This window comes from Eleutherodactylus coqui, chromosome 2 (genome assembly GCF_035609145.1).
Source record: "Eleutherodactylus coqui strain aEleCoq1 chromosome 2, aEleCoq1.hap1, whole genome shotgun sequence".
Classification (NCBI taxonomy): Eukaryota; Metazoa; Chordata; class Amphibia; order Anura; family Eleutherodactylidae; genus Eleutherodactylus; species Eleutherodactylus coqui.
In genome coordinates, this window is record NC_089838.1 from 258,203,412 (window position 1) to 258,275,500 (window position 72,089).

The following is a 72,089-nucleotide window of genomic DNA, read 5'->3' on the forward strand; positions in this document are numbered from 1 at the left end:
ATGGTCTTTAAAAAAAAACATCTCTATTGCTCTGTCTATGTACAGGTATGCTGATTTTGTTGGAATCGGGGATGTGAATTTTAAAAGCATGAAGTAAAAAAATATCCAATAATATACAATTGCTAAAGACTCAACAGTGGCCAATGTTTAATTCATTGACATGGACAGCAGACTACGCAATATATGGTTGCCAAAATGGTCTTAACATAGCCATACCTTACATAGTGCATCATATTGGAAGGACGTCTCAGTGGACGTTTCACCTGTCGGTAAGTTTCACATAAGTAAAAAATAAAATCTTACTTTCACAATGACCAATTCTAGGATGTGTCTATTTAATATTAATTGGTAAAAGGTAAATTTCCTGGGTTCATAGCGCTTCAGGATTTCACATTATTATCATATACTGGAAGAGGTTACCATAAAGGAAAATTAAGCAGATATTTTTAAATGGAATCATAATTCCTGAGTGATTTTTCAATGCCCATATACATCATTGATTGAAAGTATAACACAAATGCCCACAGTGCCACCTTAAAAATGCACGTCTGATTTATGAAAACTCCTTTCAACTGCAAAAAGTTCTCAGGGTTTTTTGATCTGATATTTTTTGGTGTCTGCCTAACAGCATCAGAACAAGAATATAATACAGAATTACAAGTTCTTCGGTGATGCTAACCTATTCCACTATGGTCACAGAACTTTGTGGTTGATAGTTGAATAAATAGAAGCTCAACACATATCTACCTCTTGGTATGTCGTCCATTTTCACACACTTTGTTAATGTTACAAAAAAAAAAGGGTAGACACAAAACTAGGCCAAGGAAATTAGAATCTTCTGTAACCATGTTACAACATGACAAAGTCCGCTCAGTAGGTCATAAAGTTTGTTCATGGGTTTGAAGTTCCACTTCCACAGCATGGGGCCGTTATGATAGCTTCTTGCCTTCTCTCATTTTATTTCAAGTGTTTCCAACACTGGATTATGAAAAGGTGGAAGGGAAAAGGAGAGCTAGGGGCAGCAGCATGTTCCATGCACATGAAAAACCGAAGAGGTAAGCGATAGCAAATATTTCAAAGCTTTAACCTGATCTGAAGCCGCAGGAAGCTGCAGCACTGGGCTGAGCATTCTCACGGACTACAGCCAAGAGATGAAAGGCTCCTTCTATTGCTGCAAACTGAAAGTCTTTTAGAAGGTTTGATGACTGGAGAAAAAAAATACATATATAAGAAATGTCATCTATCTGCACAAACTTAAAAAAAAATCTCTATCGCTTTTGGAAACACATATGCAATATTAATTTTGTTGGCCATGGTGAAATTTGCCTCCCCCCATATTGTTTTATTTTATGATGCTTGTTCATTTAACCCGGTGTTCAAATATTTCTTCTGTGTGAATTTGTTTTAACATTTAAAGCAGAAAGAAGCAGATGCAAAAGCTGGAAAACAAGCAATCAACACAGTTATAAATCTGGTGGAGCACTGTACTTTCAACTATCATTCTGCAGAAGCAACAAGATGGCTCGAAGCACCCGGAGGCGAAGTACAGCTCAACTAGTGTAGTTAGCATTAATGACAATAACAGGAACTAATTCCTGTTATAGATGGTCCCTTTAAAGGTCTGGGAAGAAATGTGGAGATTCCAAATTTGCAGATATACATACTTACACATTTACTTGTCCATCTAGCAGTGGACCTTCTAGATTCATGGGTCATCGAAGCTATTCCAGAACCTATGTCTCCCATGTCGATATGACTGAGAGATACAGAATTGGTTTTGCATTGCTTTGCTGACTAGTTTCTACACCAAAGTAAATGGTGTCTATAGCGGTGGACCAGAGTATAGCTATAAAGTGTAATAAAGATTGAGAAACCGAAGTAATGGTTGGAATAGTTACCAGCATATTTGTAGTATGGCCTTTAAACTGAATTTAAGTATATACTTTATTTCAGGTAGCATCCCACATTCTTCCTTATAGTTACCTGTAGAAACAAAGGGGTTATAGCAAGTAATACTATGATATCCCTTTAGCTTTGACTGGGTCTGATTGTGTTCCTTTTCACAAAGACGCCTTGGGTTCCCCTATATTTGGAACATTGATTTTGTTTCTAGGTTCTGTAATGAAGTTTGTTAATGCCATTTCGTAAGGTTCTCAAAGTGAAGTCATGAAGTTCTACACATAAGGGTGGTTTCACACACAGTATTTTGAGGCAGTTTGTGATGTGGATTTTTGAGCGAAAGGCAGAAGTGGATTCAAAAGATATGCAAAAGATAACGTAAGGGTCCATTTCAGGCTTTGGCTCAAAGAACTCCTTGAAAAAAAAACTACAAATACTGCCACAAAAATCTGTGTGTGAAACCAGACTAACACTAAAAACCATGCTTCTAATACTGGAATACAGAGTAGTATCTAATGTAACAACAACACAATGCCAACAAGAAATGCTTTTCCATACTATGAGCTGTGTCACGAAATCAGAGTCCACTACCCTATCAGGAAGGGATCAGGGCTAGATGTATTATTTCAGACCATTGCTATTATATGACAGTAGAAATTGCCTGAGTACAAAGTGACCTACAAATTAAAATGTGTAGATTAGAAAACCAAAGACATAGTTTAAGTACACCTATAACAAAATATATATATAAGGACAGCGCCCACAGGATAAAATCCAATAAAAAACTGTGCCTATTGGCCAAATACGCAGGGTATACACTTACCCGGTGTATAGCAGGACCCTGTATAGGGACCCACTAACACCCCATATCCACGTGTGCTTCGAATATATATATATATATATATATATATATATATATATAAAATCCTCCTCCAGAGTTCCTTCAAATCCTGTCAGGCTAGAGACAAGGAGAGCCAGCAGATTTATCACCGTATCCCTCTGTGGATCCGTGTCAAAGTAGCAAGGTATAAAGAAAAAAAAGAGAAAATCTGCGCTCCTTCAGGAAAAAGTTATCCTCTGGTAACCAGAGGATAACTTTTTCCTGAAGGAGCGCGGATTTTCTCTTTTTTTTCTTTATACCTTAAGTACACCTATATGAGCTTCTTGGACATCCCATTCCAAAACCATTAACAATAATATGGAATTGGATCCCTTTTGGGACTATAACAGCCTCCACTATTCTAGGAAGGCTTTACACAAAATTTTGAGTGTATATGTGGGAATTTGTGCCCATTCAGTCAAAACAGGATTTGTGATGTTGCATGAGAAGGTCTGGCACGGTCATTCCAATTCATTCCAGAGGAGTTTGGTGGGGTTGAGGAGAGGGCTCTTTGCAAGTCATCAAACCATGTCCTTATCGACCTTACTTTGTACACAGAGGCACAGTCACACCACTCCAACTGATACCTGGCACTATGGAAACCCATTGAAACCTCCTGATGCCTAGTTCTTCTGTTGATGTCATTTCCAAAAGGGGCTTACAGTTCTACTGAGTGATACAAGAGAGAATAGGTGATTTTTATGTGTCATGCAATTCACTACTTGGAAGCCCCATTCTGTGAGTTTGTGTGGTTTACCACTTCATGGCAGAATTGTTGCTATTTCTTGATGCTTCCACTTCACAATAATAGCACTTATAGGTACAGTAGGTGCCACACAAATTTTGACTGCATTGGACTATGCAAAAAATATAGGTGTGTTATGATAATGCCATAGTGTGCCATGAAAATCGGCTTTAGAAGTGATGCAGCTGTACAATTGACCAGGGCAAATCTAGCAGATCAGAAATTTCATGACTTGACCAGTGCCATGTTTAAAGTCACTGAGCTACGGTATTCAGTATAATCTGTCCTACTAACAATGCTTGTCTATAGAGTTTGCATGGCTGTGTGATTGAATTTACGTACCTGTGGTAAGAATGACTATTAGTAATAAGGAGGGTTGTCCACATACTGGTGGCCATGTAGTGTATATGCCACTAATGTCTACTCTGATGCAACCTCATTTAGACCACCACCAGGTCATTAGAAGACGGATAAAAGGTATCCAGGATTACTCTTTAGTTTTCTAGCCTACTGGTATCTCACTTTTCATGTTCTTATAAATTGAATAGCCTGTGAATGACAGATTTCCGAAATACATGTTACTGCGGGATTTTTCTTTAAAACAGTTGAACTTTAGATATGTTGAAAGGATTAATTCATCTTATTAACAGTTGGAAATATTAAAATTCCCTTTAGACATCTCTAAGTAGATCTGTTAAAAGAAAATGTAACATTTTGTAAGATAGAAGAGACACAATAGAAATGACTCCATTGTTTAGATGTAGTCACGCCCCAGCTTTTTCTAAAGATTTCTCTGTAGCCTTTGATGGAAGCCAGACATGTATTGTGACAGCTGCGTATCCAGGTATGTAGGCAATCCACTGTACTAATACATACTGATTTATGTATCCTTAAGGTGAAACGAACTAATGAAATATATTGACCCTCCTCACTCACAGCTGAATCAAAATGACGTTAACTGACATGAAATACATTGACATTGATTGGGAGATGCACTGGTAGTGAGATAAGCGTCACATTAGCGGTGCATCCACTATTCAGACGGAAATTGTAAGTATTTTATTGACAAAGACGTCTAACAGATTGTTGTGACAGCACAGAAGAAGCCGGTTCTATGTACACGAGATCTCCACACCTGCTACCATGCATGTAGAGGCCTCTTAGTGCATTGTAGCATGAGATAACGCGCCACAAACACATTTTTTCATTATTAATGAGTAATATGAATCCCATTACAAAATAATATTGTTTACCAGTTATTGTGAAAAAACAATCCTGGATCTCACCATGAGGGTACGTTCACATGGTGGAATTTTTGTCTTGGATTCCTACTCTAAAAACACTGCCTAAAACACTTCTCTTTAGTTTCTGCTTCGTCTCCACATCGGAATTCCGCACCCGGATTTTGCCCATTGACAGGGTAAATTCTACATGCCGATCCACACCAAACCACATCAAAAAGACGTGCATTTTGACCTGGTTTTTAAAGGCGAAACTCACATGGAAAATTCCATGGTGAATTCTGCTGTGTGAACATACCCTTAAAGTGGATTTTATGGCATTATGTATATCATACGTGACTTCATCTGAAAAAAAGTTCAGTAACTCTCTGATGTACTTTGTCACCATGCAGAGCTTTGCTTCTTGTCAGTAAATGAAAGTATTTGTGTTTACATGCAAAGGCTGAAACCTGTCATGACCCTGTCCAAATAACACGGCTGTATAGATCATTAAAGGGGTTTTACGCACAAATATTACTGATCATCTGTTCTCAGGATAGGTCATCAATCGTTAATCGGCTGGAGTCTGCCATTGAGGACCCCAGCCAATCAGCTGATCAGGCATCTGCAGTCAGCACCACTATACACAGGAGTTGGAGTGGTAGCAGTTGGCTCCAATACCCTATGTAGTGGGTGGCACATGTATACTAATTGCAGGTACAGCTATCATTAAAATCAGTTACAGCTGTATCTGAAATTACAGGTGCCAGTCGCTACACTTGGGTCGGAGCCAACTGCCTCTACTCTGACCCCTGTGTATTGTGGCACTGACAGTGGGTGCCTGATCAGCCAATATGTTGGAGTCCCAAGTGCCAGACCTCAGCTGATCAACTGCATGGGAAAACCCTTTAAGAGTATACGAGCCATATGAGTATTGTAATGCTGAATGTTTAGCTTCACCTGTCACTGTTTATACATTCTTTGTCACTGCTCTGATCCCAGCCAATCATGCTTTAATGCACCTCCTCAAATTGTTCTTATGCTGGTGCCTTGTTTGAATGGCCATGCCATGGGGCCTGGCCATCATCTTGCTGCTTATGCTGCACTTGGCCCTGTTCTGCAAAGACGGTAGTGGAGGAGGAAGCTGTCCAGGATCACAACATTCTTTTCAGTACTCATTGGCTCTCTTACTGCACTTCGGCACCCCACTAATTAAAACTAACAGAGTGCGCCACCATGCAGAGTCAGTGTTAAGTTCTGAGCAAGCACACACTTAAGCTGCGCTCCTCCTTCTGCAACAAAAGGTAATGGGAGAAGAGGGCCATACAAGTACCAGGGAGAAAAATGGGTCTGACAGAGGCACGGGGAAAATATCGGCACCACTCCTTCCCTTATCAGCCTGGTCCGAACCGTAACCCATCTGGCATTTTTCAGATTTGCCAGATGGGCAGTTCAGTCTGCATTAGAACTAGACATGGATTTAATATTGCTGACTGTGCATAAGAATTGTGTTGTTGATGCACTTGGCATTGTAAATATGAAATGCATATGTAAATATGGCCAAAAAATGACAAATCTCATTACTGTCAAGTTATCTGCACACATTATTGAAAGAGAGTGCAGGCCACCTTTACTGGCAACGGTATAATAGATCCAAATCTTTTCTATGTTACCCATAAATGTTTTCACATATTTGTATTAAATGCATTCAAATAGCGCTTTTAAGAATTGACCATTAAAGCCACATGTGATGACTACGTTTCGGTCAAAGTGCCTGCTACATAGGAATTCATAAAATATAATTACAAATTAATTGGTTGAAAGGAAACTAGTAAAAGCACCAAAAACAAAACAGAAAAGCTTGAATTATTTAATGATTCTTTAGAGGAGCACGGTAGTTCAACTTATTTTTCTTTTTAGACTCGGGATAATGTACAAATAATAAAATAAGTCATATTACTGATCCCCATCCATTTCCGTTTTATGCTTCTTGGGTTTTTCTGGCAGTCTTGTCTTATTGGTTCCTCTCAACATGGACATGTGACCGTTGCAGCCAATCACTTAAAAACACATTTAGTGCATACATTAATAAAATATTGATACATATTAACTAAGTATTATAGGGATAAGACGTTATGATTATTCTCTTCAGACTAAAAACTAGAAATCTTGGAATTAAGTGGGAAAAGCTTTCACTGTCCGACTCTGATAATGACATTGCACAGCAATTTTTTCTGCCACATTCACATACAATGTAAGAACAATCCCTTGGTTCTAATTGATGGGGTAATTAATGGGTTTTTGATTCTTGAGAAGACTTCTTTTGTTAATCTTCTGTAGAAAGAAGGCTGCACATCAGCACATCTCATGTAATTTCCTTTCACTTGCGGCTAGTGATGAATTTACATCTATGTATCAGATGTATCATCTTCTCCCCTACATCACTAATGTCACTGAATTGTCAGCATATAATTCACCTAAGTACATCTGCCCTGTCTGTCCTCTATTATCTCTACTCTGGTAAATGCTCTTATTTCTGTGTCACTGAGACTGTTGCCTAGGGAAAAAAATGAAATCCGCGTCCACTAGGAATACTGAAAGGAGAGAGAGGACGAGTCCTATAATCAGGGTACTGACCACAGAGCAGGGAGCCAGAATTAGAATATGACCTGATCTCTCGTTAAGATTCTGAATTAATACTAGTGCAAAGGGACAAGAAGGGACCACCCCATCCACTTCAATAGATATATAAGGGGGTATGTTTCCTTTCTTTGTATTACCCTTTAGGAAGTGTTTTCAGTACAGTTGGTGCGGACACTTTAAAAGACGGAGGGCATGGGGAGCAACTTGAGCTAAGTTGAAATTGGAAGGTGAGCAGACCAGTAAAGGGATTCATGATGAGGAGTATGTCCAGAAGAGTGCCGGTCCTCTGAGTTCTAGTTGTCCTACGGAGGTGTGTTGGAGCCATTGCACTGCTGGTGTATGATTGTCAGTTACCAGTCACTCCCTTGCTTTCACCTGGCCTCTAAACTTTGCTTACTATGACAAGGCCAGTCTCGGTTACTATAGATACAAGCGAAGAGGTAGACCTTGCTACTGACTATTAGCCAGCTAGTACCCAGGCTAGACTTCATTCCAATGAAACAGATAACTGCACTTAAGGCACTTGGACGTTCTTTACCTGGAAATGGGAAAAGACTATCTTGTTCCTTGATTTCAGCCCAACAACATCTATTTGTTACAGTTGACTACAATTATTTGTTAAATAAACGCTTCACAGCTTTATAGAGGCTGGAGGGTACCAGGGTTTCTCCTAGTGCCTGCGGGCAACTGAAATACCGGGGGCTTATTTTAAAATGAAGCCTACCATTGAACCTGCCAGGCCAGAACCCGGCCACAAGGCCTTGTTGATGTTACCTTCCACTTACCATGAAACCATGGTGACTCTGTCAAAGCTAAGGCTCTCAATCCTGGAAGTGTCCCCAGATGCCCAACTCATCTGACACACTTCCTGAAGAACATGAGGGAACCTCAGCCTGAACCCAGTACCCATCTACAGATAGAGAGTATTTAGTCACAAAAACAAGACTACATTCTGGTCTACTAAATTCTGTGAGCATAACTTCATTACTGTATAGAACCAGGAGACATGTGGAGCATAATGTATTAAAGTAACTAACAACATATATCATTGTTTCACCCAATTGCATTAATATGATATCTAGGGACAGACATACCACATATGCTCTATATGCAGCTGCACAGGGGCCAGTAGATAAGGAGCCCTACTGCTACCTTAAAGGGGTATTCCCATATCACACTTTTATGGCACATACACAGTATATGTCATTAAAGTCAGATAAGTACAGGTCTAACCTGTGAGATCCACATCTATATCTAGTTTTCGCTCCCACCAACCCCCAGCTCTGCTGCATGAGGTTGCTAGGATTACAAAAACAGCCAAGTGGGCTTCGCTATACTGTTTCTGTAACTCTTACAGAAGTCAACTGGAGTTAAAAAATCTTTAGAGACGAGTGGGGAGATACTCGGCTAAGGCACTACTCGCTCAAGTAATGTACGTTAGCAAGTATACTCGCTCATCTCTACCAGTTAATTTTTCATTTTTTCGATTATCACATCCCGGGAACCATATTTTTAAAATTTTTCTATTAATTTAGCCGTATGAGAGCTTGTTATTTCTGAGACGAGTGAAATTTCTGAATGGCTTCATTTTGGGGGACTGGAAAAAACAAATTCCCTGTTTTTTGTTTTTTTTAATTTCATTTTTACAGTGTTAGGGCTTAGTCAGACGGGCGTTTTTTGCCGCGATTTGCGCATGCGCATGCGTCCGGTGATTTTTTAAAACCATTGCTTCGCAATGGTATCGGACACATGAGCGCTTTTTATGCGCTCGTCCGAAAAATTATAGAACAAAAAATCGCAGATCGCGATTCCTGTTCGCTTCTGTATATGCGCTCAATGGGGCCGGCGGCAGCAGCGCCGACCCCATTGAGAACATATAGAAGACAAATCATTCTCCTCTGCCACAGCTGTAACAGCTGTGGCAGAGAAGAACGATGTTTGCCCATTGAATTCAATGGAGCGGCAATACAGCCGCTCCATTGAAAGCAATGGGCTGCCGGCGTGCGCGGGGTTAATTGTCGGGAAGGGGTTAAATATATAAACCCTTCCCTGCAATTCATGCTAAAATGTGTTAAAATAAAAAAAAATTGTATACTCACCTTTCCGCTGCAGCCGGAGTCCAGCCGCGGCCGCTGTCAGTTCTCCTGAACTGCTTCTCGGCACTATTCAGCCGGCGGGGCTTTAAAATCCCCGCCTGCTGAATGATCTGCTCTGATTGGTCACAGCCTGACCAATCAGAGGCCGGTTTCACTCACACACCCATTCATGAATTCATGAATGGGTGAGTGACTGCTGCCTCTCAGCGCTGAGCCAATCAGGGGCAGGTCTGACTCACATCCATTCATGAATTCATGAATAGGTGTGAGTGAGGCATGCCTCTGATTGGCTCAGCGCTGAGCCAATCAGGGGGCAGGTCTGACTCACACCCCCTTCACACCCACTGCAGGACGGCTGCCCGGAGCTGCAGGCAGAAGGTGAGAATGCAATTTTTTTTTATTTTAACACATTTTAGGATGGATTGCAGGTAAGGGCTTATATATTTAAGCCCTTACCGACAATTCATCCCGGGCACGCCCGCAGCGCATTGCTTTCAATGGAGACGGTTGTATTGCCGTCTCCATTGAATGCAATGCGCTGGACAGCTCCGGCCCGTTTCTAATGAAACACGGCTAGGAGCAGATTTTCGGGCGATTTGCGGGCGACTTGCGCGCACCGGTCACGCGATTTGCGGATGCGCATCCGTCATGCGATCCGCAAATCGCGGCAAAAAATGCCCGTCTGACTAAGGCCTTAAGCATGCAAAATATAAAACTTTATTCACTGTTTCAGCATGATTCAGATGATACCAAGCTTATACAGTTTTTTTTATCTATTGCTTTTTTTGTACATTGAAAACTCCTTTTTCAAAGATTTGTTTTTGTTTCGCCGCATTCCAAGAGCCCTAGTATTTTTATTTCTCTATTATTTGATCTCTGTCAGGGCTTGTTTTATTGCAGGATAAGCTCTAGTTTTCATTGATCTCATTTTTTGGAACTTGTAACATTTTGATCATTTTTTATTCCATTTATTCTAGAGGCAAAATTAACAAAATCTGTTATTTTGATATGGTTAGCATTTTCTAATTTTCTTAATAATATTTGTCATATGGTATAAATAATATGTTACATAAATTGTGTGGGTCAGTATGATTAAGTCAATACCAAATTTACAAGGTTTTTTTCACTGTTTTACTACTTTTTCACAATTTGAAAAAAAGGACATTTTTTCTATCACCGTATCCAAAGACCGCTACATTTTGTTTATGTCAATATTTGGTGAGGGACATTTTTCTCAAGATGGGTTATACTATGGTACCTTTTGGTGATCCTTTTAACTATTTCTATTCCCTTTTTTGTGAGGCAAAATATACAAATTGGCTATTTTCACTAATTTTTTTAATATATTTTTTCACGGCGTGCACTCTGCGGGTTAAATAATGTACTGACTTTTTTACATGGTTCATTACAAATGCAGCAATGCCAAATTTGTGGTGATTTTTGAGTGTTTTTTTGCATACTAATAGGGGAAAGGTGTCAGTTTGACTTTTTATTTTTTATAAATTTTTTAAAAGTTATTTTTCTTTTTTGTCACACTGGGGGACTTTAATTTATCTTTTATCATTGCTATAATACACTGCAATATGTTAGCATTGCAATGTTCTATATTTTACTGCGAGGCTCAGCCTCATAGACCACCATGGATGGCAGACCCAGAGGCCATCTTTAAGTATCTGGGTGCCATAGCAACTTATTGGGACCCTATGATAAAACTGCAAGGAACTGATGGGTGACAAGGGAGCCCCCTCCCTTTGTTAGCCTTTTACATCCTGCGGTCACATTGACCATGGATGGCAAACCTTTAGTCCATCTCCCAGCCTCTGGGTGCCATAGCGACTCATGGGGACCACACGGTAAAATCATGGGGTCCAATGGGTGACAGAGGGAGCCCCCCTCTATCAGCCTTCCACATGCCACAGTCACATTGACAGGAGTACATTAAGAGTTAAACTGCTGGGATTGGGAATTTCTCCGCTCCCCACCATTGGAGTTGGCTATCATCAGTTTCCCCTGCCATACCGGATGTATGCATCAGAGTAAGGTCCCTTAGTGACCACTGTAAAAATGCAAGAAATGTAAAAGGGGTTAATAACTGTTTTATTCCTGCATTTAGGTGGTGGCTGTTTCTTCCTAGGGCCATGACAGACAGTTTTCAGACTCATATTAGAGCTTCAGGTAAACAAGCTTACTGGGAATTCTCTTGGTCTCATGCTAATTTGGTAGGTGGAGCTTAGTTTATAAAAAGGGACTGTTGATTTCAACGAGAGCCGTGTCTGCAGTTCCAAGTGCCGGCCACTACACAGAGGTCAGCACGGAGACTTGCACTACTTCCGCTCCGACCTCTGTGTATTTGCGCTGCTGACAGCATGCGCCCTCTGATTGGTCGGGCTCCCGAGTGATGGACCCCAGCCAATCAACTATTGATGACCTATCCTGGTGATAGGTCATCAGTAGTATTTTTCCTGGAAAATACCTTTAATGCTGTTTTTTTAAAACATTCAAACATAGTTTACAACACTCGGAGGCTTCTTATATTAAATTTAATTTGCATGGCAGAATTCTCAACAGTTCACAATACATTGGTGGATGTAAATAATGTCCTAGAGGAGGAGGTAGGGGCCCTAAAATTGAAAGTGGCAGATTTGGAAGATTGGTCTTGCCGTAACAATTTGTGATTCTACGGCATACCTGAAACAGTTAAAGCAGAGCATTTTGCAGAATATCCCACAGATTTTTTTGTTGTGGTCCTTTCAGATACATCTTAAATTGATCTGTTAATAGACAGAGTGCACCGAATACCAAAACCACTTCTCTCAACGTTAGTTCCAGGAAGACACCTGTAGCAAAGGAACAAGTAGATTGTGTTCGTGAAAAGGCTCACATTTGAACATTTGTAACTTTAGTCATATAAACTTACTTAAAGACATTTACTAAAAAAGGACATGTAGGCATTTTGCCTATATTAATTATACTTTGCTTTCTATAAAATGTTGAAAGCGTCTATTTCTTTTACAGTAACCCTGTACACTGCTGAAATTGCTAGTATAATTGTTACTTGCTATCTCTATTCGGTCTTCTGTTTCCAGCATTGTGAAATGTCAGATTAGGATATCTGGATTTTCAGAAACTAAATTAATGTGTTACTTTCGTGCCTAATGGGAGAACAACGACTTAAATGATCATAGTATATTTAAACCTTAAGGAAACATATTCACTCAAAACCGGACCCAGATATCACCAAATAAAAACCAAATGTGAACCAAACTAAGGGAATAGGAAGTTAGATGTCAGACACTACATCAGGTGAAGTTCAGACCAGACAGACTTGAGTTCAGGCATTAGACACTACATCTGATGGAGTTAAGACCAGACAAATGCTTACCAATATAGTAATGCAAAAATGCAGATAGAATTACAAGATATTGGTTAATATTTTGGCCAAAATGCTCAAGCTCACAAGCCCGCATCAAGGGTCCTCATTATTTTGTCCCTACACTAACATACCTAAAAAACACAGAAAAGGGAGTCCTGCCTAAAAGCAGAGCGATCGTCCCAATAAGGACGTCAGGTCCCAAGAGCAAGACATGATATAGTGGAATTATATACTTCTAAAACTAAATTATAATTCATCAATCATTTTCTCAATTGCAATAAATAGATTTACTAAGAACTTGCTTGTACACAAGCATTATGAAATCAGTGTTCAGCAGGTAATGCTATAGTTTGTCTTTCTTAAGTAGACAGCCTGCAGAATGTTTCTATTGTATTAAATGCAATGCTACTAGAGTAATAAAAGAAAATGACAAAGAATAAACTATATGGAGTATAACCATATCGTCTGGATGTGTTTTTCTTTTGGAATCAGTGCAAAAGGCTTGACTATAAAGCTGTATGAAGTGTGCAGCCTGCATTTATGACTCTAGCCATCTTTGCCAATATATCTGTATCTGTTAGGACTCACCTGGATCAGGTTTGAAGAATGATGGGCAGAACTGTTTCTCCCTGCTTCATACTCAGCTGTGATTGCCCTGGGCTGACGTCCTTGTGCTTACAAAAGGTAATATGTGCTGACAGATCTAAGACGCAGATGAAGAGGGTGTTGAAAGAGCAGCCTGTCTCTCACCCTGTGACTGTGCTAATGCTAACAGATGACTAGAGGTCATCAAGATGAAGCAAAGCCAGATTCCTAAAATTATATGTGATACTGAGGTTGAATGGCAAAAAAACCAGCCCCCCAGTTCCCTTCCATGCATATCCTCAGTCAGCCCTCATCACTTAAAAATAACACTGGAAACCATTTAGTAAATAAGATTATTGTACATGGTCCATCTACCTACCATGTTCCTCCATAGTATTATATAAAACAGGGTATTTCAATCAACCAATAGTGAACAATTGTGAAAAGAATTAAGTTGAAAATAGGATGTAGGATGAAATACAGTATGGCTATTGTAGACACAAGGTAAAAAATTTATAGAAACCAATAGGGTTGATATTGCAAATAGAACTAACCTATCTGTAGTTGTGATTTGACATAACAATTATCTTTATCATGTGCCTTTTTATAAAATAGAAAAGCACTTTGACATACTGTTTGGTAGTAGATAATTAATAACTAGGTCAAATAAATTAATCTACATGATCATGGATTAAAGTACACATTACCATCATATGCTATTTGGTTGGGTGGATTGATATAGGCACCTGCTATATATTCTAACATGATATCCTCATTTACACATCAGTAGAGTAAACTGTTACTGAACCAACTGATTACTCATTCCATGTGATGAAATTATGCCAGATTCCTTAAAGTCAAGGTTTGGGATATATTAGGTAACAATTGACCAGTCAGTTCTTGAAATTGATGTCACTAAAGGAAGCAATATGGGCAAGTGTAACGATAGTAGCAATTCTTATGGGATTTTACCTATATGCAGTGGTTAGTACCTGTCAAAAGTCATCTATGGAAGGACAACTGATCAACTGGCAACAAGCTCATGGGTGTACAAGGCTCAATGATGCTCATAGGGAGTGAAGGCTAGCCCATTTGCATTGAGCTATTGTAGCAGAAGTTGGTGAAAAAGTTAACACTATGATAGAAAGGTGTCAGAACACACAATGCTTCACAATTTGCTACATATAGGGTTGAATAGCTGTAGGATGGTCAAAGTGCCTATACTGACCTTTGTGAAGATCAAGGTCATCCCTTTATAGCAATTGTATTCTGTTATTGTAACTTCTTTCAGCAGGATAATAAGCCCTGCCATACTGCAAAAATTGTTCAGGAATGATTTGAGGAACATAACAAAATGTTTGAGGTGTTGACTTTGCCTCCATATTACCCAAATGTCAATCATATTGAGCATTTGTGGGATGTCCTGGAAAAACAAGACTGTCCATGAAGATCCCACCCCGCAATTTACAGGACTTAAAATATCTTTTACTAAAGATTTCTTGACAACTCCATGCCTTAATGGGTCATAGCTTTTTGGCAGCATAAAAAGTACCCGCAGAATATTAAACAAATGGTTTTAACGTTAGGAGTGGTTAGTGTATTTAGAGTGAAACCTCTCCAAAAGACAATCTCTTTGAGAAGATGACCCCGCATCTACACCAGATTTTTTGTGATGGATTTTCAATTCTGTGCATATGTGTCTCTTCTTTGAGAGGTCAACCCCACAGAAGACCATTTTACACTACAATTTTGTGTGGTCATCTCAAAAAGGTTTTGCTATATACACTAAATGATCTCTGCATTTGTTCCACCTTTTTGGGTGATCATGGTTTCAAACGTCCGGGAACAGATTCAACAAGGTAGAAAATATCTTTCTTGCTCAATTCAACCCATGCCTGCTGCAGAAACTCTGTCAGTTAGTGCATATTTTGTGGATAAGTGGTAGCAGATCTCACAGCCCTTTCTAGCATATTCCAAACATTTTCAATTGGGTTACAATTCAGTGAGTTTGGGGGCCAAGACAATGTGGACAATTCATTGTTATGTTCCTCCAACCACTCCCTACCGATCTGAGTTCGATGACATGAAGCATTGTCCTGTTGAAAAAATGGCATTCTGGTTGGGGAAGACTTCCTGAAGATATGGGTGTAAGTGGGGAGCTAACAGGATCCTGTAATGTTCATTATTCAAGGATTGTGTTATGATTACCAATAGCCCTAGGACATGCCAGGAAAATGCTCCCCAAACCATACCACCACCACCATGTTATACCTCAACAGTGCACTCATGGGTTACTGTTTAAATTAGATGTAGACCCTGTCATCTATATGGTTCAGCAAAAAATAGGACTCATCACTCCAGGCAACCTTCTTCCATGAGTCTAAGGTCCAATAGCATACTCCTGGGCCCATGTGAGATATTGTTGATGATGACACAGCGTTATTAGGGGCACGCGTATCAGTCTTCAGTTATAGAACCCCAGTTGATGCAAAATATATCACATGGTCATTGTGGAAATTTGTCTAACTTCCCTGCTGTTGTACTTGGGTCAGTTAGTTTACTGTGGCACTTTGTTGCTGAGATATCAGACATACCACCCGATGCTCACCTATGGAATCAACTGCACATGACCTGCCATGGTTCAACCAGTCTTGGTACACTTTTGATACCGTGGATCGGGAACAGTCAACAAGTGTGATTGTTTCAGAAATACAGGCACCACAACTCTGAGCACCAACAATCTGCCAACAATTAAAGTCACTCAAGTCACCACATTTACCCATGACTGCCAAATGTTGCCGACTGCTGCACAGAGGAGAGGTCAGGACATTATCTAAGAGCAGATCGTGATGTTGCCATCATGTGGTACCGCGTTACTGATCACAAAATGTCACACACCAGCTGTTCCTAATGTAGCGATCATTCAGTGTATACAGAACAAGACAGAACCTTAGGGTATACTTTGTACACTTAACCCCAAAGATAGTCCATATAAATGAAATTAGCCTTTAACTTCTGTGGTCGTCTTTGTTAAATCACACAGCTACTACGTTCTCTATTTTACCTCTTCCCACAAGCAGACGGATTAGTCACTCTGCCGTAGACACAGAATGTGTTTTTCCAATCCTTTTTACGTTAAATAAAATTTCGAAAACCGCCTTTCATGAAAGGTAATCAATATCTCCTCCACATTTCATGCTGCAAGCCTGTTGCTGTGATATTTTTGAAACCCCAGTCATGTGGAATATTTTGAAACACAGAGTACAGGAGATAAAACCATTCTATGCCTCTGGCACAAAATGTACAGCCACATGAAAGCAGAAAGGATGAGAGCGTTTTCAATAGAATTGATGAAAAATTTAAGTTAATTAAAAGAATGCTACAATTTTCCCTAGAAGGCTACAATGATCTTTATTATTAATGCATATCGGAGCTTCATAGAGTCGTATTATAATAGCTGGAAACATCAGCATTCATTTGTTGCAAATTTTCTTTTTTAATCCGTGGAGATGGCCTCTGCCCTTCGTGTCCCTGATGTCTAAAAACAAATCTCACTTTCTTGTTGGTGCCTGAGAAACTACCTGGGAGCTCATCTATTCCTTGTTTGTGCAAATGCTCTGATTTTAGGAGATTAGAGAACATTTTCTCCGACGAAGTATAACGTAGCTCATTTAGGAAGCTGTTTTATGGTTGTAGCCTGTGTTTTGGAAGACAGACAGTTGGAGCGCCAATTACTTTGGTGACATGTAATTTTATGGACTTCAATGGAAAATCTTTCTTGTTGATGTGCATGCACTAAATAATGAGGATTACATCTGCACATGCTTCCAAATGACAGAAACAACCTCACATTTACAAGGTTTAAATACCTAGATGAACCCAACTTTTAACAACTTTTTCAGAACCGTTTCAGATAGCGTTTCATTTTCCATGACCCCAAAGCTATTTGATCTTTATTTTCTAATCACATTGTATTTCCACATTGAATAATGTAATATAATTTGTATTGCTTCTATTGATAAACACAAAATAAAGCAACTTTGAAAATAATCTTGTTTAACAATTTCCTGTTGTGCATCTACAGCCTTTATGCAGAACTATGTGTTTCCATGATTACAGGTAACAGACAGATCCTGTAGATTCCAATGCTGCAGACATACTGCTATTGCTCTGTTCCCTACTTTCTGCTAACCTATCAAATGTGTAATACCAAGAGGTAGGTGATAAATGTAAAGCCATACTTAAATTGTGTTTTTCGCCTTTGTTTAATATATACACCAAGAAGAAATCCCAATGTAAACATTAAACAGAGTCTGTGATGGATGCTTAACAGCCATCATTCACCCATACCATGCAGTAGTGTTGAGTGAACCGAAACAGTCGAACTCTGTTTCGGGTTGAACTTTGCTAAAAGTTGCCCGTCTCGGCTGAACCCACTTTAATTCTTCTTCTTTTTAAAAGAAGGGAAAAAAGAAAAAGAAGTTAACATAAGCATTTTCTTTTTTTTCCATCTTTTCCTATCTCTTTCTTTTTTTCCCCCTCCTACTTCTTCTTTCTGTTATTTCTTCTTTTGTCCTCTTGCTTTTTTCTTCTTCTTTTTTTACGAACTTTACCTTAAAGGTACTTAGATGTACTCCTAGGTGAAGTAAGATTGTTGTACAGGGCTTTTATGGCTCTTAGACAGTGGTATACAACAGTTTTGCACCAGTTCGGTGCAAACTAATTCCGACTGAACCAAACTTTTTGCCCAAATTTGGCAAGCTGGACGAAAGGAACTTTTCAAACGTTCACTCATTACTAATGTGTACCATAATAGCATCCATTTAATCGACAAATCATATGTTTTTCAATAGTTTTTCATGACTTATCTATTAAACAGATGCCATTGATAACACGTGACTATAGGATCAGTCTGCACAGGATTTGCATCAACGTCTGCAGATACAAAATGGTAGGATATTTTTCATGAAGACTTTGCTTCATTTTTTAAGCTAATGCAGTTTTTTTTTGCAATAAAATCATGTGTTTGCCCAATTCTTGCATTTTTCCATATGGAGGATATTCGATTCAACATTTTCATTACCTCTGTTTCCTGACAGTAACTGAAAACGTTATTGTTTTCATTCATAGCCAAAAAACCTGTCGTAAAAATGTGATTTTTATTTAATTCAATATCCCATGATCATGACAGGTGTTCAGGATTTGCATTCATTGGCATCTTGGCGAGATATGATATTACTCTGAGTAATTGAAACCTTAAAGGGGTTTTTCTATCTGAAACTTTTATGGCATATCCACAGGATGGATAGATGAAGGTTCCGCCTCTAAAACCCGCACCTATCTTAAGTTTTGAGCCCATCCATCCCCAGTCTGGCTATATATAGCAGCCGAAGCTGGTCAGGAGTTATGGAAACAGCTAAGCCGGCTGTGCTACACTGTAACTCATATAAGTAAATGGGTGTTACAAAAACACTGTAGCACAGTGAGTTACAATTTTCTGAAATTTCCAAGCTATGAGGCAATGTAGCTCACTGTGTTATTCTGCTGCCATAACTCCCATTTATTTCTATGGAAGTTACTGAATCAAGTTGCGCTCGTCTGTTTCCATCCTTCCAAACCTCCAAAGACTATGGTATTCCCATTGTGGCCATGTTTGGCCATGATTACAATACTTTAAGTATACAGTATAAGAATATTGCATACATTTTCGTTGTAAAATGATTAAGACATATTTACATAACTTTTGCAAAATCGGCCATTATTGAGATCTGTGATTTGCTGGTTTTTAAGTATTCTAGATTTTCAAGTAAGAGTAGAGAGCTTCCTGGATGACAGCTCGGAATAAGCACTAACCTAAAATAAGGTCCTCTATTTATCAAAGGAGTCTAATACAGTAGCTGGTTATTTATGCCCTATCTTCTGCTTCAGGTTTTGAGAAATTTTAGATTATTCTAAATCAGTGTTTCTGAAACTCGAGTCCTTACGACCCTCTAATAGGTCATGATTTGAGGATATCCTACAGAGAGAACATCTGTGGCAATGTCTGAGGCACTGACAATAATTACATCAGCCGTGCAATACTGAGGAAATCCTGAAAACATGACCTGTTAGGGAATTGTGAGGATTGGCCTTCGGGAAACACTGTTTTAGAACAAAAAGCACTTCAGAACTTGACATAATTTCTTGACATTTCGATGCTGGAGTAAATACATATTACTGTCTTTGGAGACAAATGTATTAAGTTCCCGTATAACGCAAAGCCCCTTTCTAACATTTTGAAAGGGAATGTGTCATCAAAAAATGACCTATTATATAAATTATTTTTTGTGTTACATATTTTTAAGGAAGTTTTGGTGATTTTTTACATTTTTTGGCTATAATCTATATTTTAGAAAAATCCTAAAATCCTGCATTTTTCACACTGACCATTGTGACTAATACTAGTCTGTCACTTCCTAGTCTGTAGGGCAAGCTTTTCAGCAGTTATCTTACTAACATCACAGGCAGGATTACACTGAAAGGTAACTCCTATATGCAGAGATGAAACATAGCTTCTGGGTCCCAATGCAAAATCTTTAACAGGGCCCCCAACTATAATGCTTTATTCATAGTACTGGGCTTCCTATATGGAGAAGAGAGCCCTTATGGGCCCCTAAGGCTCCTGGACCCGGGTGCAACTGTATCCCCTATAGTTACACCCATGCCTATATGTAGATAAGAAAGTATCCACCATTCACAATAGGTATGAGCTGTGACTATGTACTCCTCCTCCCTGCAAAATGACCTCTGCATGCCTAGAACAGTTTCTCATACAAGTCAATGGGTCCCCTCTGGTCCATTGCGTGAATGGCCCATAAGGTTGCTGTAAAGCATACCTCTAATTGTTCTAAACACTGTTAAATATAGCTCAGGAAAGATGGCCGCCACCATAATCATATAGTCATACAGACAATAGAGAAAAAAAATCTACACTCAGAAAATAAAAACTGATTAGAAAAATGGAATATGTTAAACTATCTGATTTTAATTAATAAAAAAAATTGGAGATATAGTCCCTTTAAGTTTCTCATACACTATGCAGAGTCCAGCGTTACATTCCATTTTGTAAGAATTAAAAGCATGGATTTTAAGAGCAGACTGTAATAATGAAATGCAAATTGAGCTTTATCTCAAGATAACTTATTTAACCACAGTTAGAGACTTGATTGCTAAGGAAATCATTACATTTAGTGAGAGGCCTTGGGCCACTGTCATATCAGTGATACAGTATAACTGTAAAGATTTAGCTCCTGTAATCAGTAAATGTCCAGAAACTATGTGAGGGGATATTTTGCGGGTGGCATTCATTATGGTGGTTTTGAGCCTTCAGGAGGAACTAAGTAATGCAGAAACAGAAGGAGCAGATCTGCGAACCATTGAGAAAGGGTATAAGAATCTCAGCATAGAACAGTTTGTTAAGTCCAAAAAGTTAGAATACATTGAAACTTCCTGTTGTTAATTAAGGCTCTTAAAATACTCATAATGACCTTCAAGAACTTAAATTAAACCTGTCACCAACTATAAGCACCACAAACTACATTATGGTGCTTGCAGTTTAGGTGACGTGGAGTCTTGGGAGTATGTTTTCCTAATCACCCAGTCCATCATTTCTGCAGTGACCCCCAGCAAAGTTAGCATATGCACAGCCAGTATAACTCTTTTTAGAAGGCTGTATGCACGCATCTCCCATAGAGATGAATGGGAGTGCACACACAGGCCTTCCCATTTCCCCTCTTATCCTCACTGCTGGCTCGCTGCATCCCCCTGCAATGAGGATGGAGATATAATCATGCATTCTCAGTGCCACTCTATTCATTTTTAACGGGACTGGTGGAGATAGCTGAGTACAATCGTTCGGCTATTTCCATTAGCCTCATTGAAATAACTGAATGCATGGCCACAGCTCCATTCATTTTCATTCTGACATTAGTAAAGGTGGGAGAAGCGGTACGGGTGCATCTTGTCTCCAACAGAAATATGGGTGGAGACATGGGTTGGGAGTCCTGAGTTAGAGGGTATGCCTAGGTGATGGCCAGAGCTGTGGATTGGCTGGTGCACACACACCTCCCCACATACGCCACCCATTCCCCTTGGCCCGGTCACATATCTCCCAGCCGGACTCCCCGCTCTCAGTGTCCATGTCCCCCCCACCAACACCACCAACACAGTAGCATCAGCAGTCGGCCCCGTTGTAATTGTGTCTGCTGGGGTCCCTGCTGTTGTGTGCGGAGACACAGACAGGGAAGGAAGGAGTATGCAGCTGCTGATGAGAGCCACAGGGGAGGATGGAGTATGCAGCCTCAGCTCCCACATCCCCCTGTGTCCTGGCCCTGCCAGCTCACACATGTCCCTTCTCCCCAAGCTGACGGGGAGAAGCTGCAGAGCTGGCGGTAGAGAAGCTGCGGTGAGCGGCGTGACGGAGGGGAGGAGAGTGACAGCAGGGCCTGCCTGCAGCAGCCGTAGGGTAAATGAGAGTGGAAGAGAGGTATGAGCGTGGTGCTGGGGGGAAGCAAGTGTAGATGAAAGTCGTCAGTGCCGGGGGGAAGCAAGTGCAGATGGAAGTCTGCCTTGGACATGTTTGAGCTGCAAGGGACATGTCACAGGGATGCAGGAGCTGAGGAAGGCGTTAACAGGGTGGTAACAAGGCATAACCTGTCACTCTGCAGGTCTCCATCCATATTTCTGGTGGAGACAAGATGCACCAGTACTAGGAGAAGCATTTCTGCAGTGATGAGAAAAGGGGGACATGGCACCCCCATTCTCATGATTGGTGGGGTTCTGCTAGGACCCCCAGCGATAAGATTTTTATCACCTATCCTATAGCTAAATGCTAAAAATTTATCTTGGTACAACCTCTTTAATAAAATCCATGGCAAAAAAGGAAGGAAGCTCCTCTATGAGCATAACTAATCTTAAAGGGGTTGCCCAGCCAATCAAACCTTTTTTTTAAGGCTAAAAATGGTGTAAAATAATAAAATACTCACTTTACCAATCCCCAACCACTTCCACTGCCACCCTCCCTGGCCAATTTTTACTTCCTGATCTATCTCAACAGTCATCGTACCACTGCAGCCAATGATAAAACACTGAAAGAAACGCATTTCATAGGGGATTTTTGAGTTGTGTAAAACAGAAGACAGTCTTTTTGTATCAGTTTGGTTCTACACTCCTATTTAACCAGTTATCTTTCCTCTTTTCTGACACTCAATGCACTTACATGACATTTTCATCCATCTGACTCCAGAATACCTATGTCATGAGTATTCTGCAGTAAGCCAGGCACAACCTGAATTATGCTAGTTGCGTTTTATTACAGATAGATGATACTAGCTCATCTGGCTCTCTGAGGCCGGAGTGTCAGCTGATTTATAGGGCTGTTCATAAAATGTTTAACACTCTTAACACCCGGCAGAAGACACCGCAAATGAAATGTGAAACTGCAGCAAGGTCTGAACATTTTCAATAGGAGAAAATCCATTAAAGTAGATCAAGTCAGTCACATATCAAACATGTTAATGTAGGAACATAGGTTAGTAGACTCTCTGAAGCAGTCATAAAAGAACGCAAGTTTCCATAGGAAAAGCTATATGTTGTACTTAGAAGTCAGGTACTAGTTATTCTATGATTAAAAGAAATCCTCAAGTAACTGATCTGGCCTGAATGCAAAATATCCTCATCTCAAGTGAACATGAGTAAGTTTCAGTAGCAAAAACTGGCACAAACCATATGTACGGTCCTGGGCTTGTTCAGGGCATCCTCAAACTGTGTCCAAGGACAGGAGGAAATCTCATAAATATATAGTTGAAGGGAATCTATAATGACCTTTGGGCTCCATAGACTACATTTTGGGGCTTAGGGGTCAGGTAACGCGGTGTCCGGGGAGCGGTGTTTTATACTCACTGGGTGCCCCGGTCTTGTGATGTATCCCCTTGAAGTCTGCTTCCACCACCAATGTGACTCTTTTCAGTCTGCTCTGTGTACATGCTCTTCCATTCATCATCTATGAGAGAGTATGTGCACAAAGCGGAGTAAAAAGAGTCATACTGATGGTGCATGTCGGCTTCAAGGGGACACAACGTAGGAACGGGGCATCCAGTGAGTATAAAACACCTCTACCCAGCTACCATGCTCCTTGACCTTTGAGTCCCATAATGTAGTTTACAGGACTCAAAGATCATGACAGTTTACCTTTAAATCATTTCATTAAGTGGCTACCATTGTAAAAAAGACGTGGTATAGATTTTTTTTACTGGACACCTCTGCATGGAATAATGCACTCTGCTGTGCTGTTTGAGGGCTCAGTCACACGGGCACATCGGCACCCTACACAGGCGCCAATGCACCCGTGTGACTGAGCCCTTCCTGCAGGAAGAAGACGGCCGTACTTCAAGATGGACGACTCCCCGCAGCGCTGAAGAAAGAACACATGACCGGCAATGAAGCCGGTCACATGTTCTTGCTCCCGGCGCTGCAGAGAGACGTCCGTCTTGAGGTACGGCCGTCTTCCTACTGCAGTAACACGGGCGCCGATGCACCCGTGTGACTGAGCCCTTATGCAGTAACAAAATGCAACCCTAATGGAAACCAACCAAATGGAGGCTGAATTACCCTCCGTTGAGTAAATGGGCATTTATGATCCATTTACTGCATGTGCCAGAAGCTTCCCTGGTAAACACACACCTTAATTTGAAAAGTAACATAGCAACATACTGCGTAAGGCTGACAAAAGACACATGTCCATCCAGTTCACCTATTGTCCCGCAATATTGATCCAGAGAAAAACAAAAGCCCCATTAGGTAGAGGCCAATTTTCCAAATTTTGAGAAAAAACCTTCCTTCCCGACTCTAAACTGGGCAATCAGAATAAATCCCTGGATCAACAATCCTTCTAAAGTAACCAGTGGATATAACAATACCTAAACAATAAAGGCGATGTGGCCCTTTAGTTCAGCTGATCAGCAAGGTTGTCAGTAGCCAGATTCCTGCTGATGAAATATTGATAGCCCAATATTAAAATAGAGGAAAGTAGCCTAATTCACATAATTTAGTGCATGTTATGGCATACTATGTACTTGAATAATGTGTTTGTTTGTTTTTTTGTTTTCTCACTAATTTACAATACCCGGGACCATGAAACAGATCAGGAGCTAAAACTGACTTGGTTAATGTACAGAGTGATTAACAAATTGGAAAATCAGCAGGGAGTGGAAATTATGAAACATTTGTTCATTTTTAGAAATAGTAAAATTGACTCTATTAGTTGGAAATTTGTAGTAAATAGAAAGGGTAGGGATAACGCACCCCATGTATGACCTTTTAAAATAAGGATATAATTTTGAAAAACAGAGGAAGACAAGGATTTATTAGTGTCTATTTACTGCTGTTTGCTCTTTTTAGCCGGATGGCTGCAAGCTTTGGTCATTTGTTTTTATCTAAATAGGTCCAAAATTAAATGTTGATTAATTTCTTGTTATTTCTTTCCGAGTTCTGTTATTGTAATACGGAACTCTAAATCCCTTAAATGTTACGATTTCTGCAGATGAGCAAATGCTTAATAAATTTTCTGGAATTAGTTGGAGGGCTGTTCAGGAGCAATGTCAAAAAATATATAATTGAAAGTTTTAGCCGATGCTTGGAATAAACCTCCAGCAGATGTAGTTGGAAGATCAGCAGTAAGTGAATGTAAATGCATAGAATAGGCATAGATCTATGCTAAGGGACAAATACCAGGGAAACAATATAAGGGCAGTCTAGATGGACCACGTGGTTGCTTTCTGACATCAATCGGTCTTCTATGTTTCTCTACTTCTGCTTAGAAATCAGAAAATTTACTTTAAACCTTTTTCTATACAGCAAATAGTCAAGTACCTTTTTTTTTCTGGGTGTGTAATTTTCTGTATGTTGGTGTTTGCCTCAATTTCAGGGTTACTTCATTGTTTACTTATTTTATGCAACTGTTTCATTGAAGATTTTCGCACTTCCATGTGCTAGACAAAACAGTGCGATGGTGCAGGGGGGTAGTTAGGTGGTACCTCCTGTAACTCCCGAGTTCCACAAAGTGATGCAACTGAAGTGGGTTTTGGGCAGAAGGGAATGGACAATATTTCACTGGGCCAACGTGAAAATCAAAGATCAAGCATTGCTGAACCGAGCAGTATCTACGCATTGGAAGAAGACTAAGAAAGCAAACTTTTACTCCTTGTGACATGAAACTCAGCACCAGACGCCACAGTGACTGTAAGACACAAGTTGTACATAATGTACCTGAAGTTCATGTTAATAAAAGCTTTACTGAACTGGAGAGGATGTGGCCCTGCTGTGCCAATGCAAATTCCTTCTGTAAGATACCTACTGCATATTGCAGCTGTAGACTGCCGGGTAAGTACTGTAGCCATGCCTTTTCTCAGCGCTTTCCGATAGTGGTTCAGAAGAAAAGAGCCTGCACCTCCCGCAGTCTCCACTTTTTCAGTCTACTGAAAAACCTGCTGGAGGGCCCCCCTGGTGTCTTCTTCAGTCATACGAAATGTACAGGCATATAACTGTACAAGGCTATTCTACGGTAATAAATGAGACAAGGTTTTATGTTTAAACCATCTCTACGCATACTAAATGCAGTCTACGTACTACGATACTCCGCTTGCTAATGATCTCGTTTGCTCATAAGCCCAGTGGCAGGTAAAAATAAACAAAAGAATCAAACTGGCAACAAACATGTAAAATAAGATGCCCCCATATTTTTGACAATGTCATTTGAATCCATTTCAATAGATTTTCTTTACTGATATTCAGTCCCTACTTCGAGAAATCGAAAAGGATTTAATAAAGACGAGAAAAAAAAGTAAGTGTGCTTTAAGCGTAGGTTTATAAAGGTGAGCGCATAATAATAAATAAAAATGTAATATAAAGTCTCAACCTTTGCAAGGTTTTAATTAAATATTTTGATATTAAAAAACCTGGCCTGAAAGAAAAATTAGATGGAATTAGCTTCTCATATGAGTTGTAAGTCATTCGTAGAATAGAGCTGAGAATGGGGAAAAACCCTTCTGTTCATAATTTATGTTTTGGACCTAGAAACTGACCTCTCTCATATGGGCCTAAATATACTGAGAGCGTTCAATATATCTGAAATGTCACAGCGCTCGCAGTCTAAATGATTTCATTAGAGGTGAGATGTGGCCCTCTTACACTTGACCTTGGAAATGTGGGTCTTAGTAAGAAGCTGAGGGTGATTTATATAATCTCTTCTCGAGACACTCCACCCTAGTTCTTTCTTACGTCTCCATTCCCAGAAGGTCACAGGGACAAGCAAAATTAAATGCACATCTAATCTTACAAACCTTTCTGAAATTTCATATATGTTTTATGTTAATATTTAACACAGCTAATGTTATACTTCCCTTGGAAATGTTATATAATTTCTTGCTATTTGCGAATGCCGGTATAAATGAATCCTATCATAAGTGCACTTTATGCGATAACACACCCATGTAGAAAAACGAATGTCTGATAGTCACCAAAGTGCGGTGTGAAAATCAATGGAAGCAAATGGTCTAAGAGTAGAAAAGTTCCTCTTCAGATCCATTTCTGCGTAAGAAACACTCAAGAACACAGACAGCAAAGCAAATCTGCTTGTATATCTCTAATGGAGTGTTTGGAATTAGGAAGATCCCATTTATAGGTCATCATCTAATTTCTATGTAGTATTATGAGACGAATGACCCTTGATATGAACGTAGTGTCCAATTAATGCAGTGGCAAGTGTGATTTCACAGCCATAAAAATGTTCCAAGCCATTTTCTATTCACTATAATGTTTTATGCAAAGCATCTCAAAACCAAAGGTACATTAAGTCTTTTTAAATTAACAACTTTTCATGAGTCGAAATTATGAAAGACACAAATCTTTAATCTTAAAGTTAAAGATTCCATTATTTGCTGCGTGTCAAGACCCCTATAATCAGGACAACGGTGGAATGCCAGCTCAATGATATCTTCGAAGATTTAATATTCCCTTATAGATTAAGAGAACATACTCTACATTTCGAGAGATAGCTATTCACTGGCAATTCTGTATTAGATTATACCAACCAATCAGCAGTTACCTTTTAGCAAAAATAAAGTTTCTAATTCATTACTCTGCTGTATATTGGAAAATTGAGAAGAGAAAGGATTAAAAAAAAAAACAAGTGTCATGCTTCATCATCCTTAGACAAGTTATTAACCCTTTCCAATCCACTGCCTGACGTCTTAAGACATTATGATTTAAGGCTGTACAGCTTTGATGTTGGAAGACGTCCGTCGGGGTTCTCTTACTGTATTATTGCCAGCCTCTCTGCTGTCGGAGCCTATCCAACGTGTCACCTCATGCAGTACTGGCTTTAGCCAGCAGATAGCGCTGTTGTATAATGTCAGAAAAAGAGTGAGCCCCCTAGGAAAACCAGGATACAAATTGGATTGGAAAGGGTTAAAGGTCCATTTTACTATCTGAATTATAACCTATGTACACAGCCCTTACTTGGTGGAATATATGTGTATCATCTGTAGGTTCTAATCTGATGTAAAACCAGTTCAGTTGAGCAACGTAAGGTCCGAATATTGCAGTCATAATGTGCCTACTAAATGGCACCCATATATCTATCATATAATAGTAGTCTTTGTGAAAATTAACCAACTTGTGTGATTTCCAGTATAAAATTCCTAAAGTTTCTTCTGATTCTAAGTTTCAGCAATGGTCTGTCCCTTTAAATTCAGCAACTACATCTCACAAAAGCTACGATGAACTCAGAAATAACCAAATGTGGTCCTGCATATGTTTGCCCGCTTGCTACAATAAATGGCTGAGGAAATGAAAATGAAAACACTTAGAGTTCACGCACACAGTAAAATGCTGACTCCATTTTCTAGGGAACCATAATAGGGATTCCATAGAGGTACGTGAAGCCTCTACCATACCTTAAGAGTCTTCTGATTTCGTACAGATATTGTATTTGGTCAGATTCCATACAAACTGGAAAGATAAAAAACGTGGCTTGCTCTGTTGGACTTCATACGTAAGGTGATAGTCTTCCCTAGAAACGTTAGCCCTAGAAGAGAATACTTCCATACATATAGAATTTGAAAAAGCCAGTATATCAGTGTGCCATACTAAGTAGCCATATATCCTCTGTGCACTGCCATACAGGCATCTTGCATAGGATATGTTAATGAGCCATAATGCACCTGTGCATGCAATACCCATCCACAAATACTCCGTACAGTCTTCAGGGGAGTTTAGCTACAGGACAAGTTTCTCTCCATCCCAGCCATGGGGTGTGCCAGAGGCAAACAGTGAAATGGCAAACCCTACCAAAAAAAATATATATATATACGCATGTACACACATGTGGACAGACTATCAAGGCATTGTTCCTTGTGCTTCTTCAGCTGCCCTAATATTCTTTACTTCCTGATGGCTTCTTGCTGATGGCTTCGTGCACAACAAAAAGGTAGCGTTGTACTCTGAGAACAATACCCGGGGAGCGCTTGGTAGTCTGTACTCTAACTATACAGTGCAGCTTGGCATCTGGGGCCCAGACTTTGAAGCTCTGGTGCTGCCTGCTAAAGTTGTTCTTGTCCAGCAGTTCAAAACAGCAGCAGAAAAAATGTCTAGAAATTTAAAAAAATTGCTCTGTGTTGAGCGGTGATGAGCTGCAGTAGACATGTGCCATCATAGCACATCATCACTGCCAACCTATAGACAAAAACCAGTGGATCAGAGGGAGACTGAGGAGACCACAGGTGCGTTCACTCATTGTTGATTTGCTGTTGGTTTTGTCGGGAATCTTGGTACAGATCTTCAGCAGATTTCAATATTTAAATTGAATTCAAATCGAAGGGGTGAAATCTGTTGCAGATCTGCACCAAAATCCGTGACAAAACCAACAGCAAATTAGCAACATGTGAAAACACCCAAAACGTGGATTTCAGCATAAGTTTTGATGTGTATTTCTTCCTGTCATTTATAGAACTGCCATCAGCGTTGATAATCCACAGCAAAAATCGACATACTGAGGATTAAAATCCGCACCACAGGTAAATTTACACTGCAGATTTTTTAAGCAACATACGAATGGGTTTTCTCAAAATCCCATACATTGTGTTGTAATATGCTGCAGATTTTCTGCTACAGAGAATCCGCAGTATATTTACCATGTTTCAACATAGCCTATGAAAGGCATTCCAGCATGTCCTGGACATTATGGATTATCAAAGGAAATTACAGGGGGGAAATATAGGAGAGGGGACTACAAGTCCCAGTATGACCATGTTGTCACTATGTGATATTAGAAGAATGTACAGGGGGAGGCGGGAATAACAGAACTCCAACTTGCAACACATACACTCTGTTATTATTGGTTGTCTGAAGGTATTAGAAGAGAGAACTTCAAGTTTCAGCACTTCACTAGCAATACTCAAACATCCATCTTCATAGGTGGGATCTGCATTGTTAAGCTCTGCCCCCTTATGACATCACCTAAGTCCTTCAGCTCCACTGTCTAGCACACATCCTAGTTACACTGTCAAGCTCTGCCCCCTCATGACATCATCGCAGGGTCTGAATAAGTTATCAGCTAAACAGTGTCCAGGTCGTCTTTTCTACTTCTCTCTGCCACGCCACCCCTCTTCCCGCTCGAGGCAGAAGGCTCAACCCACCTTATGGTAAGGGCATCCCTGTCTGTGGCCATATTAGATAGCCACGTTCAATAGCAAACCATTGAAAACTTTAATAAGGACATTGACAGAAAGTAAAGGGATATTTTGAAATCAGGCAATCTTTAGAAATTTAACTATTTGTGAGGGTGTTTCAAGCAATTAAAATTAGATTAATTGCATAGAGGAAAAAAAAACGCTTTGAAATAACTGTAATATGCACCTTCCAAAAAGATAATCAAAAAGTTGAACCTGTCCTATATTACTAGCAACCAAGAGCAAAATACTGTACGTTCTCATGTAATTCCACTTCCCTAAAGAAACGCGGTTCTGCCAAAATGTATTTCTCAAACATATCCTTAGAAACCTTAAAAGAAATGTAATAGCCAGAAACAATCCCAACTTGTCAAGCCATTGTAAATCTTGTTAACTATGTAACCTCGTTTTACAACCTTCTATGCTTTGATATTATGTATGTGAAGCTGATAGATACTTATCGTGGGTAATGGGTAATTGCGGCCAATTGTAAGGTTTATTTAAACTTCCGTAATTGTTTATTTCAGAAATATTGAAACCAACCCAGAAGTCGTGGCGTGCAATATTAGATTTTTTGCTAAGAAACCACAATCAAATATGAATTACTTTGAGACTTTTTTATGAGGTCGTATTTCTCTGGAGAGTTTTGAGCCCTTTCCTTTCTATTAAACTGTATATTATAAATTGTTTAGCTTTGGATGTTAAAGACCTTCATAAAGACGAAGTACTTGGACAAAGCTCATCAAAACGCATGGAGAAGATCACTACATTAAAAGGAATTTCTTCTTAATTTGGGATGTCAATTAAACTGCAGACTGACTTCTAAAGATCACTGCCGAAGACTGGACTAAATTAATCCAAAGGGAATTTGCTTTATCTACTGGCATAAAAGAAGCCAAGCAAATGCCATATGACATACATTACATTAAAAAAAAGTCTTCAAAAAAACTTAATTTATCACCAACTTCATATTACCATTGGAGACATTCAGGAAAATCCTCAGAAGAAGAGAATTTATGTATTAATAAATAATAATTAATGGAAGCGTGCATCCATTTCATGAAGAGTAGGACCTTGTTCTGCCATAAACATGTGGAACAATCCAATTATAATTCAGTATATGACTGAATATTGCTTGGCAACCCGTGTAACATGTAGAAAATACATTACAATATTCCATAAACTTTTTAGTATTTAACAAGAATACATCTGGACTATAGATCCACTGAAAGAATCCTATAGGGTAAACTGAGTCCAATGAACTCCTTGACCTTTACCATTAACCTCCAAAGCAATTGGAGACTTTGATGCAAGAAGAATCTTAGGGCACTCAAACCTTTTGGATAAAGGAGTATAAAAGAAGATTAAAAATATAGAGCCTGTACCTTAAAAGTATCAAGAAAATACGCAGAGGCAAATTTCCTAGACCCAACATTTCCTGCACCGGGCTTAGTATGATTTTCCCCAGTGCATGGTGCACTGTATACATGAAGAAGCGGATGCCTCTTCCTGCGTCCAGTGCATCCTCGGAACCCCAGTGGGCTTTCACTGAAATGTACATATGGTCTTGACCAGGTATACATTCCTGACATAATTTTCATCAGTTCGTGGTATAAATTATACATAAATCTGTTGATCTGCGGCATCCATATCCCCTCCCAAAAAGTCCCACAAACTTTTTGAAAAAAGTTGCAAAGCCAACACAGGAGGAAGAAAAGTCTATTTTTGCACAAGCCAGGCTTGCACATTTGCAATTTTCCTACCCTAGTATTCTACGCCAGTATCCTGGTATAAACCAAAAGGGGACACAGCTCCCCGTTTTAACACACAAACGTTTTAATAAATCTCAATATAATTATTACATGCATATGGTTTTCAACTGAAGAATTTTTTTTTTATATTGTTCATATATGTTTTTATATGTATTTCATTTATGTGTATTTTTATTAAGAATTTTTTAATAAGAGTGTATAATCTGGTGTTCTCTTTATATATGGAATACCAGGCAGTAGTTTTATTTATATACAAGGATGCAGCGCCTGTACTTCAACCATTGCAGCTATTTGGTTGCCATGACATCCACACTATTCCATCGTTAGTACAGCCGCTGCATCCTTGTACATGTAACACAGGACTTTGTTATTCTCGCGCATGCGCTGTGCTACAGTGGTGCGCTATGATGCCTCTGGTTTGTTGCGCATTGATCCCATGACAACAATGACGTGGAGCACTTGGTGACATATTCCCTGGAGCAATATAACCATGAGACACGGAGTGCAAGCGCAATGATACTATGTGCACCTTTGCCATCCCCTGCTTCACACCTGTTGCAATGGTGGGGTGAGTTGCTATGTCTGTGGGGGGAGGTACTGCTTTTAATTGGTATATGGTGATTGGTTTTTGTCTTTTATTTAATGTGGATGGCTCTATGCATTTTTAGCTTGACAAAGACCTCAGAAGGGGTTGAAACGTTGTATGTCTTTTCTCTGGAGTTGTAAAGGAGCATCAGGGTGGATGCAACTACTTTGAATTCCTGCATGGCTATGCTGCTCATTGCCTGCTACTTGTGGAATACATTGTTTGGGCCTAGGAGTCAGGTCCGTTTAGTAAACTTTACATAGCACTTCTCTTTACCTCCCACAAATTGTGGTTTACACGTGAGTGCTGCTCTAATACTTCTATTCTTGGATAATTGTCATTGTTAATGTCAAGTTGAGGGTCAACTTTCATGAGGCCTCCTGCACACGGGCTCACATTGCTCATTTTTCCACATGCATTTCCGTCATCAGTGACATGCTCGATTTTTGTGTGGAATTGTGCACCAAAGGCCCCGTAACAGTCTACGAGGGATCAGAAATGCACGCGAACTGTGGACGAACATGTGAGGGAAACATCAATTTTCTGTAGCCATCTGTCAGGGCTCTATAAAGTTTGCAGCTAATTGCAGGGAAGATACTTTTGGAGACAGACATTTTGGAGAGTGCTTAGAAGAGTCTTCTTTTGGGAGCATCCTCAATTGTTTGGAGATTGAATTGCTCATAAATTTACATAGTAACGTAGTATGTTAGGCTGAAGGGAGACAATATCCATCTAGGTCAGCCTGTTTTCACCCCCCCCCCCCACCCCCACCCCCACCTTGTTGATCCAGAGGAAGGCAAAAAAAAACAAAACAATAAGGCAGAAGCCAATTAACCCCTTTGTGGGGAAAAATTCCTTCCTGACTATAATGGCAGCCAGAATAATCACTGGGTTAATGTTCAATAGTTCCTACCTGACTCCAAGACCCAGATCAATAACCCCGCTGTTTATTTAATGTCTAAATCCTGTAGTATCAAAGCGCTCTAGAAAGTTAAAGTTTCTAGTCCCCTCTTAAACTCCTTCGTAGATTTTGCAATCTCCAGGCAGAGAGTTCCACAGTCTCACTGCTCTTACAGTAAAGAACCCCCTCCTATGTTGGTTATGGAACTTTTGCTCCTCTAAGTGTAAAGGATGCCCTCTTGTTACCGTTGCAGTCCTGGGAATAAACAGATCGGAGGCCGACACTCTAGAACCCCAGAGAATGAACCTCGAACCTGCTCCTCCTTTTCGACACAAACTCTGCCATCTCACATGCCTGCCAACATCAAGACAAAAGACCATCCTCATCATTGTGGACATGTCTCCAACATCAGCTACTCTCTTCCAAAGCCAGAAAGTACCAAAAACACCGCTGCAGAGCGTCTTTCCGCACATGTTGAATATTTATGGGTGATTATAGGGGACTCTGAGTATATGGGCACAGAACACTTTCCTCTTTCTACTTTGCACCCATTGTAAGAAGTTCCTTCTGACCCTGTCTCAAAGAACTCGGACTGGGCTTGCACCAACATCTACTTAGGCCATACAGAAACTGTGCTGGCTGTCTCTATGGCTCCTATGCCATTTGCACATCTTTAGTAGATGTATTTCTGACACTGCAGAGATGAAAAGATCAGAATCTATCCACAATACAAATGTAGTGCGAACTTCTAGACTGATGAGAACTGGTGCTTCTCTGCAGAATGTTCTTCCTACTGTGACCTGTGATGTCATTGCCAATTCCCTATATAAAGTAAATCCCATCTGTTTTTCATACCTTTCCACAGAACTCTATATATAGATGTGTTATATCTTATAAATTCTGTGAAAGCATGTGATTATAACCGTATTTGCAGAGCAGAGGCTGCCCTCAGCAAATTACCCACGACCCCTTGTTAATCAGGTGCACGTATAGTGGTGTGTCAGCGGCGCTTCATCTTTATAAATATTTGTGCACAGTTTGCAAATCCAGGAAGAAGTAGGTGACTTCTTCAGCCTCCTTAGCATGAGTAGTTCAGCACTGATTTTTACTGTTAACAGTATTAAGTCTTCTTATTATATTACTCACAGATTAGTAGGCTATCCGTTTTTCCAGATGAATAGCAATTTAGTGCAATCCCTAAATAGATTCTACCTCTTCCAGTTCCGAAAAAAATGAGAAGAAAGTTTATATGAAAAGCATAAAAGAAACCTGTCTTATACATTTTTTTTATTTTATGATAGATTTATTTATCCCAAGAAAGCTTAAATTTACTTACCTAACCATCTTGCGCATGAAAAGTTGATTTATTTTCTTCACAGGCTTTTTTAACTCCGCAGCATAACACAGGGGTTTGAAAAACCAGCAGGAAGATAATGCGTAGAAAAACTACATGCGGGCAAGTCCTATATTTTCTCATACATAGTATTAACCCTTTGCAATCCAATTTTGGATTCAGGGTTTCCTAGGGGGCTTTCTCTTTCTGCCATTACACAATGGCGCCATCTGCTGGCTAGAGCCAGTACTGCAGTATGTGACATGCTGGAGAGGCCCCCGACAACAGAGCGGCCAGTAATATACAGTAAGAATACCCTTGCGACATCGGAGCTGTACAGCCTTCAATCAGAATGTCTTCAGATGTCTGACAGTGGATTGGAAAGGGTTAACACGTGAGAATCCCGCTAGTCCAAACGAAACCATTGATATCAATAGTTTCGTTTCATCATGCTTTGCAGTTGTGATTTTCACAGCCGCAATACGGGACAAATGCACACCAACGTGTTTATGCCCTAAGGGAAGAAAGTTAAGAGAAAAGAAGAAACCAGGAAGTCAGTGCATGACAGTGTGCGTAAAATACGCTGTACATGCACATACATACGCAAACAAATGCATGATGATACGTGGGATCCGCGATCCGCTATGCAAGTAAAACGCGATATTTACGCAGCATTTTACAATATGAAAAAAAATAAATAGATCTTTTTGTATAGCGCCAACTTATTCCTCAGTGCTTTATTTATTACCTGGCACAAAGCTGGGTACTTGTTTTACTGACCTTGGAAGAATGAAAGGCTAAGTTGACCTTGTGCCAGCTACCTGAACCATGTGGGGATTGAATTTGCAACCTTCAGGTCATGAGTGAGAGCTTAGGACTGCATTCTGCTGCCTTAACACTCCATACCACATGAGGATCCTTGTGATGCCAAGCCTAAATACATATTTTATCCTTGTGTTAGACACAATGATATTTCCAATCCCTTGTAGATATTCTACTGCACTATTTTTTGTGCGCAACTCTTTGGAACTTTTAGAGTAATACCGTATTATGCGCACAGGTTTGGTACCAATATTCCATAGGTGATCATGTTGCCGTTCACACAAATTGCGTAAATCACGCACGCAAGAAAAATCACAGCATGTTCTATCTTGGCGTGTATTATGCGAGCATACATGCCAAGATAGGAGATGTTGATGGGCGGTATACAGCCAGTATGCTATGTCATTGCATGCTGGCTGCGTGCCGTGCATGTCTATCTGACAGCCCACCCCCAGCGAGATACACTTGTGTGAGCCCGGCCTTAGTGTTGTAATTGGAATCACAAAGTCTAAGAGCAATGCATTGTGTTGAGATTACAAGCGACCCTCCCGTTTTGGAACAAAATTCTGTCCCGGAACCAGAAAGAAAGGGGCTATATTACCTGCAATTGTTCTTCTCTACCATCCCTCCTATCCACCAGTTCGAGGTCCTTTTATCAACAGTCCAAAATGGCGACACAGGCAGACTACCTAATCCCCACAATGCATTTTTGGTGTTAGACTAGTAATGCACTATACCTTCTCTCTGATGCCCTCCCACTGGTCTCCGAAGTTCAGTAGCTCAGCCGTGCATCCTGCACTCCTTGACCGCCGACAGAACATTTCTTTCTGGTTGCGAAGTTCATAAATTCTGCCTCCAGGAAGTAATGGCTCTGATTGATTTAGCAAGTACTGCTCTCATCAAGTCAATGCAGCACTCACTGGACCAACGTGACGGCTGTGATTTGTTTAGCAAGCGCTGCTCTAAGCCAATCACAGCCGTCACATTGGTTCAGCGAGTGCTGCATTCATTGGCTGAGAGCAGTGCTCGCTGAACCAATCAGAGCCATAGCTTTTTGGAGGCGTGATTTATGAACCCCGTAACCAGGAATTGATGTTCTGTCGGTGGCGGAGGAGTGCAGGACGCACGGCGGAGCTACAAAACTTTGGAGAACAGCGGGAGGGACCTGAGCCACGCCTGCAAGGTAATGCATTCTTTTTTTTAAGGTAGTCTAGATAGGGCTTATTTTTGGGGTAGGGCTTACATTTCAAGCCTCCAAAAAAATTGCCAAAAATCGAGGAAGGGTTTATTTTAGGGTAGGTCTTATGTTGGGGGGAACACTGTACCTACCGTGTGCCATTTATAATACTAGTGGCTTCCAATACAATAAAGTACCTTGGATCCCTTGCAGACACAAAGGCCAGATGGCAACATTTGCACCCCTGTAGTTACGCCCCTGTCTCTGTGCCTTGTCTCTGTTCATGTTTTATATTCATAATTCACACCCCATTATAATGACATGTGTCACATAAGATGTTGGTGCCACATACATAAATGATAATAAATATATGTTTGAGATGAACCAACAGGAGATCTTTAAGAGAAAAGGGATCTCAGCCCCAGATGTGTTCCATATCTCTGTCAGATGCCTGCCCAACATTGTGTGACAAAGACTTATAGCAACATTTCCCGCAGCAGAGGATGCATATCCCTTTGTGCCAATCAGGCTTTCTGACATGCCAACATGACCTTTAGTTTATTCCCAGCACTGATGTGATAAATTTAACATGCATAACACTATTACAAGGGTTCTCCTTCACCACTTGGGGTGGATAAAGCAGACAGACTTTCAGATGTTTCTAAGCACTAATTATAAAGCACAAAGCCGCCTCTTAAAAGCCGCACACATGGCGCTAGTGTTACCCAGGCGTGCGTGCAGGTACAGTGGCGTATCACTAATTATCTGTAAATGCTCTTGGATCAACTAGGCTTCAACAGAAGAAAATGAATGAATTTCACGTATGCAAACAGAATGAAGGCTGTATCATATTTAAATGGGTTTTCCAGGACTTAAACATTGCTGGCCTATCCTCTGGTCCTCTAGATAGGTCATCAGTATCAGATCAGTGGGAGTGGGACTTTCGGCGCCTCCACTTATCAGCCATTCAAAGTGCTTGAGAAAGTGCTGTGGTCTCTTCTTCATCCTGAGACATCACTTTCATCAGTTACATGGCCTTTCTGCAGTTTTGTCCCATTCAAGTTAGGGTAATAGGTTTGAGCTGCAATACCAGGCATGGCCACAATGCAATGTATGGTGCTGTGCCTCGTATTCAACTGCGAGGTATAGTTTTTGCCAAAGTACAGAAGCCCTTTCAATAAATTAATTTTAGGATGTTGGGAGTTGGATCTTCTTCACCTAAACATAGATTATCAATATAAATATAAAAGACCTTGAAAATCCTTTTAAGGTTGGATATTTGAATAGAAGTTTCCCACTAGTTCCCAATGCTGCTATTGGTGCTGTAGCACAGTGCTGGATTGAGGAAAAGGAAAAAAGGAGCCTTACTGAAGTGTCCAAATAAAAGTAGTATACAGTAGTATAGTACCAACATATAGTTCTTAAAGGGGTTGTACCAGAATTTCAAATTATCCCCTATCCACAGGATAGGTGATGATAACTTGCTGATAGGCAGGTGTCTCCCCGCTGAGACTCCTGCTGATCTCAAGAATGGGGCTCCTGTGTCCCCTGTCCTCCTCTCTGCGGATTTACTGCACATCCCCACATTGAGGAGGAGACTAAAGAAAGTGCTAGTAGTGTAAGCGCACCAGCACTCCATTCACTTCCAATACCCTGCTTGCATATTTCTGACAGCCCCATTGAAATGAGCGGAGCGCTGACCACGAATGTGCAGTCAGTGCTCCATTTAGAGTGAGGTCACCGTGGGGGAAGAAGCGTCTTCCGTAGTGACAGGAGAGCGGGACATGAGAGTCCTGTTCTCAAGATCTGTGTGTGTCTCAGCGATGAGAACTCCACTGATTAGCAATTTAGCCCTTATCCTGTCAAAAGGGGATAACTTGAAATTCCGATACAACTCCTTTAAAGGGGTTGACAAAACAAACCTTGTCCATAAACCCTATCTGACATGGATGGCCCAAATAAGCGATTCCCTCTTGAAGCCCTCACTCTGGTGGACTGAACCATCTGTATATTACATAAGAAATAGAGATGAGCGAGCGTACTCGGAAAAGCACTACTCGCTCGAGTAATGTGCTTTATCCGAGTATCGCTGTGCTCGGGTCTGAAGATTCGGGTGCCGCTGCGGCTGACAGGTGAGTCGCAGCGGGGAGCAGGGGAGAGCGGGCGGGAGAGAGGGAGAGAAAGATCTTACCTCCGTTCCTCCCCGCTCTCCCCTGCAGCTCCCCGCTCCGTGCCGGCACCCGAATCTTCAGACCCGAGCACAGCGATACTCGGATAAAGCCAATTACTCGAGCGAGTAGTGCTTTTCCGAGTACACTCGCTCGTCTCTAATAAGAAATCATTTACTTGCATGGTCACATAAAAAACTTAATTTCCTCTGCAGGGGCTGCTGGAAGTATAGTGTATTTCTAACAGAAATCCTCCCTAGCAAAATTAGATATTTGCTGGATGTATGAGTCATTGCCCCATGTGACTTTTAACTGAAAAGGGCTATCTCCACGAGCGTATTCAAGGCCAAAATAATACCCAAAGGTCAAGACCTGTTGGATGTACTCCTTGCTCTTGGCTCCTCAATATACGCCTGCCTATTCTATGATAGCGTTTTCAGTGGGCTGAGCTTGGCAAAAATTGAGTTTTATGACGTGATTAGAAAAAAATAGAGGTTTGAAACTATCTGGAGCATCTTGAACTGCCCTAATTGTTAAAACAGAGTACCATAGCATGGAGATGTTTTACGGTCCTCTTGTTGCAAGGTCTATACTGCGCTGCCCCTTAACTAATTAGTCTTCTCTTGGACTCTTGTTTGTCTCAGTAAAAGTGGAAGTGTAGAGTGACCCAGCTGAGTGAAGATATTTGATGTCACCATTTATCTCGCAGGCCAAAGTGCTAGGACAAACAGGGAGATGTAAGGGTAAATGTCCAAATGCGGTGGATGAAGCATTGGTCAGGTCACTATGACAGATTGTAACACTTAGGAGGTATGAATTTGATTAATATGACTTCTTATCGATGACAGGGAGTGACTGAAGAGGTATGTATGTGCAAAGGTGACTCTCAGAATGCAGCAGCACAATTGGACATTTCAGACTTTTCTTTGAAACCTAATATTGTATTTGGAGTTCTTTTTGAAACCCTCATCTTCATCTTACATCCGTGTGTTTAGAAATATTTCCTCACTTCTCCCAGAAAAATATATTATTTCGATCTTAGATTTAGGAAATCTTTGGCTATTTAGTAGTTGTAGAGCACCTAAGTGCCATCATATCCAGTCAGACATACATTTTCAGAATTGTTTGTACTTTTTGTGTATTTTTTTATTGCTGGCCATAGCTGTACATGTCCTACATGGTCTAACATCCACATACTTTCCTATCATTTTTTCATTAGTGTCATGTTTTCTGCACTTAGCCTAGCCATTAAATGTACTTTGTTACATAGATGTAAACTAAGTGTCTTTTTACAGTTTTAGTTTCCCTCTGTGGGTTTCTGTCTCAGGGGTCCTTCTGAAGTGCTAAAAATGGTAATCAGACAAAACTCAAGATGGAACCATGGACTTTAATTAGTAAAATGGAGACCGCTTTGGTCTCCATTTGACATGATTTGCATTCTTTTCCTACATATTAGAACAGAAAAGTGTAGTGGATAGCTCCTCTGTGCACTTACTCTGTTTTCATGACTGGGCCCTGTAGCCAAGCCAACAGACTGCTCTTGCAGTACACTGCAATACTCTCTTCACCTCATTGTCTCAGTAGACTTTAACTCTTATACTCTACTATGTTACTCATATACTGTGGAAATGGGACCCTGTGACACATGCTCCTGCATCAGTCGCTTCCTTGCGTTCACCTGTCATCTTGGTGCCCCCTTCTTCCCCAACTCTAACAATAGGACCGTACCTTCCCATATGTCTATAAGATACCACTGCACTTTACACATGTTTGGAAGATGGTACGTAACACCATGTCGCCTGAATGAATGGAACCATTTAATAGACATTGCTATATATTATCATCTACTAGGGGGTCCTGTTCACTCCCTTATATATAGGAGATATTATGTAAAACCACATATGAGTTGTACGGAAAAAAAAAATCATACGATCTGCGCTTTGCTGCAACTATTCATCTAAGTGTACTACTATACATCTCTATATACCATTTTAGGGAGACTATGTAGCATTTCATTGCAACCTAGAAAATGGACCAGGGGTGTAACTATAGGGGATCTACAGGATTCGGTTGCACCCAGGCCCACGAGCCATAGGGGGCCCATAAGGCCTTTCTTCTATATATAGGGAGCCCAGTAGTATGAATTAGCCATTATAGTTGGGGGCCCTGTTACAGGTTTTGCATTGGGGCCCAGAAGCTTCAAGTTACGCCTCTGAAATGGACCATACTATAGGTATAGTTAAATCATAGCCTTCATTGTAAGTATAGCTGACTTCTAGGAAGATACCCATTCCTAATCTTCTATAAATGGCGCTGTAAGACCTGACCAGTAAATACGTTCAGACAGTATCATCTTATACCACTCTCCTATACATTGCACTGTCTATGGTTGAGCCATACAGTACGCTATAGCTGAGTAGCGGCTTTTCATGAATGACTGTCTGACAAGGGGTAGCAGGGATCCAGATGTTACTTCATAACAGATTTCGGGTTTGGCAGCAGTAGCCACTATAGGAACGTCGTCTAAGCTGCATTTCTGCTATTTATTGTGGTTGATGGACTAAACATCAATTTGCGAAGAGTGCCAGCAATTGTGAGCTCGCAGCCAAAGGATAAGGGCCTTTATAACTGAAATCTCTTGAGAAACCAGCAATAAGCATTGTGTTTCTTATTGTCTTGTGAAGAGTACTTTATGTATCCTGGAAAGTAAGGTTTTGCAGGTGTAGAACTCATCTGCTCAAGATCAGAATCTTCTGAGCTGACATGAATTTCACAGTGATCACAGCTCACAGATACTAACTCTGCATGTGTCTGACACATTCTAGCAGTTTTCAAATGATCCTTCCTTCTCACCAAACAGTTTTATTCTATTTAAATGGTGATGATAGATTTACTGTCAAGAAAAAAAAACGGGGTCTCCATTTTCATTCTGTGTTACAGAAAAGCTTTACAGTATTTAAATGTTACTCACATCTGTTAGCTTAACCACAAGTAGTAATTTCTGTGAACTTACCAAAGCGCCAATGTTTTAACCCATGCAGCATAATGCAAACCCAACTTTTTGCCTTTATACCTTTCGGATTTTTTTTTATAGATTGGTGGGAAACTGGATTTAACCACCCTTTATTATCTCTAGTGTACAATAGTGCTGTATGAGCTGTAATGACATATGCTATAATGGAATCTATTGCTAAATTAAGAACAATTATTACTTATTATTTTAGTTATTGATCATAATTAAGAAAATTGGAAATAGAAACCAACAAATAGCAAGCATTAAGAGTTGAAAGTTATGATATGTGCCTTTTATAGTGCAAGTTGCTGTGGTAAACAGACTAATTGATGAAGTGCATAGGTATTAAAAAGGTTTTCCGGGACTTAAAGGGATAGGTCATCAATAGGAAATTGGTGTGGTCCCACGGCCCTGGACCTTTTTGGGTCAGTGTGTTTGTTTACTGACCTGTTTTGCTGCTCGAAGCAGACAGATCCATACATTGCGCAGTGGCCTGAATTGCTACTGCAGGCTGAATTCATTCACTTTTATAGGTCTCAACCTGCAGTACCAACCTGGGCCATTGCACAATGTATGGAGCTGTCTGCTTCCTGCAGCAAAATAGCTCAGTACCCAGAGACACTAGCCTCTGGAAACAGCTGATCCCTAGGTTTCTTGGGTTGTGGACCCCCACCAATCTGCTATTGTTGACTTATCCTAAGGATAGGTCATCAATAGTTAGAAGTGGGTCTATCCCTTTAAATATTGCTGGGCTGTCCTGATATGCTATCATCAATATCAGATCAGTGGGATATGACTCCTGGCATCCATGCATATTAGCTGTTTGAAGAATCCACTGTGCTTGGGCGAGCACTGTTACATCTCTGTTGTATACCAGGCACAATACTGTACATAATATAGCAGCTGTGCCTGGTATTACAGTTTAGTCCCATTCCCTTGACTTGCTCATAGACCATGTGACTGATGAAGGCAATATTACAGGCTGAAAAGTTTACCCCAGTGTCACAACACTTTCAAGCAGCTGATCAGTGTGTGTGTGTGTGTGTGTGTGGGGGGGGGGGGGGGGGGGGTTGAATACCCACCAATCTGATATTGATGCCCTTTCATAAGAATAGGTCATCAATTTTTAAGTCCCAGATAACCCTAAATAATCTCCCCCCATTGTCTTCTCACAGTTTACATAAATGTCCCTAAAGGTTTTTTTTTCATCTAAGACATTCATGGCATACACTGTTCATTCATGCTGCTTTCTCCATTGTAGTGTGTGGGTGTTGGGAATTGCTTGGTTTTTTTGAGTTATCCAATAGTTGGAAGTCCGAAAAGTGGAACCCCCACCTGTCAAACACTTGTGACATAATTTATAAAAAGTAAACAGTACTTGAGATTTCCAGGCAGCTCCGGACTTGCAAAAAACAAACAGGTGCATGTGCCATGTGCAATGACATTTTAGTTTGCAATCTACCACGATTGAGTATAATGCATGCAGTGATATGAAGCATAGGATATAGGGCTAACTAAAATACCAGCTCAATTGGCACAAAACCATAGTTATAACTTAATCAAAGCACAATACATTACCAATTACATATGACCCAGGCAACATAAAACGAGTGTTAAGTTTCCGGTAGCAAAAAAATACTCTTTTCTTGTTACCTACTTAATCTTTGCATCGTTTATCTGCGACACCTCTTGAAAATGTATTTCTTGTCAACTATGGCAAAAAATGTATTTACCATTCATGCTCATGTGAACACAGTTTGTCACTGCGCAGAGTATGTAAGGACTAATCTCATTAACGAAGGAAGTGGTAATGCCCAATCATCGGGTTCGTTATACATTTCCAATAGGAATAACACAGGAATGATACAAAGCAGAGTTCTAAGAAAAGGTGCTTCTGCATTGTTATTCATGATAGATGCTATTACGTACAACAGACCTGTCAGGAGAGCTGACAGATCCTCTTTAACTGCTCAAAGTTTTAAAACATGTCAGGTTTCTTCATCATGCATGATACCAATCAAATCCAGTGATGTATTCTACTTTAACAAACTCCCTGACCACCAAACCAACTCAATCCCAAACTCTGTAATCTAAAAATCTCCTTTCACCTTCCAGCCCATTAGAAGTATAGAGATATTTTAAATTAATCAACAGTTGGCTGGCCTTACTATATTCGCCATCCGTGATTGATGCATTTAGATGTTAATATCAGCAGCGTCTCAAAGGATCATTTAAAAATTTATATTTGGTGCATTCAAGTTGTTGCATCATTAAATCAGTGTCATGTGGTTCACCACTTTCCTTCAGGCCTAAAGCCATTCAAAGAATGAAGATCAGTAACCTGCTCTGTGACAAATCAGCGAGCCCTTTGATGTTTCCCTTTTAATTTCTTTTTTAAGCTTTTAATTTCTCTTTTAATTGACTGTGGATTTCAGCTTTCAAAAAAATGGTTACAGGACGAGCATGAATCGCCAAATAAAACCCAACCAAGGGGAGGTCAGAGCTCAAAGCAAATGCTCATAAATAAGAGCGATTCTTTAAATCCGCTAAGACTTAGCTGTAATGAGCAGCAGGCTACCTTTCTGATATAGTACGAAAGTCTGCGGTACCATTTTCATGGCAGAAGTAGCAAGTGGAGACCTAGTATGGAGCTGGCTCATTTTAGAACTATGAAAACTGCGAGGTATATACAGCAGGCAGATCAATGGAAGCACCGCTAATGATGATCATAGCCTTAAAAGCCTCTCCGGTTCTGCACCACACAGGTTAGCTAAGGCAAAGTCATGGGCAGTAATATTATATGTTAGCATCCAGAAAGGCTATACTCCCTCTATAGTGGAGGATGCTGTGCTGTGCTACTCCCAATTAAAAGTCATGGATTTAAATTTAGAGAGTTAATTAGAGGGGCTGCATATGCCAGTATGAACTGGAGAACTATTCCCCAGCAAAGGCTATTGTGGAAATAGCGTATGCTTTATAGCTCAGATCTACAGTCATCTAGTTAAGGCTCATTTAGATGGCCCGACACGCATCCCCGCACATACACGCTCTAGTGCACCTGCATGGGAGCTAGAATCGCTGATTCACAGAGGGGAGGCTGCAGGAGATTTCTCTCCTCGCACTCCCCCGACCCTCTCCATTGACATAACACAGCGGCCGTTCAGTACTGAACAGCCGCTATTTACACTGAGCGATCAGCTGATCGTCCATTATTGATGCAGCATAAACATTGGACGATCAGCTAATCGCTGATTGCTCAGTGTAAATAGCAGCCGTTCAGTATAGAACAGTTGCTATCTTACGTCAATGGAGAGGGGTGGGGGGCGAGAGAAGAGAAATCTCCTGCAGCCTCCCCACTGTGAGCCATATATACTAACTCCTGTGCAGGTGCACGAGAGCGAGTATGTGCGGGGACGAGTGTCGGGCATCGTTTGCCCGACAGTCGTTCCATCTTAATGGGCCTTAAAGGGGTTGTGCCGCGCCGAAACGGGTTTTGTTTTTTTTCAATAGCCCCCCCCGTTCGGCGCGAGACAAACCCGATGCATGTGTTGAAAAAAAAAAACGGATAGTACTTACCCGAATCCCCGCGCTCCGGTGACTTCTTACTTACCTTGCGAAGATGGCCGCCGGGATCTTCACCCTCGGTGGACCGCAGGTCTTCTGTGTGGTCCATTGCCGATTCCAGCCTCCTGATTGGCTGGAATCGGCACACGTGACGGGGCGGAGCTACGAGGAGCAGCTCTCCAGCACGAGCAGCCCCATTCCACACGGAGAAGACCGGACTGCACAAGCGCGTCTAATCGGGCGATTAGACGCTGAAAATTAGACGGCATCATGGAGACGGGGACGCTAGCAACGGAGCAGGTAAGTGAATAACTTCTGTATGGCTCATAATTAATGCACGATGTACATTACAAAGTGCATTAATATGGCCATACAGAAGTGTATACCCCAACTTTGTTTCGTGGGACAACCCCTTTAAGACAGGACATTCCCCTGTACAGCTAAATCTGCTTAAATCATAATGTTACGTGTGCTGCTGGGATCTGTAGTTTTAAGCTTCCTAGCAGCACAGCTACAGGTGGTTGAGGGTTAATTGAGCTGGCTGGGTGTGGTACTTCCTGCTAGCCAATCTCCTGGGTCTGTGCTCACACATAAACCCAGCTCCTGGTCAGTCGCTGGCTGGGTCCCAGGATGAGCAGTCATGATACTTCTGTGTTCTGTAACTTGCTATCAGTCATGTTCAGCTTGTTCCCGCTCTGATCTGTGTTTGCAAGTAGGTCCCTTGTGTCTCTCTGCTTCCAGTGTGTCAATTGGTGGATCCCTGACACAGTCCCATATGTCAGCTCTGTGGCTGACTGTCTATCCCCCTAGGTATGATGACACATAGACTTGCTGTGAGTTTCATTTGTGTTCATGTGAGCTCTGGGTAGAGTCTGTGCCGGTAGAGTCCGTGCCAGTAGAGTCCATGACCTGGTTGTCTGTCCTGTTGCAAGCTTGCTGTGTCATCTGTGATCTGCTGATTCATGTCCGTTTTTATGTTTATTTCCTGTCAGTTTTCTGTCAGCTTGCTGTGTGCCCTGTGCTCTATCCTGTTCCTGATGCAAGCTTGCTGTGTGATCTGTGTCTTGCTGGTTCATGTCCGTCTGTACGTTTAAATTCTGTCAGTTTTGTATCAGTTTGCTGCGTGACCTGCTATCTGTGTTCTGTCCTGTTGCAGCTTTTTGTGTGAACTCTGTCCGGTTCTGCTGGACTCCTGGTTAGTGTAGGGACTAGCAGTATAACCAGGAGCCGTGAAGTGGCCTGCTAACTTCCATGTTTTGTGCAAAATGTCAACTAATACCATGTATTTATATTCAGCTTATTATCTGTTACTAGTGGTTGCATTTTGGCTGCTGTATGCTGTGTTTTCTGCTCTGTGTGTCCTGTGGTTCAGTCCCTGTCATTTGGCATGTGTATGTCTCCTGCTCTGTGGCGTGATTCCTAGGATCAGCTATGGCCCAGTTCCGAAGATCGCTGGGCCGCCCTCTTATTGGGGTGATGTCCCCACTTAGGTAGGACCACTGTCATCCCCCCGTGTAATTCAGGGTAAGTTGCTTGAAATCCATGTGAAACCCCGTGTGTTCCGTCCCCTTTTTGGTCAGGATCGTGTGGGCCCTGTGCTTAGTTTGCCCACAGGATTGTATCACATAATTTGCAAAACAATGGGCAATCTCTGTTGATCTGTATGTACATGGTATTGCCATGAGCCATTGTAATGTAATATCAGAATATGTGGTTTTAAAGGAATTTTTTTTGTTAAATTCATGTACTTTGTGCTGACAATCATTTTCGCAATAGAGTTTAATTACAAATTTTGCACCGTTGGTCTTCAGCAGCTTCTACATATCACTGTATATAGACACTGCAGTCTAAGGCCTCTTTCACATGAGTGCTGTGGTTTAACACTGCCTGCCTTTCTGTCGAAAATTGCATGAATAAAGAATAGCCGTGACCAAGTCGTGACTATTATTCGTGATTTTTTCGTCCATTCACATGGCCAGCTGCAGCATATATTGCAGGGAGATTACACCGCAGCCCCGAAATCCCTTGGTCGGCAGAACTGCTAGTAATCACTTTTAAATGCCTCACTAAAGGCAGCTGTCATTATTTAACAGTACAACCCCCCCCCCCTCCCCCATTTTCTGACGGCTCCCATAGACTTTCATAAGAGTCTATTGTGACGCCAGTCTTTTTTGGTCCAAAGATAGGGCAAGGCCTATATTTTTCGGCAGCAGGAAATTTCAGTCGCTTATGTGCTATTTTTTTTCGTTGGACATTTTTGCACACCAAAAAATTGTTCGACTACATTGGAAACCAATGCTTCAGATGGTCAAAAATAGCCACAGAAATACGCTCGCGTGAATTAGGCCTCAGTCTCAATAGGACTTAATGTCAGTGAGGCTGAACTGTTGTGGTTATAAATTAGCTGATAAGAATGCGCAGGAGAGGAGAGAGCAGAGGGAAACTAAGCTGTAAATTCAGCTTCACTGACAAATCTCCTGAGACTTTAGCCCCATTTACACACACAGATGATTGCTCAAAATTCATCAGAAACTGAGTTTTGAGCGATCTTTTTGAATTAGCTACTTATGGGCTTATCAGACCATTTGTAGCTAACTAGCTTCATTTGCATGTATTTAGAGAGCAGTGGGTGGTCTGTTCTCTAAATGCATCGCTATTGTTCTCCAGCAGGACAGCAGCTGAAAGAATGTTATCAGCTCTGCCCATGGAGAACTCAGCGTGCGGTCCGTCTTATTAGGGATGATGGATTTTAAGCTGAACTGGACTCAGCGAAGGACGAAAAGTGCACTATGGGCACACATTTACACACAACGATTATCACTCAAAAGATGGCTTTTGAGCGATAATTGTGTGTAAAAGGGCTTTTAGTCTGCAGTGTGTAGATACAGTGATATGTAGAAGCTGCAGAAGAGAAACAGTGCAAAATGTTTAATCAAACCCTATTGCAAAAATGATTACCAGCCCAAAATGCATGCATTTAAGGGAAAGAATAATTGCCCTTCAAAAGTGTCCATAGCTTTTATGCTGTATCTACACGGCTAATAGCTAGTCATACCCAAGATTGTCTGGCACAACTTGCATCACACAGCATACAGACACCCCATCCATGTATCTACTACTCTCGTGCGAGATTCACGTGTAAATAGTAAAAGCAGCAAGAGATAAATCGCCCATGTAAACAGACCCATTACAGTCTGTGGGGTGTATTTTTATGTGGGTTTTATGTGTCTTGCAACATACAAAACTCGCATATCGCTGTTTAAATACGGCCTTAGAAGGGTAAAGTGACAATTTGTAAGATTTTTAGAGGATAATGCAATTGTAAAAAATTGCCTTTAACCCTTTAATGTTCCTTGATGTATATCATGGTTTGTATGGTGGGGGATTGGGAGCTGATTTTGCACCATGCAATGTGGGTGCCGGATGTTTCTTACAGCTGACGCTTGCCTGAAATAGCTGTGATCAGCAGTGCTGTTGATCGCAGCTGTAAACCCTTTAAATACCAATCTGGACAGCGGCATTGAGATTGCGGAGTGCTGTTCGGTTATAATGGCAGTCGGGCCTTCTGAAAGCCCCCATGGCTGCCATTGCAGACTGCCTGTGATGTGGCTTTATAGATTGACTCTCAGATTGTGGTATAATGTTATTCTATGGTATTAAATCCTACTGCAGTAAATATAAAACCATCGCAAGTTCATGTCCCTTATGGGGGCTAAAAAAAATGTAAAAATCAGTTTTAAAAAGTTTTACTGATTGTTAAAAAAAAATAAAAGGTAATGAAAAAAAACAACTTTTCCCTTACTTGTAATAAAAACCTCTAAATAAAAAATGCTGCATCCATAAAAGTCTGATCTGTCAAAGTAACGCATTGTTTACACCGCATGGTAAACAGCGTAGAGGAAAAAAATACACAACTTCAAAATTGTATATTTTGGTCACTCGTCTATAAGAAAAAATTTAATAAGGAGCGATCAAAAAGTCATATGTATTCCAAAATGGTACCAATAGAAACTACGGATGTCTCTCAAAACATGAGCCCTTGCACAAATATATAGCCAAAAAAAAGAAGTTATGGCTGTCAGAAGATGGTGGCAGAAAATAATTCTATTTTTTTCCCAAAGATATTTAAATATTAGAGATGAGCGAGCACCAAAATGCTCGGGTGCTCGTTATTCGGGACGAACTTTTCGCGATGCTCGAGGGTTCGTTTCGAGTAACGAACCCCATTGAAGTCAATGGGCGACCCGAGCATTTTTGTATTTCGCCGATGCTCGCTAAGGTTTCCTTGTGTGAAAATCTGGGCAATTCAAGAAAGTGATGGGAACGACACAGCAACAGATAGGGCAGGCGAGGGGCTACATGTTGGGCTGCATCTCAAGTTCACAGGTCCCACTATTAAGCCACAATAGCGGCAAGAGTGGGCCCCCCCCTCCCAAAAACTTTTACTTCTGAAAAGCCCTCATTGGCAATGCATACCTTAGCTAAGCACCACACTACCTCCAACAAAGCACAATCACTGCCTGGATGACACTCCGCTGCCACTTCTCCTGGGTTACATGCTGCCCAACCCCCCCCCTCCCCCCCACAGCGCACACCAAAGTGTCCCTACGCAGCCTTCAGCTGCCCTCATGCCACGCCACACTCATGTCAATTTAGAAGTGCGTCTGCCATGAGGAGGAACCGCAGGCACACACTGCAGAGGGTTGGCACGGCTAGGCAGCGACCCTCTTTAAAAGGGGCGGGGCGATAGCCCACAATGCTGTACAGAAGCAATGAGAAATAGAATCCTGTGCCACCGCCATCAGGAGCTGCACACGTGGGCATAGCAATGGGGAACCTATGTGCCACACACTATTCATTCTGTCAAGGTGTCTGCATGCCCCAGTCAGACCGCGGTTTTTAATTCATAGACACAGGCAGGTACAACCCCCTATTGTGAAGTCCCTGTGGACCGACAGCATGGGTGGGTGCCAGGAAGCCACCGGCGGTACATAAAAATATCCCATTGCATTGTCCAACACAGCTGAGGTAGTAATGTCGTGCTTAATGCAGGTGGGCTTCGGCCCACACTGCATGCCCAGGTCAGACTGGGGTTCTTTACAAGTGGAAACAGATGCATTTATAATTCCCTGTGGACCCACAGCATGGGTGGGTGCCAGGAAGCCACCGGCGGAACATAGAAATATCCCATTGCATTGCCCAACACAGCTGAGGTAGTAATGTCGTGCTTAATACAGGTGGGCTTCGGCCCACACTGCATGCCCCAGTCAGACTGGGGTTCTTTACCAGTGGACAGATGTAGGTTAAACTCCGTGTGCACCTACAGCATGGGTGGCTCCCTGGAACCCACCGGCGGTACATAAAAATATCCCATTGCATTGCCCAACACAGCGGATGCAACGTCAGCTGTAATGCAGGTGGGCTAAAAATTCATTTGATTACACTGTAGGCGAGGGCCCACAAAAATTGCTGTATCAACAGTACTAATGTACATCCATAAAATTGGCCATGGCCAACCAAGAGGGCAGGTGAAACCCATTAATCGCTTTGGTTAATGTGGCTTAAGTGGTAACTAGGCCTGGAGGCAGCCCAGTTTAACGAAAAATTGGTTCAAGTTAAAGTTTCAACGCTTTTAAGAGCATTGAAACATATAAAAATTGTTTAGAAAAATTATATGAGTGAGCCTTGTGGCCCTAAGAAAAATTGCCCGTTCAGCGTGATTACGTGAGGTTTCAGGAGGAGGAGCAGGAGGAGGAGGAGGAATATTAGACACAGATTGATGAAGCAGAAATGTCCCCGTTTTGGATGGTGAGAGAGAACGTAGCTTCCATCCGCGGGTGCAGCCTACGTATTGCTTACGTATCGCTGCTGTCCGCTGGTGGAGAAGAGAAGTCTGGGGAAATCCAGGCTTTGTTCATCTTGATGAGTGTAAGCCTGTCGGCACTGTCGGTTGACAGGTGGGTACGCTTATCCGTGATGATCCCCCCAGCCACACTAAACACACTCTCTGATAAGACGCTAGCCGCAGGACAAGCAAGCACCTCCAGGGCATACAGCGCGAGTTCAGGCCACGTGTCCAGCTTCGACACCCAGTAGTTGTAGGGGGCAGAGGCGTCACGGAGGACGGTAGTGCGATCGGCTACGTACTCCCTCACCATCCTTTTACAGTGCTCCCGCCGACTCAGCCTTGACTGGGGAGCGGTGACACAGTCTTGCTGGGGAGCCATAATGCTGGCAAAGGCCTTGGAGAATGTTCCCCTGCCTGCGCTGTACATGCTGCCTGATCTCTGCGCCTCCCCTGCTACCTGGCCCTCGGAACTGCACCTTCTGCCACTAGCGCTGTCGGATGGGAAGTTTACCATCAGTTTGTCCACCAGCGCCCTGTGGTATAGCATCACTCTCAAACCCCTTTCCTCTTCGGGAATCAGAGTGGAAAAGTTCTCCTTATACCGTGGGTCGAGCAATGTGTACACCCAGTAATCTGTAGTGGCCAGAATGCGTGTAACGCGAGGGTCACGAGAAAGGCATCCTAACATGAAGTCCGCCATGTGTGCCAGAGTACCTGTACGCAACACATGGCTGTCCTCACTAGGAAGATCACTTTCAGGATCCTCCTCCTCCTCCTCTTCCTCCTCCTCAGGCCATACACGCTGAAAGGATGACAGCCCAGCAGCATCTGTACCCTCAGCAGTGGGCCAAGCTGTCTCTTCCCCCTCCTCCTCATCCTCCTCATGCTCCTCCTCCTCCTCCTCAACGCGCTGAGATATAGACAGGCGGGTGCTCTGACTATCCAGCGACATACTGTCTTCCCCCGGCTCTGTTTCCGAGCGCAAAGCGTCTGCCTTTATGCTTTGCAGGGAACTTTTCAAGATGCATAGCAGAGGAATGGTGACGCTAATGATTGCAGCATCGCCGCTCACCACCTGGGTAGACTCCTCAAATGTTCCAAGGACCTGACAGATGGCTGCCAACCAGGGCCACTCTTCTGTAAATAATTGAGGAGGCTGACTCCCACTGCGCCGCGCAAGTTGGAGTTGGTATTCCACTATAGCTCTACGCTGCTCATAGAGTCTGGCCAACATGTGAAGCGTAATGTTCCACTGTGTGGGCACGTCGCACAGCAGTCGGTGCACTGGCAGATTAAACCTATGTTGCAGTGTCCGCAGGGTGGCAGCGTGCGTGTGGGATTTGCGGAAATGTGCGCAGAGCTGGCGCACCTTTCCGAGCAGGTATGACAAGTGGGGGTAGCTTTTCAGAAAGCGCTGAACCACCAAATTAAAGACATGGGCCAGGCATGGCACGTGCGTGAGGCTGCCGAGCTGCAGAGCCGCCACCAGGTTACGGCCGTTGTCACACACGACCATGCCCGGTTGGAGGCTCAGCGGCGCAAGCCAGCGGTCGGTCTGCTCTGTCAGACCCTGCAGCAGTTCGTGGGCCGTGTGCCTCTTCTCTCCTAAGCTGAGTAGTTTCAGCACGGCCTGCTGACGCTTGCCCACCGCTGTGCTGCCACGCCGCGTGACACCGACTGCTGGCGACGTACTGCTGACACATCTTGATTGCGAGACAGAGGTTGCGTTGGAGGAGGAGGAGGAGGAAGGTGCTTTAGTGGAGGAAGCATACACCGCCGCAGATACCACCACCGAGCTGTGGCCTGCAATTCTGGGGGTGGGTAGGACGTGAGCGGTCCCAGGCTCTGACTCTGTCCCAGCCTCCACTAAATTCACCCAATGTGCCGTCAGGGAGATATAGTGGCCCTGCCCGCCTGTGCTTGTCCACGTGTCCGTTGTTAAGTGGACCTTGGCAGTAACCGCGTTGGTGAGGGCGCGTACAATGTTGCGGGAGACGTGGTCGTGCAGGGCTGGGACGGCACATCGGGAAAAGTAGTGGCGACTGGGAACCGAGTAGCGCGGGGCAGCCGCCGCCATCATGCTTTTGAAAGCCTCCGTTTCCACAAGCCTATACGGCAGCATCTGTAGGCTCATCAATTTTGCAATGTGCACGTTTAACCCTTGAGCGTGCGGGTGCGTGGCGTCGTACTTGCGCTTGCGCTCAAACTGTGGCACTAGCGACGTCTGGACGCTGCGCTGAGAGCCATTGCTGGATGGGGCCGAGGACAGCGGAGGTGATGGTGTGGGTGCAGGCCAGGAGACGGTAGTGCCTGTGTCCTCAGAGGGGGGTTGGATCTCAGTGGCAGGTTGGGGCACAGGGGGAGAGGCAGTGGTGCAAACCGGAGGCGGTGAACGGGCATCGTCCCACCTTGTGGGGTGCTTGGCCATCATATGCCTGCGCATGCTGTGGGTGGTGCCTCCCCAGCTGATCTTGGCGCGACAAAGGTTGCACACCACTGTTCGTCGGTCGTCAGGCGTCTCTGTGAAAAACTGCCACACCATAGAGCACCTTGACCTGTGCAGGGTGGCATGGCGCGAGGGGGTGCTTTGGGAAACAGTTGGTGGATTATTCGATCTGGCCCTGCCTCTACCCCTGGCCACCGCACTGGCTCGGCCTGTGCCCACACCCTCACTTGGCCCTCCGCGTCCTCGGCCGCGTCCACGTCCTCTAGGCCTACCCCTACCCCTCAGCATGCTGTATTACCAGTGATTTGATTTCCCAGGCAGGAAAGAAATTGGCGCAAGGCTGCACTCAACCGTAGCTGGTTGCGTCTGATTTTTTTACGTTCTCCACGCAGCACAGACGTACACGGAGACCTTAGGACTGACACAGGCAGGCCAAATATAATTTCTTTTCCTTTTTTGCAAAGGGAAGGACCCACTGCGTATATTCAATGAACAATAACTTTTAGAACTGTAGTGTGGCCCTGAAAAAGTGACACACAACTTTAGTGTAGCAGAGTTATTAACTCTAGCAGAGCAGGTATTTGCCAGTCAGGAAAGACAATGGCGCAAGCCTGCAGTAAACCGTAGCTGGTTGCGTCTGATTTTTGTACGTTCTCCACGCAGCACACACGTACATGGAGACCTTAGGACTGACACAGGCAGGCCAAATATAATTTCTTTTCCTTTTTTGCAAAGGGAAGGACCCACTGCGTATATTCAATGAACAATAACTGTGTTGTGGCCCTGCCTACACAATTCTGTCCCTGTAGTATCAATGGAGGGTGCAATGCTCTGCACAGACGATTTTTAGAAGAAAAAAAAATGCAACACTGCTAACAGCAGCCAGCACAGTACTGCACACGCTTAAATTTGGCCCTAGAAAGGACCGTTGAGGTTCTTGAAGGCTACACTCACTCCTAACACTCTCCCTGCCTATGCACCACTTCTGTCCCTAATGCCGGGTGCAATGCTCTGCACTGCCGATTTTGAGAAAGAAAAAAAAAAACACTGCTAGCAGCAGCCTGCACACAGGTAGATGTGGCCCTGAGAAGGACCGTTGGGGTTCTTGAAGCCTACACTGACTCCTAACGCTCTCCCTACAGCAGCACCAGCACGATAGTACTTTCCCTCAGCTAAGTCACAAGGCATGTGTGGCGAGCCGCGGGAGGGGCCGACTTTTATACTGGGGTGACATCTGATCGCCCCAGCCACTCACTGCAGGGGGGTGGTATAGGGCTTGAACGTCACAGGGGGAAGTTGTAATGCCTTCCCTGTCTTTCAATTGGCCAGAAAAGCGCGCTAACGTCTCAGAGAGGAAACTGAAAGTAACCAGAACACCGCATGGTGTTCGTTACGAGTAACGAGCATCCCGAACACCCTAATATTCGCACGAATATCAAGCTCGGACGAGTACGTTCGCTCATCTCTATTAAATATTTAAAAGTACTACAGCAAGAAAGAGCATATAAGTTTGGTATCGTAGTAATCGTACTGACCCGTAGAATAAATGTTATCAGGACATTTTTGCTGCAGCATGTACACAATAGAAACAAGACCCCCACCTCAAGGATGGCAGAATTGTGCTTTTTTTTCCATTTCACTCCATTTACAACTTTTAAAAGTTTTTTCAGCACATTATATGGTACATTACATAGTAGCATTGAAAAATACAACTCGACCCACAAAAAACAAACCTTGATACAGCGTTGGATAAATAAAAGATTTTTTAAAAGAGGGGAGGAAAAAGCGAAAATGAAAAAAAGGACAGCGTCCTCAAGGGGTTAAAGAGTGTAAGAATAGAAGGTGCAGATACTCTAGCAATTACACCTGGGCTGGGGTGCTTTGGGGCCGTGCCCTCTGCCATGTATGAAAACATGTGTATTGTAAATTGTACATCAGAGCCCACAAGCTTCAGATTACACCTTTACTGGTTCTCATCCCCAACTCCATTCTTCCCCTTCAAAGGAAGATTCATATTATTCAGCGGCATGAAGCCCCATCCTAAATTCTCCCAGATGCTGCATGGTGCGTCTAGCACCGAGCATCTCTTTACTTATCTTAACAAGACTTGCAGTAGTTCAGCAATGGACTGTACCTTATAATACACGCTCCGGCTATTGCAGACACTCTTACAAGATGCTTTCAGATCAGTGTTTTTTCGGTCCATATTTGGACTGTGTTTTGTGGACCATAGTCGTTGCCATGGTGGTAGAAAGAACAAGCAAGGAGGAGTGGTCGGTGCAAGGCTGGCAGTAGCATGCATCCTGATCTGCAAGGGAAGTCCTGCAAAGATGAGGCTCGATAGAGCACAGTATGGCCCTGAAGGCATCCTGGTCAGAGCTGAGAATCGGAGCTCTGGTCAGGATCTGCTGTATTTCTGTGAGAAGAGAGTCCACTCCTGATTGGCTGGAATCGGCACACGTGACAGGGCGGAGCTACGCGATGACGCGTACAAGGGGGCGGAGCCAGAACGCCGCTGCTGCCGAACCGAGCCGAAGGCAGAAGACCCTTCTGCGCAAGCGCGTCTAATAGGGCGATTAGACGCTGAAGTTAGACGGAGCCATGGAGACGGGGACGCCAGCGCAGGGAAGGTAAGTGAATAACTTCTGTATGGCTCATATTTAATGCACGATGTACATTACAAAGTGCATTAATATGGCCATACAGAAGTGCTTAACCCCACTTGCTTTCGCGGGACAACCCCTTTAAGTGTAACTGAATCCAGCGTAATCTCTTCTTGTTACTGTGTGATTATCAGGACTTTGTGCTAGATCTTTACTATGTTAATATGTATTGTCATTGCATCTGTACCTGCATTTCTGTGTCGGCTTCTTACACCTAAAAAAAATACCAATCGACTAAATAAAAGAAAAGTGACTGTACCGCTGATTCAGCTACTAAGTAAAAACTGTTGTTTACCGCAATGTGTGTGCTGTCTCTTAGGCCCCCTGCACACGGGTACGCACAGCATCCGCATGTGCCCTTTGCCGTTGACCCTGCATATCTGTCTTTTTTTCTGTACAGCCGCTGGCGCACCAATTTCCCCCCTCTGTTGCTGGGCAGTGAAGCGGATCCCACGGCCTTTCCGCAACGAAGAGGATCAGACAGCTTCCCTTAACTTCAATGGAAGCCGTCCATGTGGAAAACACTCTGAAATAAAGCATGCCGCAAATGGTTTCTGCTTGTGTGCATGAAAAATCCCTTTTCCATCGTATGCTATATCCGCCCGTGTGCATGAGCCCTTAATCTATTTGCCTCGCGTGGGGCCCTCACATATTTTTCTCATTCATTCACTGCCTAAAAAATGGGACAAGTCAGGCCTATGAGAGCTAATGAGAAGTTGCAACCTTGTATGGATGCTAAGGATATGAAGTCTCGTATATATTCATTCATTCATTCATTACACAAGATTGTTGCCTCTTAGGGTGCGTTCACACGTTGCTGGTTTGCTGCAAATTTTGTCATAGATTTTGGTGCAGATATGCAGGCTTCACCCTTTCAAATTGAATCCGATTGTAAAGGTGAAATCTGTTGCAGATCTACACCAAAATCTGCAATGAAATCTGCAGTACATCCGCAATGTGTGAACTCACACTTAGGTCATAGACTTTGTGTTGGAAAGACATCGAATAGTGTGCAAAAGTTTTAGACAGGTATGGAAAAATACTGCAAAGTAAGGCCAAATGCACACGGCCAGGTTGGATTCCAACTGCAAAATCTCGCAGCAGAATCAGACCCTCTGCTCTTGCATTGACCACCACATACCTGTCATCTTGTCTTCTTTCTGCTCTGCGGATGTGTCGGCTGATGTGCTGCCGCACATGCACAGTGCAGAGAGTTGTGTCGGCGATGACGCCGATCCACTGTGACTTGCCATGGGACGGACAGCTTCCATTAACTGCACTAGAATAGGAAAATCGCAGTTGATTTCCACTCATGGGCATGAAAAAACGTTTTCCATAGCATGTCTATGGGCAGTATTTGCTGTGGGATCTGGAGGGGAACGCTCGCTCCGGACCCCACAGTGCAAATACGCCCGTGTGCATTCGGCCTAAGAATGCTTTCAATAATAGAAGTGTTAATAGTTTATTTTTGTCAATTAACAAAATGCAAAGTGAATGAACAAAAGAGTCATCTAAACCAAATCAGTATTTGGTGTGACCACCCTTTACCTTCAAAACAGCATTGATTGTTCTAGGTACACTTGTGCAAAGTCAGGGATTTTGTAGTCAGGTATATGATTAATAAATTATACCAAACAGGTGATAATGATCATCATTTTCTTATGTAGGTTGAAACAAAGTCAAATCTGAAACAGAAACAGCTGTGTAGGAGGCTTGAAACTGGGTGAGGGACATAAAACACTGCTACAAAGGTGAGGTTGTGGAAGACAGTTTTATTATTGTAGCCATATGTGCATCAAGGTACATATAAAATGTGGTTTGGGGCTCTCACATATAATGCCCTTTGCCACTTCATGCCAGGTACTTATATGGGGCATACGACAGGCATTTTATGTTTTAAAGCAAGAGCCAGGTACTATAATTATAGAAAATCAAATAGACGGTATTTTGTAAAGCAGAATATGGCGAATATTTGGGGTCTTGCGGCTGACATCTTGTTGTAGAATTTGGCAGGAACTTATGGGGAACATATGTCTGGCAAGTGTAAGGACATAAAGTTTACACTTATGGTAATACCTATTTGCATAGTGGGACATGTGGCAGGTACTTTTTATGATGAGGAAAGGGCATCCAGCTGGTGTTTTGTATAGTGGACTTGTGTAAGTGTTTTATGTGGTGGGACATGTGACAGGCACTTTGTATGTTGAGAATATGGCAATCACTTTGTGTGGTGGGGCATATGGCAGGTAATTTGTATGGTGGGACATGTGGCAATCACTTTGCATGGTGGGGCGTGTGGCAGGCACTTGGTAGTTTGGGACATATGGCAATCACTTTGTATGGTGGGGCATGTGGCAGATACTACATACGGTAGGATATGTGACAGGGACTGTATTTGAGATTTATGTAGCTATCACTTTATATAGGGCCATATTGTCGTATGAGGTGCGGTGTCTATTATTTTATCTGTACCTTGTAGATGGCATTGCTAAGGAGGCTTCAAAAACACCTATAAAGGCAGGATATGGATACTCCTCTTCTCTGTCCTTAAGTTGGGAGATACTGCATGGATTGTATGTATGTATGTAGTGAGGCGTATGTGTGTTTAACTTCATATGTACAAGTGTGCGGTAATGCTCATATGTGTGAATATGCTTGTGTATGTGTGTGAATGTTGATAGCTGAGTCAGACATGGAAACAGAATTCCATAAGTCTCTTCTTCCACAGCTGTTAATATAATCCCCCCGACAGGGAGGGGAATAATTATCATGGAAAGAAATCACCTGGGAAGACTGCTTGTGTAATCTGTTTATTGAATGTGTCAAAAGATATCAAGAAGGATAAATACTTAAAAAAAAAATCTTCTCTGTTGAGACAGTAAGTTGTACTCGGTTACGACAATTTACTGAATCATCATTTCTGAAAGAAAGATTAATTCTTACAGCTGCCTGATGCTCATGACTGCCAGCCGGCCCAGCACAGAGGGGGTTAAACAGCTCCATAAATCACCCTGGAAATATTGGGGAGAAAGGGATAAAATTGGACAAGAGCCAGGATTTAAAACTTGGCTACTCCCATTTAGTCATTTACAAAAGGAGGCCTGCCAAGATGAGAAATTACCCTTGGATAGATGGATATTAGGATTAATTGACTAGAACTAGTGCAGTGGAGCAGGTATGCAAGGCACACTGGGGTGCAGATAATGAGGGCCAATAAGCAGCTTTATTGTTTGCTTTCATCAAGACAAGAATATAAATGAAACTGTTCCCCTCATTGCAGTATTGTTGGCAATGTGAAGGGGAGAATAGCTGCGATGCTGCTGACAGGGTGGTATCTGATAAAGCAGCTCATACGTCCACTTCCATCATCCTGCCAACCTGGCATTTGCTATGGGTCCTGCTGCCTTTTTGCTGACATAAACCATTGTACTGGTCAGTTGATCACTTTCTATGTTCCTAATTGATTTTCTAAAGCAGTTAAGTTTTAACTATTTCAGTTGACCAAGGACAACATCGGCATAGAGTTTGTATGTGCTCCCTGTGTTTGCGTGGTGTCTTCTTCATATTAATCACTTATGAGGAGGAGGAAAAAGAACCCTTGTGACCCAGTGGTGAGCACTGTTGCCTTGCAGTGCTGGGGTCCTGTTGACCAAGGACAACATCTGCATGGAATTTGTATGTACTCTGTCACGCCCACCCAGGACTTGCTGGATCTGTAACCCGCAGTTCTCGCACATAAACACACAAACTATGTCAAAACAATAATAAACCAAAACATAAGAACTCTTTCCTAATCAAAAGAACAACAGAGACTGGGACCTGCCTAAACGCAGGCAATTCGCCCTGACAAGGACGTACCTAACCTCGGTCCTTAGGTAACTCTATGTGGGACAGGGAAAACATAAGCAACGCAACACAAAAGAAACACAAGCTTAGCTTTGATGCAGCAGGCACATGTTCGATCCAGGAGCAAGCTCTGACTGAAACCACAGTCATAGCTAGACTGAAGATTCAATAGCAATTCAGTCCTGCATCAGCCAGACTAAATAGCCTTAGTAATTACTCACAAGTGCGGTTAAGCAAGTCTCACCTAATACCACACCCACCAGGGCCAGAAGATGGAAAACCATCTGCAAAACATGCACCAGACTATCAGCATGGCAGCAATCCCATAACTGCCGCAACATGCTCCTTGACTTTCTGTGGTTTTCTTCTTCATAATAATCAACTTTATTTATATAGTGCATACATTTATTGAGGAGGAGGAGAAGGAGGAAGAAGAAGCCTGGTGACTCAGTGGTTAGCTCTGTTGCCGTGCAGTGCTGGGGTCCTGTTGAGCAAGAATATCATCTGCATGGGGTTTCTATGTTCTCCCTGTGTTTGTGTATGTTTCTTTTTCATAACCACCTTTATTTATATAGTGCATATATTTACTGAGGAGGAGGAAAAAGATGCATGATTCAGTGGTTAGCAATGTTGATTTGCAGCACTGGGGTCCTAGGTTAAATCTGAGAACAGGCAAGAATTAATGGTGCACTTTGCAGCATTTCTGGTTCCTTGACCCGTTTCTACCAGGTGATCATGTGAGTGAGCATGGGTGGTGGGACAGGAGCCAACAGTGACTACAGCACCACTGGGTGTCCTTAGCGGCAGCCAGCAGAGATCATAGTGTGGCAAGGAAGGCCTATGGTCTTACTGCAATTGCTACTCCTGCGACACTTGATCTATAACACTGCAAAGGCTTTTCTATAGAAGTTGAAAAGTAGCAGAAAATGTAACAAAGTGAAAAAAATCTAACAAACAGCAAAAATGCTGCAATTTTTTGATTTCACACAATCGTTGTGAGCCAAAAATCACTCATGTACGTTAATCCATGTCAATGGGTTATTTTCACGTACAAGCCCCAACCATATCACAATTGGATGCAACTCACATGGGAAACTTGATAGTGTAAATATCTCCTTAGGTCATCATTTGTATGACTATGGAAGTTGCGTCCAAAGAAAGGTCAACTACAAAGTCAACAGAAAATTCTTTTTCCACTTTATGCACCACTTTTTGATAGTTTGTTAAACATGTTTGGTCAAACATTTCATTAATGAAATCCATCAGGGTTACACATTTCAATGACAGATCATTAGTTTTGGCCACAGATATTTTAATGTTTATGGTGATCTTTAGGCAAGAATTGGTACGCTCAATCAAGCCCGACAATTTATAAAAAGCATAACTTTGGTCAGAAGCCACTTTGTACATATAGGAACTATGGAAAATTATTCAAATTCCACGAAGCATGACCCCCTACTTGGGATGAAACACAAGACTATATCTTTATGGAATCACCCTAGACGAGAGAAAACTTTTTATTAGTCTATTAAACCAAAGACTCAATGGAAACTGAATAGGGTGCTTGCTCGAAATATATCAATGTTCTTACAGCATGAAAGATTTGCTTGCACCTGAACTATATTTTAACATTCTTGGGGCTGACTGTGGTAAGAAGCACTTGTCTATCATTACTTTATACAAAGGGTGAAGGTCACTTGTTACCTAGAACAGTGGGTGCACACAGGAATCCGTTAACACAAAAATCTCATGCACAATGACTTGAAAGCCCTTCTCCTTTATATTTACTGTATTGTAGCTCACAGCAAGAGCAAAGAACTGACAGCTTTACTGTTCACTTCTTAAGCACAAAAAGTCTTCAAACCTTTATACCACTAAGAAAGCAGAAGACATTCTCGCAAAGCAATGTTTCCATATTTTCAATCTGCTCCCAGATCACAATATAACCTCTGCCGAAAATACCAAGTGTAGTGTTCTCCTCCAGAGCAAGTCTTCTGCTTTCTATGTTTGATAAACCAATAGTATATCTATGTAAGAACACAGGAAAACACAACTTTCCTCCCAATTTCTTATTTAATATGTTTATTAAGAGTTGATGAAGCACAGGACAGTAAAGATACGAGGGACATACTACTGTGGAACGGGATTCTTTCAGCCAGACTTCCCAACCACCCTATAAGGTTATGGATTTGTAAAAAAAACATTAATAAATGCTAAAGGGGAAAAAAAGTTGTATTCCGATGGGAGCGATAATAGCAGGTTAGACTTCAATGTTATGTTGACATTTCTGCACATGATTCACTTCATTTAGCATCACATATTTCTTAACAGCATCATCCGGAATGAAGGAAATAGGCAATGCCATATGAAGTGAATTGGAATATTTTTTCTGTACACATAAACGTCCCGAATCATGAAAAAGTGGCATTATATTACAATTTTTCTATTATGGATGAAGTTTGCCATTCCACCGAATATAACCAGCAGTGCAAAAATGTTGCCTCAATTTCGAGTTTCCATGGCTACCTTTACGGACATATATATTTTAAGTCACAATTAATTTGATGACAAAATTAAAATAGTTTCTAGACCAGAGTCCTCCCAACTTTTTGGACTTTGCAAGCAACATTTAACTTTGAATGATGGTCGGAATCCATGTTCAAATCAAAAATGGAGGAGAAAAATTTTAAGGCTAAGGTTACACTGAAACCTTAACCACACCACAAATTGTTTGGCTAAAGATTGCATTGTGGCTCTATTACATCACACCCTAATGTAATTGAAGTTGTGCTACAACTTGCAATTGCCGTAATCGTGACTCAGCAGTCATAAGAAATAAAAAATCACATTTCTTGGGATTCTTGGGTTGTAATCGTGGAAAAATGTGAGTCGCAATATAGTTATAGTCACTTACATTAGGATGTGATGTAACAAGGCCACATATGGTCATAACTCAGAACTCATTTAGAAAGCTATGCAGCAAGAGGTCATGAGCTACATATGGGTATTATTGTATCTTGTCACCACCGTAAGCTAGGGAGGGGTTTGACAGGGCTTGCATGGAGGAATGTCCCTGTCACACCCCTAGCACCCGATAGGCTGACTTCTGTAAGGTCCTAGCAGCGTGTGTATAGATTTTTGGCTGCCCTGGAGGGATAGGGTTATAGATTGTTTTCCTGTTAGGCTTACATTATTAGTTGTAAATACTTTCATGTTACACCGGTAACGTGGAAGCATTTACAGTTAACAATCTAAGGCTAACAGCAAAACTATCCCAAACCCCAACCCTCCAGTGCAGTAAAAGATCAGTACACACGATGCAGCAATCAGTTTCCCCATAGCAGCCGTCCCCCTTTCATTTCCCCTGCCCAACCGGTAGCCGCCAAATCCGCTGACTGTGTGATGCTGGCGGCACTGCAGGAATCCCCCTGCAGTGAAGCAGTCCCTCCGCTCTCTCACTACTCCGGCTGTGTGCCTGCTGCCAGCTGCGGCGCTCCTAGCCTTGCCGCTGTCATCCTTGACAGACTTCACTCTCCTGCCGCCACTGACTCACCATAGTGTAGATCTCCTGCCACTCCGGTGAGAAGAGAGATGGACAGTGGGGAGCAGCAGCAGCGGGGAGGTAAAATCAGGACCAGGGAAGAGACGGGAAACACACGCACAGAGGGGAGCCAGGGAGAGTGACACCAGCAGTGGGAAGGTTAAATCAGGGCCGGGAGCTGGGACTGCAGCCAATGAGGTACAGGGGGCATCACCGGCCTGTCACTCTTATCTCTACCACTACTTCCTGGTGGTGACAAGATGCAATAATACCCTACATATGGTGCCCAAGCCACTAGTTGGGGACTCTTATTCTAGACCATGGGGGAAATTATGTATTAAAGAGGTTGTCCTGGAATTTGGGGGATTTTTGCTACTGATGGACTATACTGAGGAATTCAATGGGAGCTGTGCCTGCACTACTAAATGGGGGCGCTGCAATATGGATAGTGCAATCTGCTCCCTGCGCTATCCATACTGACAGAAATCTGCTGTGTAGCGAGGTTGACCTGTGATGGACCCTCACCAATCATCTATTGATTACTTATCCTAAGGACAGGTCACTAATAGAAAACATTCCTCAAAGTCCTGGACAAAGCTTTTAACGCTTAAGCCACCTTTGATCACATAAAATATTCAGCATGTTGGGAGCCATTGCAATTTGAGTAAATTGCTTGTCAAGCCAAAAATGGGGTAAATATAAGGTATATTGTGACTACAAGGTCCACATACATTTGGGGCTGGCCTTTCATCTTTAAACCCCATGCCAGCCCACACCACCATGAACAGTCAATATGAATTCTTAAAGTGTCCCTCCAGTTTTAGGACAAAATTTTGTCCCAGGACCTGAGGGTGGAGGGGGTATATTACCTGAACTTTATTTTCTTGCCTGTCTTTCCTTTCCACTGCTTTAAGTTTCTATTTTTGGATGGCCATCACCATCTTTAGTTCATCTACAGTGTTAAGAGTACCAATTGATTATATCTGCTCTGTGATTGACTAGTGTTGCTCATATGATCAGTACCAGCCAATCACAGAGCAGTGTATAGTTTAGGCAGAAAATGGCTGCTGGCATCTTGGTAGCTCGAAAACAGGACCTGGAACCGGTGGAATGGAGGAATAGCCGAGAAGATCAAGTGCAGGTAGTATATGTCCTTCATTCTCCTGTCCCGGTACAGAGGGAGGAGAGGTTGCCTTAAAAAACTGCTGAGTATAGAAAACAAACAAAATAAATATCTAAATATTCCAGCTCTTTCTCCCATAATCTCCTCTTTTCCTTTACTTCTATTCTGTCTCATATTACAATTAAAACTGATAAATATATAATGAAATCCTCTCTATGTGCCCAGGACATCAGTCATGCCCTGCCTTCTCCTTCTCACTATCCTGTGTCTGGTTGTAGGACAACTGGCTGCAGCAGGAGCTTCCCCCTTCTGCTCTACCCAATAGAACACAAAGCCTCTCCTTTCGCTGAATCTGCCGTCAGTTGGTCCCCAGCCAAATATTGAATAGATCCAACGAACATAACTCCGTTGTTCTCTGCTAGATTTCTACTAGACTGTTTCTGAAACATGCAGAAAATCCTGCAAACTGACAAACGATCTCTTGTCTGCTTCTACTTTCATCATTCCATTCTAATTTTAAAAATTCTTTTGTCGAAAGACTTGCATACAAACATACATAAGAAATGTCTTTTGAATACAAATAAACCAAAACAGTAAGCTCCAGCATGTGTTCCATTGTGTTGGACATAAAAACAAAAGCTTTTAGAAGTCTGCACCTTAAGTATTGAGATGATTGGAAAGGGCGGATAAAAGGAAGGAGGGAGGGAAAGAATTGGGAAAAATGGGAAAATGAGGAATCAATTCTTACACAACAAGAAAATCAGAGAAATACATTACACTTATAACAATATGTCATAATGGACGATATTGTAAATAATCTATTTTTTGATTTTGTGTTGAATTGTCGTTGAATTTAATTACTTTCACTATAATGATTTAACCAAACAAATTAGAGTGTCTCACACCCGTCAAAATTTCCAAAATAACCTAAAAAATCCATATCTTCTGAAAATGCTACACCCTGTTGTACCCCTGTCTCTACTACGCTACCAGACAAGCAGCTTATACCCTCACATACTGATTCTTTTCTCTTTCTGTCATTGAGTTTAGTAGAGTTGTAAACTATTAATGGTCTACTCTTAGGATGGGTTATCAATAGTAGATCGGAGGTAGTCTGACGTCAGATCCATGCCAATCAGCTGTTGTCTAGGCCAGTGCACCCAACGGACTTCTGCAGGAAGCTAACAGCTCCATACACATTTCAGAGGCCCAGTTTGGTATTACAGGCAAAGTCCCCATTCACTTCAATGAGAACTCTGCTTGTAATACCAATTCCAGGCCACTGCAGCCAAATGGAACAATATTTTTGAGCCATTTGAGCTAATAATAGAGCCTTAAACAGGGCAGTATTGCATAGTACCAGATTTTCTTTAACCACCTCAGTAGCAGATCTCCAATCTGAAATAATACTAAATTTCATAAAGTAACAAAATCCTTTAAAAGCATGATTAACCACTTCCTGACTAGAAGCGTTACCTCTTTCTCTTACAAAAAATGGACCTCATAGATGTTTATTGTCTTTGCTCAGTCAAGAAAAAAGACGATTAAGGGCAAAGTCAGACGAGCGTTTTTTTGAGCGCCTATGTGTGCAAAAAATGCGTGTCTGATAAAACCATTTGGTGTCTTCACATGTCCTTCTTTTACAGGCGCAAAATACTCGCACCTACAAAAAAATAGGACATCTGTGCACCGGGAAGGTCCATGCTGCACGTAAAGATTCCCCGCGGGGAGTCCCCTTATCACTAAACACTGTTATAGCACTGTCACAGTGTTCAGTGACAAGGGGACTTCCCACGGGGATGAAGGAATCCCCTGTCACAGCTGTGCCAGCTATGGCAAAGGCCCCATTGAAAGCAATGGGATGCAGGCAACCTTCGCAGTGATTTTCGGGGAAGGGCTTAAATACTAAGACTTTCCCTGAAAATTATCCCTAGCTGCTGTTAAAAAAAATAAAAATACATCACCTCTCTGCCGCTGTCGGGGCTCCAGTGTGTCTTCTTGCTGGCTCCCCAGCACTTTGCTGAAGCTTCTTCTCCTGCCGGGGATTTCAAAATCCCCACCTCCTGAATGACAGCTGAGTGCTGCCTGTGATTGGTCACAGCGCTCAGCCAATCAGAGGCAGCGCTCAGCCATTCCTCACTGAGGGGTTGCCTGCATCCCATTGCTTTAAATGGGGTCGGCGACATCTTCAACATGCGTGGAGTGCATTTTTTTTATGCAAAAAAAATCGCTAGTCTGACTGAGCTCTAAAGCTGCAATTCTACTGTTCCACAGTAATGGCCCTTTTACACGCCAATTATCAGGCCCAAGTGTACCTCTGAATGCTTGTCTGCACAACAATCAGGCTTTGAAAAGAGACCAATAATCATCTGACAAACGAGCAGTGTTGAGCAAACAGCTACAATTGGACCCTGTTTTGGGTTGAACTTTGCTAAAAGTCACATACAGTGCAAACCCAAACCTCAGGCAGTTTGTCTTGGCTGAACCCACTGAACTTACCGTGTTTCCCTAAAAATAAGACAGGGTCCTATATTAATTTTTGCTCCAAAATATTTCTTTTTTTTACATGTATAGCTGCCTGGACACCATTTAAAAATCATGCTAGGGCTTATTTTCAGGGTAGGTCTTATTTTTAGGGAAACAGGGTATATCTTCCTTTTCTTCTTCTCCTTATTCTTTTCCTTCTCCTATACAGACTCTTACACATTTGTTTTGGAACACAATTTTTTTCTTTTTGATGGGCGGATCTTCCACCAGCTCAGGGGGACGGCTATGGGGAGCCCTTGTGCTCCCACATACGCCAATCCCCTCCTGGGCTGGTGGGAAGAAAAAGTCGTTTTCAACGACATTACCGAAAAGTGGACCTCCATAGTGGACCTGTGGGTCCGCTATATTGACGACATTTTAATCTTATGGTCCGGTGAAACAGAGGAGTTGCATGAGTTTGTTAAGATCCTAAACATTAACAATCTGAATTTGTTTTTTACTGCTGAAATTGAAAAAGACAGCCTAACCTTCTTGGACCTGAAAATCATGAAGACCGAAACTGGATCCCTTGAAACAAGAATATACAAGAAACCAACTTCTACTAATAATCTACTTCACTGGACAAGCCATCACCCCTACCCGTTGAAAAGGGGGATACCTAAGGGGCAACTAATGAGAACAAAACGGAATTGCTCCAACGAAGAAGAATACCAAAATCAAGCAAGAAAGATGATGGATAGATTTCATAACAGAGGGTATCCGATGGATGTTGTGACAAAAGCCAAAGAAGAAGTGGACAAAATCGATAGGAACACACTTTTGACCCCCAGAAATAAGGCCATTGATGGGTCTGAAGCTTTACGAATTATCGGGACATTTGATGACCGTTCACACAACAAGTGAGAAAAATTATTGAAAACTACTGGCATGTCCTATTAAAGGACAAGGACTTGGCCCCATATCTATCAACAAGACCATTGATAACCTATAGACGGGGCAGAAATCTAAGAGATCGTCTAACGCACAGCCACTTCACGAAACCATCAACCATGTCAACCTGGCTACACGACAACCCGGTAAAAGGCTGCTATCCCTGTTCCACATGCAAGGCCTGTGGTTACATTAAAAAAGGCACCAACTTCATTAGCTCGGCTACAGGAACAGGTTACCAAATATGCGATTTCATAAATTGCAAATCGAATGGAGTAATATATCTGGCAACTTGTCCCTGTCCGTTGGACTATATAGGGAAAACAAAACAGCAGTTAAGCCGCAGAAGTTTGTCACATATTGGTAACATAAACCGAAACGAACATACTAGTCTCGCGACACATGTACGCAATGTTCATAACAATGACCCTACCACTATTAAGTTTCAGGGCATTGAAATTCTGAGATGCGATGGCAGACGAGGCGACCAAGACACTAAATTACTGCAGAAGAAAGTGCCTGGATCTATCGGATGGATTCCCTATCACCAAAAGGCCTGAACGAGCAACTGTCTTTCCTACCGTTCATCAATAAAAAGTAATATCTATTCTATTTACAGTATGGAGAACTGAATAACCTATAAGATATAATGATTAACACTGAAAACTCGAACCAAAAGAATTGTCTTTTCTATTTGTTTATTAACAATAAAGAGTGCCTTAACTTCATGTCACATCTGATGGAAAAGTGAATAACTGATAATGTGGAATGAGCAATCTTGAAAGTGGAATTTGAATTCATTCCATTTTTACCTTTTATGATATCATGATTTTTCTACGAAGTAATTATTGAATATTAGAGATGAGCGAGCGTACTCGGAAAAGCACTACTCGCTCGAGTAATTTGCTTTATCCGAGTATCGCTGTGCTCGTCCCTGAAGATTCGGGTGCCGCTGCGGCTGACAGGTGAGTCGCAGCGGGGAGCAGGGGAGAGCGGGCGGGAGAGAGGGAGAGAAAGATCTCCCCTCCGTTCCTCCCCGCTCTCCCCTGCAGCTCCCCGCTCCGTGCCGGCACCCGAATCTTCAGGGACGAGCACAGCGATACTCGGATAAAGCCAATTACTCGAGCGAGTAGTGCTTTTCCGAGTACGCTCGCTCATCTCTATTGAATATCTATACTGATTTCGCCACTTACGAATCCCTCCCAAATTAGATTATCGCCCTCCAGAAGATATAAGATAATGCAATGAGGAATGTAAACATACGTAATAAACCGATGTCTTCTGGTTTGTCTTTTTTCCGCACTAGAATGATTTCATGAGGTCAGGATGTCATTAATATTGAAATGATATATTATGTACATATATTAATCTAATGAAAAGAGAAATATACGTAATTGTCTATAAGGATTAATATATGAACCTTTAGTGAATATGGCTATGAATAACATGTGAATACCATAATCATGGGGCTGCATATATAAAAATGGATGAATAAATCAAATCAGTAAACACTGTACATTGAAGGTATGTTGTTTCAATAGTCCAGAAATTATGTAGGTCAGAAAATGGAGAATGGGATGTCTATATCTATTGCATATATGGAACCGCCATCCTCAAATGGATATGAGGACAATAATGCAATATTAATAAAAAAACAAAATGTATTTCTTAATAAATCGAATCAATAAATATGCCATATATATATATATATATATATATATATCTCCCATAACCTAATTTCTCTTTATTCACATTAAAAAGAATACTTGACCTTTAATATCATAAAACGAACAAATGCGGAATAATAACAAATAAGAACCATTAGGCTAGGTCTCTCCAGATACCATAGCACTAATGGCAGCATTAACAGGCTGCTATAGATACACCTATTACTGCGTATATCCATGAAATCTCTGTTGTCACTTTGCAAACTATGGAGAAAAAAGTGATGAACATAAGCGTATGCGCAAGCCATAGCGCTCAGTTGCCAAGGAGACCTTCTTATAACGTGTGGCTAGCTCTTTATCCCCGTTGCTCAATTTCAGAAGACGGGATTCGTATGAACTACGCATGCGCGAAGGTCTCTTGCAAATCATGCGAGAGGAGAAGACGGATGTATACTAGTGGTTACTATGGAGACCGTTTTGTACCGCGCGGCTATGTCCTTCCCTTATTACTGTGATATAGTGACACGTGATACATAAGGACTGCGCATGTGCGGGATTTTATCGCAAAACACGCGAGAGGCGGTATTGACGTATGTTTCCCAGCATTATCTGAATGGTACGGGCGATACTTACCCCCGGACCAGGATTGGTGGATACGACAAGGGAGGTGGAGACACAGATACAAAAGGTGAGCACCTCGCCGGTCATACCACTTCTGCATGATGCTCGCTAGGAGCTGTATCGCTGCTATTTAGTAGGGAAGAAAAACAAATCCCTTGTGCAGTTTAAAATATGAATCCTCCTGATGAACTAGCCTTGAGAACAGTTCGCTAGGGAAATGCGTTGAGGTTTAGAAAGGTCAATAAATCAGCTGATTTCCCAGGGCATGATATGAGACAAAAATCGGCATATGGGAAAATCGAGCCACTAACCATTAGGAGTCTGAATGTGGTGCTTAATACATAATTAGCCCACATAAATAAGACAGGAGACCTACATGCATAAGTAGAGATCTGAAAAAACTATATGTGCAGTAAACCCATATGCATGATTTGGAGTCTAATGGATAAAGGCCTCATGTCCACGGGCAAAAGAAGAATTAAAATCCGCAGCAGATTTTAACTCTTCTCCTGCCCGCGGATCCGCACCCCATAGGGATGCATTGACCACCCGTGGGTAGATAAATACCCGCGGATGGTCAATAAAAGGGATTTAAAAAAAATGGAGCATGAAAAAATCTGGACCATGCTCCATTTTCGTGCGGGTCTCCCACGGGGACGGCTCCCGCGGGCTTCTATTGAAGCCTATGGAAGCCGTCCGGATCCGCGGGAGACAAAAATCAGATTTTACTCACCCGCTCCGTTTCTTCTCTTCGCAGCGGCGCCATCTTCTCTCAGTCGCGGCCGGATCATTTTGCTTCGGACCGGCGCATGCGCGGGGCACGTCACCGACGTCATCCTGCGCATCCGCCGGGCCGAAGAAAGAAGATCCGGCCACGACTCAGAGAAGATGACGCGGCAGCGAAGGAAGGATCCGGAGCGTGCGAGAGGTGAGTTAATTCTGATTTATTCTTATTTTCAGCGCTCATGTCCGCGGGGCAGGAGGGACCCGCTGCAGATTCTCCATGGAGAATCTGTAGCGGGCCTGATTTTCCCCGTGGACATGAGGCCAAAGTGGGTTGAATACAATATCTTACTGATTTATTGACTGAGGGTACAAATAGCCGACATTATCACATTGCCTGCTGTACAATAAAAAATAAAATACGTCCGATACTTACGTGAAAAAGGATTTGATGAGGGTCCTAACAAAGATTTTCATACAGCTACGAGCATTAATGAGTGGTTAACACCACTCAAGAACCTACTGTATAAGGTGTCCAGATTGAGAGTCGATATAGCTAATACCAGGAGAACATATAGAATCATCAACTGTAGTGTATGGAAGAATTCACGCACCACAGGGATGATCAACATAAGGCTTGCATTATAAACCTTA